The 72,089-nt window shown below is 39.8% G+C and overlaps 2 pseudogenes; one reads left to right on the forward strand and one right to left on the reverse strand.

The window, feature by feature from the left end:
* Positions 1-10,343: 10,343 nt before the first annotated feature.
* Positions 10,344-17,892, forward strand: LOC122668564 (annotated as a pseudogene).
* A 1,052-nt stretch (positions 17,893-18,944) lies between these two features.
* LOC122668565 lies at positions 18,945-26,883 on the reverse strand (annotated as a pseudogene).
* Positions 26,884-72,089: the final 45,206 nt, after the last annotated feature.

The following is a 72,089-nucleotide window of genomic DNA, read 5'->3' on the forward strand; positions in this document are numbered from 1 at the left end:
AGATCTAACTTAGGTATCGGAGTGTATTAACAGGTTCAGGCTGGCACTCTTTTCTCTTGTGTTGTTTGCTTGTGCAGGACAACTCAACCAAGTAGAAATCAACTCAGATTTCATCGCAACAGATTCCAAGAACGCATACCAAACACAACCTTGGTATTTCATAAATTTTCATTGATCAAAATAACAATTATACAAATGCTACAACAAACATATCCTTGATCCTCATATATCCCTTTTTCTACAATTTTTTGTTATAAGGAATACCATAACAAATCAAATAGATGAAAAAGATGACATGGAGCTCCCCTAAGGAAGACTTATTCGCCATGGATCCCTCACCAACTAAGAGGCTACTCTCTTGAGCACTTCATTCCAAGAGAGTGGGGGCATGTGATAAATCATAAATATATGGGCCAATCCTAATCTGCCATGTGGCACGACAGGAAGAAGAGTATGACCCAAGCCAAGCTACATTGAGACTCATCCTTGGCCCAAGAGGAAGAGACCCAGTAGGTCACTCAAGGACCAAGATCACTACACAGGTCAGCATGACGTCACCACAATGATCTACATCATCCTATCGGCAAAGGGATCTTATCCTAAAGAAGATGTATCTTATCTGTACTCAACCCTCAAGTATCCTATCCAACATGGAGGGAAGCGCACATGTCCATCTGCTAGGGAACACCTTCCCTACCCGGACTCTACCTCCCAAGAGGAGGTGATCTACTACGTGATGGACTCTACTACCAAGGAGACTATCACCAACCACCTAGACTCTCCACCACCATACACAGTTATAAATAACCAGATATTCTACCGTATTAACCCATATTGAATTCCAACAATTCATCTGTTGCTCAGAGAGATCTAACTTAGGCATCAGAGAGTCCTAGGCCGGAGCCACACCGGTTCTCCCTTGTCCCTGACGTCCTTTTACAGGTTGCAGCACTAGGAGGACCCACCGGTGATTTCTTGACACAACAATTGCCTTGCCCATGGTTTGATGTATTGGTATCGTATCACCTGATACATAACAGTTTTGCTAGTCTCCAATCTTGATACGATGTCCATATCATATTGGTGACATAGTACGAACAAGGAGTAAAACAGTCAAAATCTTTTTTTTTTTTAATAGAAATCATGAGCAAATTTGTCTGATACGACCAATCCATGCCCCCTATTTTTAATTATAAACTATAAGTAACTTTCTTTTTTTTTTGTAAAATAAAGTATAAGAGCCCGTTTGGTAACACTTCTGTTTCTTGTTTTTGGTGTTTTTTTATGCTATTGGCACAAAAAAACAGAATCTACCGTTTGGATTTCGGTTTGTTTTTCTGTGCTACTAAAACGAACCGGCCAAGAAAAACACAAAAAACAAGAAATGTCGAAACAAGGAAAACCTTGTTTTTTCACTTTTGAAACACTTCAAATGAAACAAAATAGGGAAAGGGGGAGACTAGCTGGTGCCCGATATTTTTTAAGACAAGCTCCAACCTCTTCTCCAATGAGCCGCCCTTGTGAGGGTCTTCTCCAACGAAACCCTGATCTGCTGGTTCCTTGCGACATCGTCTTCTCCAACAGGTAAAAATTGCTCATTCTTCTTCTTCCTCTGGTCATTTTCTTCTTCTTCCTTTGCTCATCATCTTCTTCTTCTTCCTCTGCTCATCTTCTTCTTTTTTAAATCCTATTTTTTCTTGCGATTTAGGTCTAACTAATGCAAATCCAAATCCAAGATCACATCTCAGATCGAACCTCCACAGGTAACTAGCGCTTCTGATTTTGCTATCTCATCTTCGTCTACTTCTTTTTTGTTTCCCCTGATTTCTGTATGTGCTTATTTTTGTTTGATCTGTGCGACCCATTTCTGTATAAGGGATTTTTTTCTACCGATTTGTGTCTCTGAGAGTATAGATCTGTGCGACCCATTTCCAATTTTTTTTTTATGTAAAATGTATGTGCTATTGGAAATGGGTTTGATTTTATTATGATTTGAGTTTCATATATATACATGAATAGGTGGACCCATCTTGATTCTCGTCCCTTTCCTTCTCTTCCCTTACCTTCCATCACTGATCATCACCCATACCTTATTTTTGTTTTGTTGCTTGCATTGAATGGACGTTTTGATTTAATTAGACTTTAAATTTAGCAGACAAGTTATTTGTTGTTACCATGTACATTATTGGTGGGTCTCAAATTACTCTCATGGAATAGGAATGTCTGCCTCACGCTACCCTTCAGTAGTTATTTCATATTTGCTAGGTTACATCAAGAATATTGTATATCTAGTTTCACGTACTTGAATTTGAATACAAATTATTGTTTCTTCAATGGCTTTGTGTTGGGCAACCCCTAAATCTCTTCTATTGCAATATGTGTATGTGTGTGTGTGTGTGGGGGGGGGGATTGATAGGAAACCTGCTACAAAATTGAAGCAAGCCTATGAAACTGTACCTGTTAATATATACGAGAAGCCCTCTCCATTAAATTACTTATCAAGCCATCCCTAGGTTTTGATGAATGAGAAGGGGAATAGAGTATTCCATTGCACTTGCTACTATCTTTTGATGAAGTGATTATTTGAATGTCACTTCTATAGGTGTATTTAGGATATCAAACTTCTTTTATGGGTTGGCATGCTCTGTCGCCCACACCCTTGTTGATGAAGGTGGACACCTCCATATTAATCTCGTGTGTATGATTTTATTTTCGAAGGACCCATCTCAACTTGTATTCCCCCTCTCTCACTGAGTTACTGCACCTTGCCCTCTTAAATTTTCAAAGAAGAAAACAAAGGCCCACATAACTTGCAGCAATGTTTGAACAGTCATCACAAAGGCTATAGTTATTTTTGTACCAATTTCATACTATAGCTTTCACAAGAGGACACAAGTCACACAACCAATGCATTTACTGAACCCGTGATAGTGAAAACTCTTTCAAAGGGACCAATGAAGTTAGAGAGAGAGATAGAAGCCTGAGTTCCTGACGTAACCTTTAATAAGCCTGCTTTGGCACCAGAAAGAGTTAAGGATAGTAAATGAGGTAAGGTATAGACTAGAAGAGAATATTAAATTCGTCTGGCCAGGGTATGCTGTCGGCCAAACAACGGTCCAGGGATCAAACCATGGTTCCCTAGGGAGACCAAGATATTTATCTTTAGGGTTTTGCACGCCCTGGGTTAGCCCATGGTATCCCATGGGTGCCCCATTTTAATTTTAGGGTTTCCCATGGTCGCCCATGGGAACCCTGGTGCATCCCTATTAGGGTTTCTCCTTCCCTATTGCATTCCATAAAATTAATTATCACAATAGGGACGGAGAAATTCGTCTCTAGTCCATCACATGGCAAGAGGGATCCATCCCATACTCGAATGCGGAGCGGAAATTGATCGATTCGAGTTTCTTTCGCATCCTATAAATATTAATAATCAATGAACAAAAGGAATTAATAAAGAACTGCTAACCTGGTGAGCCTCAAGTGTTGCTCCTCCAATAGACAGTGGTTTTTCCTCCAATGAGAGCTCCAAGCAAACAGATCTGAACCTCCAATGGTGCTACTAAGGTTCTACACGCCAATCCCAGATGCCCTCAAACTCTTTAGCACAGATCTAAGGTTTCACAAACCCTAACTCTCAAACACAGGTGAGAGAAGCAAGAAGAAGAAGAGAGATCACAAGAGGGAGAGAGAGAAACCAAAAATGTAGGAGAGAGAGTGTCTGCTCCGAAAACATGGAGAGCTTCTCTCTTCTGCGTTTTATGGTCCCCTATTTATAATAATAGGGTTTAATTAAATCCTAGATAGATTTAATAGAGCCCTAGTGAGAGTCTGACTCTCTCTCTCTCAGTCTGGCAGTTCTGTTTAAACTCAAAGTGCTACACAAGTGAAGAAGCAGAATCTAATAGGGAAAGCATTAATTAGATTCTTTATTTAATTATTAATGGATAGTTATAATTAGCACCAAATCCATTAATTAAATAAAGAGCCAATTAAATTAGCAAATTCCAAATAACTCCCTATATGATAACAATTTATCATATACAACCCCCCCACTAATCAACACCATCATTATGGAATCTAGGACATGTACACATGTACTGCCAAACCCCAATCCATAGTACATGTCTATATAAGAGCGTCTGTGCATCTGATCGGGTCCCGTAAAACTCGATAAAACATTTTATTTGAAATAACTATAAATAATGTATCATTATATGTAAAATAAATTTTGCAAAACCATTTCCAAAACGCGATGGATCCGCAGTTCGATCCGACCATGCACAGACAGTCTCTATCTTGGTGTTCCCCAATCGGGCGTGGTGGCCGTGTTGGATAACTCCTTCACTCACAAAGTGTTCACGCATTCCCGAACACTGCTTTGACTCGCTGAGTCTCGGTCATTGATGAACCAAAGAATGCGATCACACTTGCGTGACGAGTGGTTCCCTCAGTGCGGTGTCGCGCGACACATGTCTATCCCTTCCTACATCTAGCAATAATACATGAGGGAATCGACAAAGTAGATTCTTCGCCAATGCACACATCAAACATGTGAGCACTCACATTCGTACCCTGACATCACATGTCTAGGCATACCCAATGCGACGACCATATGATAAGGGTGCCCAGCCCAAACCCTAGTCGTGACTACCATTTTAAGTATAACTTACGGACACATAATGCTCAAAAAGTTTATATCGCATGTGATAATATTAAACTAAAATGTATAAATGTTCAATACAAAGGTGAACCGGGTTGAACCGGACCGAACCGGGTTTGATGGACACACACTTGTCCAACATACGCAGCATTCAACCCTTGCACTTGTCCCATTATTTTAATTAACTCTTCTGCGCTTTCTCCTTCTTCTACAGCAATACTCAGCATGAAAGTCAAAAGTAGGTGAAATTTTCAAGACCTTGAACACCAATATATGGTTGACAAGTTTGTGCCCTTTTCCTTGACAATGATCTACTTTATAAGGACTCCTAAAGAGTCATAACAATTCTCCAAAACATTTACATGTGACAAAAGACAACCTTTAAGGGAAAGGAATTTTCTGCAATTGGGACCTCAAACATAGAAATCGATTGGGGGCTTTTAGAGTCAGTTTTTTTAACCTATTCTGTTTTTGATTGGATTACCCTTTCCTGAATCAATAATGATTGGGTTTGAGCACAGTTTGTAGTCTAAAGCTAATTGTACCATTCATTCCAAAGAATAGGGGTATAGTTACCTATCTAAGCCCTTCTGGGCCTCTATTGGGTTGTATGAATGCCTTGTCATACAGGCAAATAAATGGATTTCATTTGAATCTGTTTCATTAGATTCTTCCTCTCACCCCTTTACTTATATAAGCATATTAGCATTCCATTAATCACAAAGGTTTAGGGATTACCTGAACCGAATGGAATCGCAGCGGAAGGGATGATCGAATGCAGCTTGTAGTTACGAGCAGATCATGATCACGAACAATCTCGAAAGGTTTCTCCATGAAGAAGAACTCCACACCACAAAACCCTAGGCAACGATGGAAACCCTAGGAAAAGCAAAACTTGAAAGAGAGGGAGAGATCTAATTATGTTCTTCACATAGGGTTTGAGCCAAATAACATATTTATAGGCTAAGCCCCTAGGGCTCCCCCACTAATCCAATTCCCTTTGGGAATCTAATCCAAGGGATAAGAAGGGGAGGGGAAGGAATCGATCACTTAAGTGATCGTTCCTCTCTCTCTAGCCTTGGGCCTGCGATCAGCCCCCACATGTGGGCGATCAAGTTGGGCCCAAAGCCCATTAACGTTTTACATCTCCCACTTGCCCACATAGGGCGCATAAATTTAATTATGCATTCAAGTTTCTCTCATTCCGCGTTATCCTCCATACAGGTAATGGGGCGTGCGACTTATCGAGATGATACAAGGTAGGAGTACTATATCAAACTTCCATCTAGCCAACATAGTACATCACTCTCAAAAGTCTCGAAATACCCCAAACGATCCACTTACACCCGATCTAACACTCTCGACCCCTCATGATGAGCAGTGTTAATCCTTGGTATGTAATGTACTCATGACTGCGTCGATCACAAATACGACGTGTTGCTTGGGCAATGAGTCACATAATAAAGGTGTAACGTCCAATGGTTTTCCCTGAGCCCCTCATATCAATCCAAATATCTCCAACAGCTTTCCCAATCGCTTCCCGCTGGACCGCATCATCCATGGTCCTTAGGAGAACTTCAAAGTAGCGTCATTGGGTGTCTTTTTCCTAACATCATCTCAGGTAATAAGGGTATTGTGGGATTAATATAATCCACGTGGCTCACACAGTGACGAAGTAGGGATCCATTCGGTTACTCTCACAATTGATCGTCATGAGCAGATCCAGTATGATATGCATGCTATGGCGTAACTCCCACTAGGGTGGGCATGTCACTCACAATAAATAAATGCCATACAGATCTTAGTCTAGTCGCTACTCTAAGCACCTAACCTGAGTCTCTAGCGTAGTCATCCTCATGGCTTCTGCCTAGAACCTTACATCTGGCTTCTAACAGGCTACTTGGAAGTGTGGTGTCTTCCAAGTTAGACCAAGTAAGGGTCTCATCTTTGCTCTGACTAAGTCGTCATAGAGCACACATGCTCATGGGCTCATCTCGCTCACTACACCCCAGCATCGAGGCAAATCACCCATGTGAGTGGGTCGATTCTAAGCCTGGTGACATCTTTACAAACAATAAATATATACACATAAGATTACTCAAACAAATATATGCTCATCAATAAATGTAAGAGAAATACAGATAAATGTCCATCACAAACAAAGTGTTCTCAAAGCAAATACATATCAGATCCGCTTGAGTCCCAAGTTCCTAACGTGAACTAGGAAAACATCTCTGACAATGGGCTTAGTCAATGGATCAGCCAACATATTGCCAGTGAAGATATGTTGTAGAACCACTTCACCTCGCACTACCATGTCTTGAATGTAGTGATACCATATGTCAATGTGCTTGGCTCTACAATGGAACTTGGGGTCCTTCGTAAATGCAAGCGCTGCCGTGCTATCACAGTGTATAAGCACAACATCGTCTGAGTGAGCAGAAACGCTAAGTCTCTGCAAGAACCTCCTGAGCCAAATGGTCTCCTGTATTGTTGTCGAACATGCGACATACTCCGACTCCATCGTGGACAGGGCGATGCAGGTCTATTTCTTGCTACTCTAAGTGACAGCCCCGCCTCTCAGGACAAACGCATACCCCAAAGTGGACTTGCACTCGTCTCTATCACTAGCCCAATTAGCAACACTGTAGCCTCTCAGTCTCAAGTCTGAACCACTGAAGGTGAGCGAGAGGTCTGCAGTGCCACATAGGTATCGAAGTATCCTCTTTATTGCCTGCCAATGAGCTGGCCCTGGGTTACTCTGGTAATGGCTCACCATGCCAGCGGCAAAGCAAATATCTAGATGCGTGCACATCATCGCATACATCAGACTGCCTACTGCTACTGCATAGGGTATTTTGGACATTTGGTTTCTCTCTTCATCACTCTTAGGGCATTGGTCTAGGCTCAAAGTGCATGCCTTATCCATTGGAGTGTTAATGGGTTTCGAGTTGCTCATATAAAACTGCTCCAGGACTTTCTTTATGTAAGTCTCTTGAGATAAACTAAGAAGTCTCCTAGTGTGATCCCTCACAATCTTCACGCCCAACACAAAGTTGGCCTCACCCATGTCCCTTCATCTTAAAAGTGGAGGACAACCACTCTTTAGTGGCGACAATCATTTCAATGTCATTCCCAGCCAACAAGATGTCATCAACATAAAATGATAGGATGAGAAACTCCGCCTTGGACCGTTTAACATACACACAGTGGTCCTCTTCAATCATGTCAAAACCCACAGTGGTAATGGCATGATGAAATCTAATGTACCACTGCTTGGACGATTGCTTAAGGCCATAGATGGAACGTTTGAGACGGCATACTTTACTCTCATGTCCCTTCTTCTCAAAGCCCACAAGCTAAGCCAGAAAGATCTCCTCGTCCAGTTCTCCATTGAGAAAAGCAGTTTTAACGTCCATTTGGTAGAGCTCTAAATCCAACTTTGCGACAATGGCTAGAATGAGGCATATTGAGGCCATTCTCACCACAGGGGAGAACGTCTCATCATAGTCTATACCCTCCTTTTGGGTATATCCCTTTGCCACAAGGCGTGTCTTATACTTGTCAATTGATCCATCTGCCTTTCGCTTGACCTTCAGGACCCACTTGTTCCCGATGGCCTTGCGCCCAAGTGGAAGATCAACTAACTCCCAGATTTGGTTCTTGCTCATAGAACTCAACTCATCTTCTATAGCAGCTTGCCACATTTTCTTAGCTGGAGAAGAGAATGCCTCACTCACCGAGGTTGGCTCATCCTCATCCCTCGGGACACAGACGAGGGCAGCATCCCCTTCAATCTCAAAACGACGTCGGGGAACGTATCCACGTGCGCTCTTACGCGTAGAGGGTTTTTGCCCCGCGGGTTGTGCGCTTTCATTAGGTAGCACACTCCCATTGGGCTGATGATCACTCTCACCCTCTCTGGCGATCTCATGATGACTGTTTAATTCCTCACCCTCGCCAAGAGTAGGTGAGATGCTTTCATCAGTCTCTATCTCAAAGAGATCAAGGTCTTTGCTAGCATCACTAATGCTGGGGAAATCGATCTCTAAAAAATCCACATCGTAAGACTTACTCTCTGTCATTCCTCCATCTTGATGTTCATCGTACATTACATAGCCTTTTGAGGTATCGAAATATCTTATAAAGATACTCTTTTTAGCTCTAGGGCTAAGTTTCTCAAACTTGTGGGAGGTACTATGAACATATCCTGCACATCCCTATGGTTGCATATGCTCCAAAGTGGGCTTTGCGCCTTTCCACAATTCATAGGGAGTGGAGGGAACTAACTGTGATGGCGCGCGGTTAAGAACGTAGGCAGCGGTCAACATAGCATCCCCCCAGAAGGATATTGGGAGGTTGGCCTGCGCCATCATCGATCTAATCATATCTAAAAGCATCCTATTCCTTCGCTCTGCTACATCATTTTGTTGTGGAGTGGGGGGAATAGTCAGCTGCCTAGTGATTCCTTTTTCCTCACACATCTCTTTAAATTGATCGAACAAATGCTCGCATCCTCGGTCAGTGCGCAGAAATTTTAACCTCTTGCCTTGCTGATTCTCAACCTCTGCTACAAAGCGTCTGAAGCAATCTAGTGCTTCATAGTGATGAGCGATCAGATACACATAACTATATCGCGAATAATCATCGATAAAGGTGAGAAAATAGGAAGCACCATGACGTGCCTTCAAGTTCATTGGTCCGCAGATGTCCGAATGGACAAGCTCTAGGGTCTGGGTTGCCCATTTAGCCTTTCCAAAAGTCAACCGATGGGCCCATCCTGCTAAATAGGCCTCACATATTGGTAGGTTGACTTTAGCGAGTGAGCCAAGAAGGCCTTCTCGAGCTAGCCGTCCCATCCTATCTCGACCTATGTGTCCTAGTCTAGCATGCCAAGTAATTGAATCAGGACTAGTATTAGAATCAGCTACAAAAGATGAAGAGGAAACAATAGGAATTATCAAATCTAATTTAATAAAACCATTCTCAAGCCTACAATGTCCAAAACTACTACCATCCAATCATATCTCAAAAGTGTCACTATAAAAAATAAATGAATATCCTAAGTCAATAATGCAGTAACTGAAAATAGATTATGTTGGATTTCTGGTGTTTATAGCACATCATGAAGTAGCAAGATGCGCCCAGTGCACAAGATGAGCTGGTAGGTACCAACTCCTCGAACTGCTTCACTAGTGTCATTCCCCATGTATATACTTTGGGCGCCATCCGGAATCTTTCTATAATTTACGAACCCTCCTCGATCTCACGCTATGTGTCTTGTTGCACATGTATCCACAATCCAATCAGATTGGGTTTGGGCAACCAAAACATGTGTACATACAAAAGTACAAGGAGAGAGAGGCAGAAATGGTACCGGCTTTGCTTCAGTGCAGTCACGAGCGAAGTGCCCCATCTTTTGGCAGTTATAGCACTTGACCTTGGTGATATCTTTCTTTCCACCTCGCTTGCCACATCGGCGCTTGGTGGTCTTACGTCCAGTTGGCGCAGCTTTCTGAGCTTGATCCTGATTCCCAGTGGTCCTTTGTCTCTTGCACTTAGACCCATTCTTGTGCTGCCCCACTTGGGCAATAAGGGCATGTGATTGGGTCACCTCTAGGCGCTCCGCCTCTAGTTCCACATGAGCGGCAATATCATTAAATGTCTTGACAGTGTCGTTATGTGTCAGAACTATCTTCATCTGCCCCCAGGAATCAGGCAACGTCCTGATGACGGCCTGTACTTACTGCTCATCGGTAAGGTGTACCCCAGCATCATCCAATTTTCAGATCATGTCTTTCATGACCCTGAGGTGTTCAACCATAGTGTGCTTGGGGTCCTTACGGTACATCTCAAACTTCAAGGTCATGGACTTAAGTCTGGTCATGGATCTACCGCCACAGTCGAGCCTTACCTGGTCCCACATGGACTTGGCAGTCTCGCACTTCTCATACTAGCCGATAAGATCATTGTGCATCATGCTTAATATAAGAAAGCGCGCACTATGATCTCTCTTAAACCAATTATCGTAAGCCTCTTTTTCTTGACGGTGATGGGCGGTAGTACCCACTTCGGGTGGGGCCATCTCAGTGGTCAGGTGTTCTAGGTAATATTGCTTATTAAGCAAGAACTTGGCTTTCGGTGCCACATGTCATAGTTGGTGCCATCCAACTTATTGCCTTGGTTAAGGTCGGCAACAACACTCTCAGAGGCCATCACTACAATATGCAAGGGAGGACATTTAGTATACATCCATAAACTCAAAAATGCTCAAGAAACCCTAATTAAAATTAATGGTACCCTTCCCCACACGGTGAGACCAAAAACTTTGCTAAGCTGGTAATCAAATCTCACAATGTGTGGGTCTGGGGACGTATAACTTTAATTGATTTCAAACAAATGTAGGAGAAAAACAAGAATCTCCTAACCATAGTGTAAGTATCATGGTCCTCGGGACGAGGGTTCCTCAGCCTCTTGGCAACAAGGATTGGCTTCGATGAATAACGGTGTATCATTCCGATATATCATCATGGGGATTGGGATCATACTTTATAAAGGAATGGAGTCGCCACCTAGGATTAGGGCCTAGGACCCAATGGATGTAGCCCCATCCGGGGTTAGCGGAAAGGGCTACGTGATTCCATATGGTCTGGTCAGAGATTCAGGATAAGCAGTCAGGTTACGAGGGTGGAAAGATGTTAGGCACCCACCTCGCCCGGATAAATTGGTCTTTCTACTAGATGCTGGTTTTCGAATATTCTCCTTTGATAATATATCCTATACTAACATGTAAGGCTAAGTTATGATGCACTAATCATGACAAAGAAGGAAAAATCATTTACTATGCACACTAAAATGAGTTACTTTAATTATCTACATTATGCCAAAAAAATAATAAGAAGGAAAGAGATAGATACCTGTCAAGAAATACACAAAATAAATGAAAGCGCACCGAGTGCAAAACATGTGATGTCCCACGGCTCAGGTGGAGATGGACGATCGACTTGTCTCCCTCTTGTCTGACAGAGTAAGGACTATATGAGATGGGTTTCGCTACTCAAACTTCGGGCAGAGTAACAGCTATATAAGAGATTCTCATTATCTGTATACAGACAGAATAACCGCTGTGAAGGGGGTTTTTTGTTATCCGTACACTGACGGGATAACCATACCTAGGAGCAAAATCGCCCTATGCTTAGATGGGTAACCAAAGGATCTACCCACATCGAAGAACTCCACTCACTCACATACTCATGAGGGAAAGACGGGGGAAAAGAGGGTGAAAAGGTGGCAAAACAAGCCCTGGAGGGTCTCCCTACCCGAGAAAAGCTTGTTTATTGGGGTAGGGGGACCCTCCTATTTATAGGGAGGGGTCCCCTCTCTCTCCTGGCCAGATAAGTCCTCCACGACGCCGTGGAGATGTCCGCGGTGCCGTGGGGGACTTTTTCATGGTGCCGTGGGTGATGTCAATAAGCTGATGTCACACCCCCTCGTGGAGCCGTGGAAATCCGGTACACATCCCCACGGTGCCGTGGGAAAGAGCCTACGGCACCGTGGAAGGAGCCCACGGCTCCGTGGGAAAGAGTCCACGGCGTCGTGGGGGCGCAGTGCCATTTTTCCTTATTTTTGGGCTTTTTGGCTCCCTTCTAACTCTTCAGAAAATTTTTTGTCGGGGGGCTCCGGCCCCCTACACTCCCCGCAGTGGGACCGCCGTGGTGGGGGAGGGTGAGCAGTACCTCCTTCAGCATTTGGTAAAAGGGTCTTATAAGTCATTTTAGGGATGTTACGGTGATTTGGTTTAGATGTAGGGACAAGAATCCTTCTTGAGAGAGATACCGATGTTTGTCCGTGTCCTGTTGTCATCATCGCCGGGGGGTGACAAAATTCAGTGTCTACACAGTTTAATGCGCCATACACACTGGTGCGCAAGGGACTCACACAAGAGACCTAAATTTGGTACTTGAAGTGATATGCCGAGTCGGTACGGGGTTGTGATGCGCAGTGCAGTAGCTCCCATTACATGGCTTCTCAAAAAAAAATATTAAAATTACAACCGGCTCTTTACATTCAAGATCCTACTACAAACTACCGACGAGCACTACACTTTGTATCACTTCCAGGCACTAATTCTAACGCATATCTATCCAAATAAACACATCACTTGACAAGTACTAAATCCATCCCATGAGAAATAAATAATAAAACACATGGTTGCATGGGATGGGGTGTTTGATAGCGATACCCTAACGACAGTGTCAAACAGGGTTGTACCGCAATGGGGGGAATCACATGTTTCTTTATTAACAAAGTGGCCTTAGGCGATCTCCAATACACATGGAAAAAATATGGGACGATTTGAGGCAACACCCTATCTCCCATTTTTCTCCCATGGATCTCACAAAATGATTTCTCACTAATGGGGGGTGCACATGATATAAATAAAATACCTTCAAAAACGAGAAACCCTACAGGGGAGATCCCCAAAATTTGTTAGGGGCTACAAGAACAAATCACAAATACAAAAAATGCTTCAATAAAGAAACCACATGAATAACATATCATGGATAAATCCCAATGCATGCATAATAAAAATAAAACATATGCATATAATTGTAACTAGCCAAAAACATATCACATGCATTTTGTTATAACCAAAAACCCCAAAATCATGCATATATTTCCATTAGGGAAAAAAGGTAAGGAGGTGGGTGAAGGGATTCCCACTTCATCCATCTCCTTCTCCCAAAAAACCCTAAAAAAATTTTTTTGCCTGCCCTCCTTTTTTTTTTTTTTTCAACAGTTATAGCCGCTGCCACAAAACGCACAAGGGGCTTGGCCCAAAATACGACACAGCTGTAATTCATTCAAATAAACATTGGGTCTAAAAAAAACTTTTTTTTTTTTAAACCACAGAAACAAAACAACAGTGTCTTCTTATATCACAAATAAAACAAAACTGCTTATATCATCAAGTATAATGATGATAGAGAGTCATTATGACATTCAATTATTAAAAACTATCATGATTTCATCATGATTTCAATAAAACAAAATCCTCTTTCTATGTTTCTTCCTCTTCCGTTTTCCACTGTAAGCATATTAGTATTCCATTAATCACAGAGGTTTAGGGATTACCTGAACCGAATGGAATCACAGTGGAAGGGATGATCGAATGCGGCTTACAGTTACGAGCAGATCACAATCACGAACAATCTCGAATGGTTTCTCCACGAAGAAGAACTCCACACCACAAAATCCTAGGCAACAATGGAAACCCTAGGAAACGCAGAACTTGAAAGAGAGGGAGAGATCCAATTGTGTTCTTCACCTAGGGCTCCCCCACTAATCCGATTCCCTCTGGGAATCTAATCCAAGGGATAAGAAGGGGGGGAAGGAATCGATCACTTAAGTGATCGTTCCTCCCTCTCTAGTCTTGGGCCTACGATCAGCCCCCACATGTGGGCAATCAAGTTAGGCCCAAAGCCCATTAACATTTTACAACTTATCTCAGTAATTTGCACCCCCAATTTCATACCTGTACTCTCCTACAAATTGACTACATCTTGTCCTTATTTTTCAATGCTTCCTAGTATATTTTTAACCCTGATTCATAGGGCTTTCTTATGTTGCTTAATGAAAGAATTGGGGGAAAAATGGAAGAACAGGGGACTATGTGGGGGCAGCAAGGGGTGGGTGAGTGTGATTGTGTGTAGGGGCAGCAAGGGGTGGGGGTGAGTGTGTGAGTGTTTGTAGGGGCAGCAAGGGGTGGGTGAGTGTGTGTAGGGGCAGCAAGGGATGGGTGAGTGTGTGAGTGTGTGTAGGGGCAGCAAGGGGGGTTGAGTGTGTGAGTGTTTGTAGGGGCAGCAAGGGGTGGGTGAGTGTGTGAGTGTGTGTAGGGGCAGCAAGGGGTGGGGATGAGTGTGTTCTCCACCACACTCACTCCCACCCCTTGCTGCCTATACACACACTCACACACTCGAGCACAACATGTAGAGATGTTCATTTGTGATCGTAAAGAAAACCATGGTCCCCTTAAGATGTAGTTGTAGAAGTAAATTGAATGCAATGAATAACAAGAATTGGGTTACTTGTAAACTTCAAACTCTACTTGTTGGGTCTTTAGCCCAAATTGGTAGAGCACTTGGAACATGAGCATGTCTCAAGCATGTTCTAAGGGGATGGTGGTTCGAATCCACCAAAATCCTTTTTTGATAGTCATACATGATCATGGTGGATGTTTTCATCTTAATTTTAAGTAAGTTTAGTCAAGTAATGGCATTTCTGTAATAATTCATTAACTTGGTAAAAATGTGTTTTAGAACAAATTTTACCAAATGAATTTGTGTTGTTTTTCTGTTCTAAAAATGTTTCTGGAACAAGTTTACCAAACACCATTTTAGAGCTCAGAAACAGAAAAAAAATGATAAAGGTAAAAAACACCTGTTCTGGAATAGAAGCGTTACCAAACGGGCGCAAGTAACTCATTACAAAATGTTTTAGTGTTTTACGTCAATTAGGAATTCAACTTAGAAACACAGGTTATTATAAAAATAAAACAAACACTTAGAAACATAGGTCAAAAAAGGGAATGCCCACCACACCGACATTTGGATGACAAAATCAACAAACATTTGCGTAAAACATTTTTAAGTAACAATGGGACAAAACAAGGTGATGTTTTGATAGGCATAAGAATATAAGATAAATAAGAGTTATTTATTTTATATTTTTTCAAGTTGTGTTTGGTATGCATTTTCATTCTGAAAATGCAAAACACGTTCTTAGATAAGAATAATAACATTGTTTGGTTACACATTTTGACTTTAGTGCATTCCTAATACATAATGCTTACACTTGTTTAGACATTTCAACAAACAACTCATAGGCAAAATCTCCAATACAGTTGAGATCGAAAAAACGTTGCACAGCACCAACGAGATAAAAAACAAAGCACTGTTGGTGCCGTCATGGGATCATCTCCATGGTTGCGCATGGGAAATCAAAATGAAACATTATCATAGTTATGAGAAACCAATCAAAAAGAATTTAGGGTTTAGTATAAAAATTTTCACCATACATTCTCTTTTTATGTCTCATAAATTATAGGAAAGCAAAAAGAAAAGAAAGAATCATCTCTTTCCATCCCATGAAGAGAGGATACCATCCCATACCCGAACGCGCAGCGGAAAGAGATCGATTCAGGTTTTTTTTTTTTTTCAAATCCCATGGTTATCAAATAATTAAAACTTTAATGCATGAAAATAAACATCAAGATCTGTTAACCTGCAGAGCCTCAAATGTTGCTCCTCCAGATAATAGTTCTTCCCCTAACGAGCACTTCAAGAAAATCCTAACTTGAATCTCTTTGATGCAGTAGAAGATCCATAAGCCAAATCAGAACTTTTTCTCCAAGAACATGATCCAATCTAGTCAAAACTAGAGTTTTCAAAATCCTAACCAGCTTCACCACTCAAGAGAGCAAGAGAGCAAGAGAGAAGAGAGAGGAGAGAGAGAAGGAGAGAGACGATTTCCAAGGGGGGGAGGGAATTTTCGGCCAAGCTGTGTTGGCCGTCCCTACCTTGTGTGTTTAAACAGATGGAGCTCTAAAGAGCCCCCTCCTGTATTCCCAATGAGAGTCTAATACTCTCTCTCTCTTGTTTGACTTAAACCCTATTGGGCTTCCTTGATGGGCTTCTAACTAGTGAAGAAATAGAATCTAAAAAGGAAATAAAATAATTAAAATTTTAATCTTTAATGGGTCTTTAATTATTTGTATCAAGTCCATTTAAGATTAAATAAATTAATTTTTAATTAACAAATCCAAAAATACCCTTGCATAATTATAAACCATTCTATACTAACCCTCTACTAATCAACATCATTATTATGGAATCTAGAACATGTACACAAGTACTACTAAGCCCCATTCCATAGTACATGTCCATATCAAGGCGTCTATGTACGTGATCGGAATCCACAAAACACTATTAGAATCTTTAGGGAAAATGTCATCCCCCCCTCTAAGTTTCCTTAATATCAATCTAGTATCCCACTTTTGAAAAATGATAATTCCCTCCCCTACTTAATAAAGATTCTCTCAACTGTACCTTAACCGTTAAAAAATACTATTAATTGATGACGTGGACATGTTCAAATTTTCTAAAACCCCAGATTACCCTTAATCTATTTTAATTCCATTTTTACCCTCTCAATCCCAAAATCCCCTTTTGCTTCGTTTGTCTCCCAAAAGCAAAACCCTTTTTTAAGGGTAATATCGGTTTTTTTTTTAAAACCATTATCCATTCATATCTTTTTAATTTGATCTTGTGATTTGTTCATGCCTCCTTGAACTATAGATGGAGGAAAGATAAACATGAGACCAGAATCAGTGTCTGTGCTCAATCTTCTCGCCGGAAACCATAGCGACTCTGCAACAATCTGCAATCGCGTTTCAAACCAAATCCCTACCTGCAACCCGAGTCTCCGGTAAGGTTCTAGTTCCTAAGACTGTTCGATTATCGTTTCGGCAGCATCTCATCCCTCAGAATCCCAAAACTCGCTTTGAAACTGACCGACAAAATCAGAACTCGGGGAGGAGGTGGCGGCGCTACCAGCACAAAGATGGCGGACTCCGTGTCTGCATGCTACGCCACTGCCCTTGCGGATGTCGCGAAATCAAACCAAACCTTAGAGGCAACCAACGCAGACTTCGATAAGATCGAGAAGATCTTCAACGAACCTCTGGTGTACAACTACTTCGTTAACCCGATGATCGACGAGGAAAAGAAATGGGAGATTGTCGACGATATTGTGAAGACGTCGAGTCTGCAACCACAAGTGGAAATTTCTTGAACATTCTAGTGGACATGAAGCGGATTGAGCTGATCAAGGAAATAATGAAGGAATTTGAGATACTATATAACAAGATTACTGATACGGAGCTGGCGGTGGTGACTTTAGTGGTGAAGTTGGAGTCGCAGCACTTGGCGCAGATTACAAAGGGGGTGCAGCGACTAACGGGAGAGAAGAATGTAAGGATCAAGACCGAGCTCGATCCCTTGCTCATTGCAGGGTTCACTATCAGATATGAAAGTTCAGGATCTAAGCTCATTGACATGAGTACGAAGAAACAGCTCGCAGATATCACTACTCAGCTTGATTTCAGCGACATCACCATCCCTGTTTAGAAATCTGTGTAGATAAGGTTTAGGATTCGAAATTTGGACTAACAAGAAGTGCATTCTGCCATGATCGTAGCTTATGGAGATTCACAAACTCCATAGATTTGAGTTTTACCTTAATGTTTTGGTGCCATGTATGAAATTCCCAATTATCAAAAGCCTTATTTGGCTGCAGCTTTTATCCTGCTACTGACGCCCAAATGAATTGTTCTTTTAATAGAATCAACAAATCATTTTACCCCTATTTCTTATAAATTTCTCCTGTTGTTCCTCCTTTTTTTTGTTGGAATTCTGCTTTCTGGACTACTAAACATGTTTTCATGGTCCAGAAACTAAAGTTTGGCACCCACCTCGATCGTTATTTGGTGATTGCAACCAGTGGAGGCATAAATCAACAAAGGATTGGAGTAAGATTCCTGAGTTTTCAGGAAGGTTGCAGATCGTCAATGGCGGAGGAGCTTGCAGGTCTTCTTTCTCCCCCTTCTTCTATCTCTCGATTTCGCTGTTGCAAGGGAGAAGAAAGGCTTCTGCCTTTTAACTCTAATTAAAAAGGGTAATATTGTCTTTTCATAAGCAAGGGAGAAAGACTTCCACTTTCACTGTAATTAAATAATTTTGTCTTTTCATATGCTTTTTAGAAAAACGTTAGTCACTTAGGGCACGGTTGCTAGAATCTTTATAAAGTAGGGGAGAGAATTATCATTTTTCAAAACTTGGGTACTGGGTTGATATTAAGGAAACTTAGAGGAGAGGGGGATGATATTTTCCCAAATTTTTAACAAAAAACATAAATATAAGAGTAAATTACTCCCCCCTCTCTTCGATTATGCTCGAATGACAAACCCCTCCCCTGGGTATTGAGTAATAACTGTCCCCTCCCCTGTATTAACAAGATTCTATCAACCGTTCCATTCCGTTAAAAATGGTTGTTAAGTGATGGGTAAAGACTATATTACCCTTTCACAGTTTGTCTTAAAACATTGTGACTTCTCTTTCCCTTGCTCTATCATCTCCAACCTTTGGAAAAGAGAAAGTGAAGATGAGGAGCTGAAACAATCCCTGTTCCTTCTTGAATATCCCATGCCCTTCCTCCTTCCTCCAAATCCTAAATATCATAAGCCCACCAACCCCACAACCAAGATCACAACCGAAGCAACCAACAGAGCTATCCCAGCTGCTAAACCCACTCCTTCACCTCTCTTCCTTACTTTGATTCCTCTCACCTTGAAATACCCAATCTTGCTTTCATCTCCGACACTCACCAATGTGTTCTTTGGATAATCAACCCCATAGCAAAACCCAGATGCTTTATTAAGAATAGTTCCCCAACAGATGCAATTACTCTTGCAGGAACTCTCACATTCCTCTAAAGATCCCATCTTTTCAAACCCCATTAACTCTTAAGGCAACTCAACACCAGTTCTTGTCAATACCCAATTCAAATCCGCTTTCTCTTCGTCAATCGCACCGCAGAAATTGTCGGATTCTGGTGGAAGTCATCCACCGAAGGAATACTCTATTCGGTTATCTAGACACGAACAATCTCCCCATGGAATACAGAGACCATAAGATCCACACGCATTTGGAAGCTCGCACTCGTCTTTGATCGCTTGGAAATTAGAAACCCAATTCGAACCGTTCCAGAAATAATCCCTAAGGTTCCCATCCGATTCCAGCTTTAGTCGTCAGATTCCTGAAATTGGGTTTTGAAAGGTGTCGAAAGCTTGCACATCGACTGGTGTTGCTTCTGTCTGATACATATCCAGAAATCCATCTAGGCTGATTCGAGCGTAAATTGGTCCATTGTCGATGATATGAACAATTTCTCATTATTCAATCCTGTGAGGACACGTGGAAAGAAGGAATTAAGAAAGGAATGATAAACAGAAGTAAGGGGTTAAAGATCTACTACAATGAAGGTTAGGTAAGCCCAAGAGTAGGGAATCAAGATTTTGGAAGGGGCATTCTTGGATATGCACTATGAAAACTGGAATAAGGGAGAAGGCTATAAATTGGAGGAAAGGGGAAAGTGAAAAAGGACTAGAATGAAAAATTCTCCCGCTCCTCCAAAGGATTCAGATCTATTTTCTCTCTCCTACTCACTCTCACACCTCCATGAATGTCTAGATCTTGTTTCCATTCATTCACCTTTGTATATTCCAATTCGGATTCAAACGAATTAATTTGATTGAGAACTTTGGATCCTCGATCCTTGAATTGAAGTGTTGTCAAAGGATTCCTGCAATTTACTTTATACAACATTTTTGGCATCGTCTGTGGGAACGAAGTTCGATCTATGAAGATCCACAATGACAAATACTCGAAATCAATCGAAGGCTGCAAAGGTGACCAACGCAGCTATCACAACGGCAATCACACAAGATCCGCCAATCGAGAGAGTTCGTGAGGAATGAGAGGATGATATAATCTCAGAGGAGAACAATTCAGAGAAAGGAAACTCACAGAGAAGGATCACCGAAGATCCACCATGTTATGTTACGATGGAACAGTTCGAGGCGATGCAAGTAAGATGGAAAGATCAGATGGAAGAAATGATGAAATTGCCACGCACAATCTTACAAGGTATCCCTCAAAAGATGCCTCAACCGGAGTAGGAACGAGAACGGATTGCGTCTCCGGAATACAGCGAGAATCACAGTAATGCTAACTGTGTACGCGAAAGAGCAAAAGGCATATGTAAGTACCGTGGTCCTCGTGTGACGAGGTTTTCGCAGCCTCGTTGGCGACAAGGATTATTAATTTCTATATACAGGAGTGTCATCAGGGGATTGGGGTCATACATTAAAATACATTAAAAAAAAGGAAGTCGCCACCTAGGGTTAGGGCCTAGGACCCGATAAGTATAGCCCTGTCCGTTACGAACGGAGTCGGGCTACGAGGCTCCATGTGATCTAGTCAAAGATTCGGGTAAGGGGTCAGGTTACAAGCATGGGAAGGTATTAGGCACCCATCTTGCCCGACGGAAGCCGGTCTCTCTGTTATAGATGCGACTAATGACGAATATCCTCTGTCATTCTATCATGATAGGGACCATATTATGTATGCTACATTAACATCTACAATATATACATTTAGACAGCAAAACACTAATGACTACATTGGACCAATGAAAGTGTAGAAATTATACCTGTGTGAGGGTATTCCCTTGGCTCAGGGGAGACGGACAAATAGATTGATACCGGCTTTTCGGACAGAATGACAGCTCCTTTTGGTAGCTTTTGCTATCGACAAGCAGACAGAATAACAGCTGTATGGGGGTGTTTTACTCGCTACCCATGCACAGATGAGATAACGAACTCGAGTGAAAGGAGTTGTGGGTATCGAAGGATCTACCCACAATCGGAAGCCTCACTTTAACGGTTGCTCACAAAGGGAAAATTGGGGCAAGAGGAGGTAAATCTCTCATCTGGAGGGTCTCCCTACCCAAAGACTCCATGAATGAAGGGAGGGGGACCCTCCTCTTTATAGGGGAGGGTACCCCACAGCCTGGGCCAGAGAAGTCCTCCACGGCGTCGTGGGTGACGTCAGTAGGCTGACGTTGAAAACCTCAATGGTGGCGAGGCTCTGTACACCCTTGCCGTGGGGGACCTCCACAGGGCCGTGGGACACTGTCCACGGTGCCATGGACAGTATGGTCCCCCTCATTTCACTTGTTGGGCCTAAATGGGCCATTTTTGGGTTCTAGAAGGTATTTGGGCTCATGGGCCAGGTATTTTGGGGATCCAAAAAGGGGGAGAATATATCGCCCATCGTCCGTGTCCCGTTGCCATCCTTACCAAGGGGGGTGACAAAAATCAATGTCTACAACATACAAGATGGTAACAAGAAACTTGGATCACAGATGACGAAGGGAGAGCAGGCTCTAAATGAGAGGGTAATAGAGCTGTAGGAACAAAATGCAAGAAGTTTTGAAGAAAGGTTGTAGATCGAGTCAGGAAAAGCAGTTCGCGACAGATCTGGCCTTTGTAGATGAGATAAGATCGGAGCGATTACCGAAAGGTTTCAAAATGCCTCCAATAGAGCAGTATGATGGGACGACAGATCCAGAAGATCACCTGGAGACTTTCAAATCTCTGATGTATCTACAAGGAGCCTCTGACACGATCATGTGCAGAGCATTTCCATCAACGTTGTAAGGATCAGCGAGGCAATGGTTCTTGCACCTTAAGCCACAATCCCTTTCTAGTTTTGTAGATATGGGAAGAGCTTTCTTGACCAACTTTATGAGCAAGAGGATCCATAAAAAGACTACGGCGAACCTGTTGGCCATTAGACAACAAACTGGAGAGTCAATCAGGGACTTCCTCACCAGATTCAACAAGGAGGCTTTGGAAGTGCGAGATCTGGATCCAATGGTGAAGTTCCAAGCTCTCAGCAGTGGAATCAGAGATAGAAAGCTGAAAGAGTCTTTGATCATGGAAGAACCGACAAACATGTATGATCTCTATTCACGCTGTGAGAAACACATTAACTTGGCGGAGGTTCTTGCTGTAGAGCAAGAAAAAGAGTTAAGAGACGAGAGGAAAGGTCAAGAAAAAAAGGAGCAGCCAGTTAGCGGGAACAAATCAATGGAGAACAGAGAGCAGAGATAGGGGAAGAGGAAAAGCGATAATCAAGCATGGGTTCCAATGAGCGATGTGAAGCTAGAACCAGCATACACACCGCTCACGCACAGGCAAGCATACATTTTAAATGAAATCAAAGATCGGTTGAACCTGCGTTGGCCGACTAAGATGGTGAAGCCTGCCAGCGAAAGCAATAAAAACAAGTATTGTAGGTTTCATCAAGATCATGGCCACGACACTGAAGAGTGTAGACAGTTGATAGATGAGATAGAAGCTTTGATCTAAAGAGGTCGATTGAACAAATTTGTAAAGAGAGAGGGAGGAAGCAGCAAGCAGGAGAGCTGAGAGTAAAAGGTGAAAGGCAAAGGAAAATTATCTATCCGGGGAGAAGAGAGTCCAGGCATCTGAACATGACATTTAGAGAATCAACCACTTAGGGAGATTGTGACAATCTTTGGAGGCCCCAGGTTAGGAGGAGAATCCTTAAACTCAAGAAAAAATCATGCATGGACTGTATGTTTGACAGAAGCAACGAGAAAGAAAAGAAAGGTCGAGCATCAGATAAATTTTTTAGATGACGATCTGGCAGACATCTAGTCGCAGCATGATGATGCACTGGTGGTAAAGATGATCGTCGCTAATTGCTCGGTGGCTCGCATCTTGGTAGACAACGGGAGCTCAGTAAACGTCCTGTATTTTGATGCATTCCTGAAGATGCAATTAACTCCAGAGATGCTGAAAAGGATAGATGCATCCTTATATGGATTCAATGGAGCTCCTGTGCAGGTAGAAGGGTCCATTGAACTTCTGGTCACAGTGGGAACGGAGCCCCAACTATCCACAGTTATGATGAATTTTCTGGTGGTAAAGGTTAACTCTACTTACAACGGAATCCTTGGCAGACCAGGTTTGAATGCCTTGCAGGCCATAGTCTCCACCCCACATCTCATGATGAAATTTCCAACGGAGAATGGTGTAGGAGAATGTAGGGGAAGCCAGAAAGTGTCACGTAAATGCTACGAAACATACCTGAGAGTTAAGGGGAAAGAGCCACAAAAGTTCAATGTTACATTGGACGATGCTCGGGAGAGTATCGATCAAGAAAGGTCGGAGCCTGCGGAAGAACTGGTTTTGATCGAGATTCATGAAGGCGATCCGAGCAAGACCATGCAGATAGGAGCGGGATTATCTAGCAAGCCAAAGGAGAGAATGATGAGTTTCTTAAGGGCGAATGCAGATGTGTTCGTGTGGTCGGCCACGGATATGCCTGGGATAGACAGGGGCATGGCAGAACATAAGCTAAACGTCTACCCCAATGCTAAGCCTGTATTTCAGAAGAGGAGGACTTTTGCTCCGGAGTGACAAACGAAGATGGTAGAAGAAGCAGACAAATTATTAGAGGCAGGATTCATTGAGGAAGCAATATACCCAAAATGGCTTTCCAACATTGTAATGGTGCCCAAACCTAATGGTAAGTGGCACATGTGTATCGATTTTACGGATCTGAATAAAACATGCCCCAATGACTATTATCCTTTGCCTCGCATTGATTTGTTGATAGACGCCACAGTAGGCCATGAACTGCTAAGTTTCATGGATGCTTATTCAGGATATAATTAGATTAAAACGCATAAGTCAGATATCTTGAAAACATCCTTTATGGTTAGAAGAGATAACTACTGTTATAAGAGAATACCATTTGGATTGAAAAATGTTGAAGCCACGTATCAGCGTCTCATGAACCATATCTTTCGAGAACAAATTGGCCGTTACATAGAAGTTTATGTGGATGATATGCTGGTAAAGAGCATCAAGGCATTCAATCAAGTTTCTGATCTCCAAGAAGCCTTTCACGTTTTGAGAAAAACTAAAATGATGCTCAATCCTACGAAATGTGCTTTTGGTCTCAATGAGGGGCATAGAGGCAAATCCAGCCAAGATAAAAGCCATACTGGGGATGCCACCACCAGGGAGAGTAAAAGAGGTACAAGAGTTAATAGGAAGAGTGGTAGCCTTGGGAAGGTTCATTTCAACATCTGGTGATCGATGCTTGCCATTTTTCAAAGCCCTCAAAAACCAATCAAAGGAGAGGCAGACCAAAGGGGCCAAGTTGTCTTTTGAGTGGATAGAAGAGTGCCCAAAGGCATTTACCGATCTCAAAAGGTATCTGACCAACCCAACCTTGCTAGCAAAGCCAAAACGGGGGAACTTACTTCAACTTTATTTGGCAATTACCACGATGGCGGTAAACGCAGTCCTGGTAAAAGGCAATGGTCGGATTCAAAGGCCGGTATACTATGTGGGCAAAGTACTGGTGGATGCGGAGACAAGGTATAGTAACATTGAGAAATATGCCTTTGCATTGATAATGGCGGTAAGGAAGCTGAGACCATATTTCCAGGCTTACACGATTGAGGTATTAACAAACCAGCCTTTGAAGAAGATTTTGGCGAAACCCGACCATTCGGGTTGGATGGTAGCGTGGTTGGTTGAACTTGGCAAATTCGATTTGCATTATAAGCCGTGTATAGCGATAAAAGCTTAGGCTTTGGCAGATTTTGTAGTGGAGTGTATGCTGCCAGGAAAGGCCATTCCCACCAAAAATGAAGAAAACCTAGCATCCGAGGAGTCGTGGATGTTATTTATTGATGGATCTTCAAATAAAGCTGGGTGTGGAGCTGGGTTGATATTGTTCAGTCCAGGAGGTTTCATGATACAAAGTGCTCTAAGGTTTGAATTTCAAACAACCAACAATGGAGTTGAATATGAGGCGTTGATAGCAGGGTTAAATTTGGCGAAGAGTCTCATGGTAAAGAACCTTGTTATACATAGTGACTCACAACTGATCGTCAATCAGGTAAACGGGGAATATGAAGCCAAAGAAGAGCGCATGGCTAAATATTTAGAAAGGGTACGTCGGTTGATCACAGGGGTCACCTCTTTCCAGATACATCAAATTCCCTGAGAACAAAACACCACAGCAGACCAGCTGTCACGTTTAGCTACATCAGATTTTCAAGACTTAAACCTGGCGGTCTATATAGACATTCTCCGAGCACCGAGCATAGAGGAAAATGAAGATGTGAAGCCCATTGATCACGAGCCTTGCTGGATGGACCCCATTATGTCATATTTGCTCCAAGACTGCCAGAAGATAAGGAGGATGCTAGGAAGATCAGAATGAGAGCAGCGCGATATACCATGATTGAAGGGGTGCTATATAAGAAGGCATTCTCTATGCCCTATCCGAAATGTCTCCGACCATCAGAAGCTGACTATGTCCTCAGATAGGTTCATACTGGAATGAAAATTCTCTCGCTCCTCCAAAGGATTCAGATTTGTTTTCTCTCTCCCACTCACTCTCACACCTCCATGAATGTTTGGATTTTGTTTCTCTTCATTCACCTTTGTATATTCCAATTCTGATTCGAAAGAATTAATTTGATTGAGATCTCTGGATCCTCGATCCTTGAATTGAAGTATTGTCAAAGGATTCCTGTAATTTACTTTGTACAACATTTTTGGCACAATCCTTTGACAACAGTCGACAATGATGCTAGCTTTTGCTTCCATGGCCCTGTGCTTCCAGTAAATCCGTTCTAATCCTGCTTTGAAATTGGAATACAAACCCATAAAATTGTCTCCCATTCTCATAGAATAGAGGCTATTTGATGAAACCAGAGACATATGATTGTGAAATTTTGATTATCGAGAAGGGTATCAGAAGGAAAATTGAAACTCTGTCAGAGAAGTAAGGGTACACCATCGAACCTCTATAGTTGAAGATTTCCATTACCTAGGAGAATAATAAAATCACCTATGGTTTCAGTTGACCAGACTATGATGATGTTCTTTGCTTCCGCCGGAGGAAGAAGATAACAGATAGGTACCGAGGGTTTGAACGATAGGAAGAAGAAGAGAGAAGTTTTCTTATTCATTTTCTCTTGTTATTAGGGGGTATTATTGGAATATCACAAATACAAGGGCATTTTAGGGTTTAAATGAATATATTTAGGGTGATTTCATCACTTAACTGCCATTTTTAACGGAATGGGTACAATTGATAGAATCTTGTTAATGCAGGGAAGGGGAGAGTTATTATTCAATACCCAGGGGAGGGGTTTGTCATTCGAGCATAATCGAGGGGAGAGGGAATAATTTACTCTAAATATAATCCCTATATCATTTTATGTGAAAATAAGTTTTGTAAAATCATTTACAAAATGGTACAGGATCCTGATGCTGATCTGACCATCCATGGATTAACTCCCCTTGATGTTCCTCAATCGAGTAGAGGAAACCATGTTGAGTGACTCTTTCACTCACATAACATTTGTGCATTCTCAAAATACCGGCTTTAGTTCTTTTGTACCATAATCATTGGTGAACCAAAGAATACGTTCACATTATGCAATGACAAGGCCCTCTCAGGTACTGGGTCTTGGTGACGCATGTCTATCCCAAACCTACATCTGGCTGATCCCTTTATGATAGCCTACATCACATCAATGCATTATTCTATTTTGACCAATGGGGCTGTGAAGTGCTTGGTCAAGCCTTTAAAGGGTATTAGGAAGGGAGATCCCCAATCTCTAGCTCTCTTTGTCATCTCCTCCCAAGCCCTTACTAGTGGTTTGTGTCAGGCTTAATCCATGGCATAAAAGTTCATAACCATTTTTAGCCCATTACGCACATTGTTTTCGCAGATGGACTGCCTTTCTTTTCCCTAAAGTTAGGCTCCAAGAGATGCACAATCTAAAGGACTATCTCAATAGGTATTAACGAGCTAGTGGACAAAATACAAAAGTCCAAAAATTGAGTCTCTGTTTTAATCCAAGCACAACCTTTCAGTTTGAAAAGGTGCTTCTCTAGGATCCTAAAAATTCCTTATGGTGACGGTCCTATAATCCTCGGCCTCTCATTGGATATGGGCGTTAGCAAGATGAAACTCTTTCATGAGATCAATGGCAAGACTAGTAAAAAAAATTTCGTGGCTGGACACAAAAACTTCTTACTCATGCAAGAAGAAAAGTTCTATTAAAGTTAGTGATCCTTCCCATCTCAACTTTCATTGCCTGCCATTTTAAGTTGCCAAGGTCTCACCGTGATCGCACTCGTAGTACGACAGCTCGCTTCTTTTGGAGGTGGAAAAGAAGGCACTCCAAAAATTCATTGGCTATCTTGGAATAAATTGTGCCATTCAAAAGACCATGGAGGTCTTGGCTTGAGGAATCCGGCTATACATAATAAAGCCTTACTATCTAAAGTGGCATAGAGACTTTTTCATGAACCGCACTCCTTATGGGCCCAATATATGAAATCCCTCTACCATCCAAGGTGTGATTTTATGGTGGCGACATTGGACACAATCCTTCATGTTCGTAGAGGAGCATTATGGAGGGGTAAGGAAAGTGTTGGAAGCCGGTCCCTATTGGAAGATTGGATTTGGCAACTAGGTTCACATTTTGAGGGATAAGTGGGTTCCATCTTTACTAGATTTCAAGATTCATCATCATGGCATTGTTGATGGCAATTGTCAAAGGGTGTCGGATCTTATAAGCCAAGATAGACACCAATGGAATATGGAACTCTTGGATTCTTTATTCAGTCCATCTGTTAAGGAAGCTGTAATTCAGATTATCTCTCTTTCCCTCGGAGGACCGTCTGATTTGTTTGGGGGGGGGGCAATTTTTTAGTTAAATCAGCTTATCACTTTCTTTGTAATGCTGAAAATCTGAAGTCTAATGACCTCCCCTCATCTTCCTTCCTTAGTAGATGGGCTTCTACTCCTACCGCAACGTGGAAGGAAATATGGAGATGCCACTCTCCTCAAGATTTGGTCATTTATTTGGAAGGCTTGTGCAGATGGGCTTGCTATTGGAAAAGGGTTTTCTAAACCTCATTTCCCAGTTGATCCCCAATGCGTGCGGTGTGGTGAAGCAATGGAATCAGTTGATCATTTTTCACTTCAATGCCCATTTGCGCAGGCTGTTTGGTTTGATTGCTCCCTCTCCTTTAAGATTTCTCAAGATATCAATTTCAATATCTCTAGTTGGATTGGGGAATAGCAAAACTGCACAAACTCGGAAAGAAAAATCGTAGAGTGGTTGTGGGTCTGTTGAAATTCATTGTTTGGTTTGTTTGGAGAGCTCGTAAGGACCTTGTGTTTGGTAAGTGAGATTGGACTCCTATGGAGCTTATTCAAATTTGCGTCGTTGAACTCTGATAATCAAAGATTTGGGATTGGTGTGATTATTCAAGACCATGAGGGAAGGAGCAATCCTTGTCAAACCTGAGGTTACCACATTAGGAGACATTTTTGAGAGTGAAGTGTTGGTCATCCATAGAGGTATCTTGGAAGGTATCTCCCTCAGGGCCAAATACATCAATGTGGAATCAGATATATAGAGATCATCTCATACCTTCAGTATCCAGCAAAGGTTGTTCCTCTTTCTCTCCAACCGGTTGTTTCGAATATTCGACATCTAGTACCGTATTTGCTCATGTACTTATACCTTTTTATTCCTAGGGACTCCAATGTTTTAGTTAACTCATTCACTTGAAGGCCCTGTCTATGCAGCGTTTGACAATTTGGTCAAATTCCACTCCATGGTTGATAGAGACTTGTATTTCACTATCTACGTGCCTTACACATGCTTCTTAATAGATTGTTATTCACCAAAAAATAAGTTTAAGTGAACAAAATATAGGCTCAACAATAATCGTTAAAAAAATCAATGGTAAAAATCAGAACATGATGGTCATATTGTAGAGATAGGTTTTACTAAACTTTGTAACATTTTGTATTATCAAAAAGAGAGAGAGGTATAGGCACACAGCCTGCAAGCTAGTGGACAGGCACAAAAAGGGGGAAGAGAGACAGAGAGAGAGAGAGAGACACTAGCTTGCAGTATACGAACGGTGTGACTAGCATTTTCCTTTCAACAAATCCTAAACTTATCCAATGATCAGCCTCCCAAATCATGTATATGTAATGTAATTCTGGATGGTTGAATTACCAACTAGCTAGAACCGATAACCAGGATCTGCTAAGGACAGGAGGAATCGACTAGGTCAAACAAGTGGGATTTTGAAAATTAGGATTAGGGTTAAGTGGAATCTAGGGTTTGCTGTAGGGTTAGGTTCAGTTAGTGAGGGGAAGCCTTCCAGTGAAGGTCCTGAGATGTTTTATGGAAGTTGAGTATGTAAACAAAGATGGTTATTGAATTAGGGTTTGGGTTTCTAGGTTGAGTTTAAATTTAGGGTTAAGGGAAGGGTTCTGAGTTCTTTTAGGGGTGTGAGGGCTGCTCAATCCATGTTTGGTTGGATTTTTATGGCTGGATTGACCTAGGCAAAATTTAGGGTATGGGGAACGAAGATCGAGTATGAGGAATGGTTAGAGTTGGGCTTAGAGGATTAGGAGAAGAAGGGTTTGGGGAAGGAAATATGAACTTACTTGTTAGCTTAGGGTTCCTTGAACTTTGATGCAGAAAACCAACAATTGAATTGAATCTCAAGTTGTTAGTTGTAGCAAAACTGAATAACTTGAAACTTGAATGCAGAACAATGGAGAGAGAGGCAGTGAAGGCTATCTCAGCTTGGGTATCGCACCCTCACAGCCTAACTCAGAACAGTGGCAATTGCAAAGCAAATTTCTTTTCACTAAATCGTGGGAGGCTCTCAAAAGCTCTTACATATATATAGCCTTATGGTTTGACATAATTCAAACTCTAACTATGACTCAAAACTTAAGTAGGACTCATAACTGAACTAAGATTACTAATTAAGACTTCTAACTAGGATTCAAACTTGCACTAGGAATCCCAATTAGAATTACAATTCAAAAAAAGACTGACTAAAAAAAATTAAAATCCTAACTCAGCCCTTGATTTTAACTACTAGTGTAGGGATTCCCCTACACCTACCTGAAGAAGACAGTGATTTCTAGACTTCGAAGAAGATGAAGCAAGCAGCCATCTTGAACCTACTGCCAACCATTAAAAAACTTGAAACCCCCAACCCTTCCTACAAATCCTCGCTGAAACCCCTCTCTTATCTGAAACCCTAACCTGGACACTAAAGAAACATAAATTCAGATGAGTAGCTTATTCTAGCAAGCCGTGCCAGGAAAAACCCATGGTACAAAAGGGAATCTGTGAAAGGGGCAATCAAACTAAAAGACACTTTTCTTTTCATTTCAGGGGTGATCAAAGGAGGTCCTTCATTTTTTTTATCAATTAAGTCATCATAGCTGGCATGATTTTCAATTCAATCTACAACAGTTAAATGTATTCAAGTGCTATCTCTTATTCTGGTGACCAAGGCTTTGATGTTCCCTGCAAGAGTTCTCGTGACTCTTCCATGTTTTTAAAATCTCTTTTGGGAGCTTTTTTACTAGCAACAATGGTTGCCATTTGGATCGTCGACATTAAATTGTCGTTCGTCGGTATTCTGGTGACCAATGGCTTCCTGATTTGGCTATGGGCAGCAGCGATTTGAGCAGACGAAACCCTCGTAGGTTTTCTGTTCATCCATGGCTTAAGGAAGAAGATGGGGATATCCTTGTCTTTTCCTATTTTATTTTAAGGCTCTTTTTAGTCCTTAAGTGTTGGATAACTCATAAGGGTAAAATGGACTTTTCCATTCAACCACTACCAATAGACTTACACCGTTAGGTTTCATGGGGCTTAAAGTAATAGTTTCAAAAGTTCGGGGTGACAAGCAATGAGGCCATAGTACATGGGGTGTACAAGTAATTTTCCCAAAAAAAAGTAGGACAAATGATATGTCAATTCCAATAGTTAGATAATGGGAATATGATCTAAATTAATCGCAAATAAAATTTTGAAATCTAATTCAATTAAATACTCTCTTTTGTATTCTCACAAGCCTCGTGTATACTCTAGACATTACTATGCATTTTCTGAATGAGAATAAACAGTTTAGATTAAAAATAAAATAAATAACTTTGATTTATCTTATGCTTATAGAAATATCACTTTCTATTAAGGGTATCAAAACCTAGCCCGAACCGATAGATCGAAATTGACCAAAAAACCCCGGACCAAACGGTACCGATCCTTTCCTTATTGGATTGGTTTTGAGATGGGGTATGACGGGACCAATTAAAAACCGGACCATACTGAATCGACCAGAATCGAAAACTGAAACCCGAACCGAATGAAACCGATAAAAAAAATTTGAGTATAAGGTTATTAATAGGTGAATTGGTTATTGAGAAATTTCTAATTGTAAGGGGAATTGATACAAATCAATGAGTATGAGGTTATGGATAGGGAAATTAAGGTTATGAATAGGGAAATTCATTTGTAACAATGCTTCCATTGATCTCCTTATTCACTATATTAGTTGGACAGTAAACGATGATTTGATAGTAGGAATCATTTTGTGATTCCAATATTAGTTTTCTTAGTGACTAGTTATTCATCAATTCAATACTAGTTATCTTCCTTTTACAATTAACGAAAAATAAAGATATGATATGTAAAAATGATTTCACTACAAACTTCTTTTAATAAGCAATAACTTACCACACCACCACCCCCAAAAAAAAAAAAAAAAAAGTGCTATAGACAAGCCTGCCATTATAACTATTATTATACTAATGTTCTTTCTTATACACTAATGGTTTGTGAGAGAGTTATAAGGACAAAGACAAAGACAAGAAAGAATGGAGGTAGGCAGAAGAGGGTTAGAAATATTACAAAATTAGTGAGAAGATTGATCAGCTCCAGCCAAATGGTTGATAATGGCCAAAGCATTACTACATAGGTTGGTGAATTTGGTATTACTGTCTCTCAGCAGGACCGAGACATGATGAACTCCTGGCTTTGACTTGAATCCTTCATCGCAATGCTCAACGGCCTCCATGGCAGCGGAGAGCGCTATGTTGGCATCATCGTAGCTTCTGGTACCCAAAGCAGCGAGGCTGTGCTTGAGTTGATGAATGGCGTTGACGTAGCTGTGTCTACAATCAGAGAGACATCGGTGAGTGAAGGGGTCAATGGTTTTTTTGATGAATAACAACTTGGTTATCTTGTTAGATGTTTTGGTTGCGGTGACCACTGTGTTCTGGATTCCGATGGCCGTCAAGCCCTTGAGGTCTGTGTTACTGTTTTTTTTGGTGTTGGAGTTGGAGCGGAGGGTATGTACACACAAGTCCTTGAACACTGAGCGTTTGCAAGTTCTGGCAATTAGGTCAACAGACCTTGCTTCTCATGGGTTCATCATCAGGAGGAGTGTCATGGACAAGGCCAGAGGTAGGAGAAACCACAAACGTGTCGGCACTGTTTCCATTTTTTTTTTTTCTTTCACTCTTGTTCTTTTCCTCTAAAAGTCCTTCTTTCGATCGATCCTTCTTCTTGTGTTAATAAAATGAAAAAACAGAAAAGATTTGTGCTCATCCACTGTATGAGGAAGGTTCTCTGAGATGTTATAAACTTACAGTTGGGAGTGGAGAGAGAGAGAGAGAGAGAGAGAGAGAGAGAGAGTAATTAACCGTCGTGGTTGCAAATAACATAGATGCGCTTTGCCATCCATTAATGCCTGACACGGTCTGTATTTCTTTGTGCTTCTCTTCGACCTTCTCCCCCTTCCTTCTGTAAGACCTAACCGTTAAACGGGTCTTCACTCTTTACCAAACTCTACTACAATTAGAGCGGTTAACAGAACTAACGCGGACAGAGAAAATCTTGGACCGAGTTTGTCATTCACCAAAGGTGAGGTGGGTAGGTGAAGAGATAATCTCTTTAACCATGAGATTTGACTTTGTTCAAACAGAATGGCATTGGGATCTTCCTCGATAAGGGGTTAAAGTTAATGAAGGGATGCTCTATGAAAACGGTGTCAATTTGGGTCAGGAGTTGATGACTGTTGCAGAATTGACCCGCTAAAACATGAAGCTGATCCATCTCATTCCTAAATAGGACGGTTGAAAAGATAATTTTGTGACCAATTTAATTATTAAATGAGATGGTATAGTTCTGGGACGGAAATGATCGTCTAATCCCATGAAAGACAGAAATTTCACCCTTATTGATGTTTTCATGTGCACTTCCCAATTGACCCCGTGCTAGGGCAGGGGTCACGCTATCAGACAAAAAAAAAAAAACTCCATATTAGATAGTACATATGTTTGGGTTACGCTTCCGGACAAAAAATCCTTCCCCATATTAGATAGTATAGATGATTGTGCTGGACCAGATCGACTTTCATTTAAAATGATAGGCCTAGATGCAGGCCCGCCCAAGCATGAGACCAGTGGAGCTCTGTTCTTATATCTTTATCTCGTAGATCATCCAATCTCGTTGGTTTCTCTAGGTAGAGTCTATCTTGACATTTTCAATGAATAAAGTATGAACATTCATATTTTATAAGTCTAATATATATCATTAGGGTAGATGGTAGTAGTGCGTACGTTCTGCGACCTTATTCTTATGTTTCTTGTATTGTGTCCGTAGATTTGAGATGAGGATAATCATAACCGTCCAATGAATTTTCACTCAATGACTGGTTCCTTAATGTTCTGGTGAGAACCCCCCCTATCTTCATCATCCCAATCACTTGATGCCGAGTCCTGTCTTTGTGCGTCCTGCAAAGACCTATCGAAGCCACCGTTGCATCTCCCCCCCTGTCTCTAGAAGTCGGGAGTAACATTATTTACCGCCATCATTGTTTAGAACTGATTACAAAATTGGGAACCTCAAATCTGCAACAAATTGTGATTATGTGAAGAATTACAAGTTCGTTGCAATGTTTGATGCAAATTTTCAACCAAACCCAGATTACCTTAAAAAGAATGGTTGGATTTATTGAATAAAAGACACAAGGTTTAGAGTAGCACAAGTGCAGATACCTTCCTCCACTATGGTGTTTTCCTCTGCTTGAGTGCTTGTAGAATCTTAACCCAAAGAAAAAAAGAAAAGCTTTGAACTCCTCTTCGTGCTTTCCTTGCTGCATTGGATTTGGAATGAAAAAGGAGTTTAATAGGGTTTTTGAGATTGCTCATATGGAGATCTGGTTTTTGGTATGTTGGAAATATGTCCATAAAATCTATAAATAAATTGTTTATTTGTGATTATGATTGCATGACATTAACAGGCTGTGGTTATCCATAGGTTTTCACCTTAAATATTTTCATGACTAGGGACAGAACTGGGCAGTCTGTTCATATGGTCATCATATTGTGTGTGCTCATGAATGTTGATTCAGAGACACAAATGTGAGTGTACATATTATGTGTACATTGATTTTGATCACATGAAAATCTTGAATGGAATATTGTCAGTTGTTTGAGGACAAGATTCTCATTGGTAGTTTTTTGATTGGTCTCCAGACTTGAGATGCCCTTATCGTTGCTGCCAGACATTATGGGTTTTGGTGTACCAACGGTTGATGTCCCTTGGACTATACATTGGTGCACTGGATTCATGGTGTTTATCTGTGGACGAAAGAGATGCTCAACAAGGAATCCACTCCCATTTTGGGTGAATATCAAGAGAGAGTATCTGGACATGATTAGATGAAAATCCGGATCCGGTGTTACATTTTGTAAAATATTTATAAAGGTTTTCTAAAATATTAATATTTATTTTCAAAAATGTTTTGGAACATTTTGAGATACCCAATCGGAAGTTCAGATTCTCTGCATGATGTTTCGAGAAACCTGGGTTGTGACAGTTATTATTTCCATGCCTAGAGGTTTGTCATGTGATATTGTTAAGTGGAGAGACCAAGTCGATACTTGACTACTACAACTTTGGGAGGAACAAGAGTTATATCTACATCTGATGTAGTAATTGGTAAATGCCTTTAATTTAGAATTATTGGCATTAGCCGATCGGCATCTATAGTAGATTTTCCATTGGGATCATACCTTTTCCCAATGCTAGCTGATGAGCACATTTATGTGTGAAATCTTAGGACATAAAGCATACATTTTACCACATTGGATAGAGTTACTTCGTTGCTTTCTTGTGCTTTTTAGGTTTTAGGTGACTTCTTGTGTAAATGGAGCAAAAGATGCTAAGAATAGCCGAAAGCGCCCAGGAGTCGAGAAAATCAAATTTGGATTGAGCACTAAAAGAATCAAGCCAATTCATCAAATTTGAATGTGATTATAGTGGGCTTTTTAGCATAATTTTGAGGTGTTAATAGTATGGATGCGTAACCCATCAAGTCAGTTTCGTAACGGTTCAAACGGCACTTGATTCCGAGTTGAAACGAAGAAGTTACAGCTGTTTCCGTAATGACGCGCGAAAAATGGTCTGTAGGGGTTTATTTATAATTATTGACAGTCGGCCGGGGACAAAGTGAAGCGGAAGTTCGGATTTTAGGGGCCTTAATGCAATTATCAAAAATTACTTTCCAAAAGATTCTATTTGGAGGGCTCTGGACAGTCCAACTTCAACTTGACATATCTTGGGCTCCCCAACTCTAAATTGGACGAAATTTGGGTCTATTTTGGATGATCTTTCGCAAGGAACACAATGGTGTGGCCTATATAAGCACCTCTTACTCCACGTTTTCTGAAGAACAGAATGGATATTTTATTTATTCTTGAAGGAATTCTAGTCATCACTCTCTCTCTCCTCCAACTTTTTAAGGGTACTTCTGAAATTCTACTTGGGATAGATATATATTTTCTCATCTATGGAAGGTTGAAAAATCAAAGATGCTTTGATTTTATTGCTTGGAGAAGATATCTACAAAGAAAAGGAAGCACTTGTTAGAATTGGAAGTTTACTTTTCTAGAAATAGAAGGTTTATGTAAACAATCTTCTCTTCTTCTTCTTTCTATTTTTTTCTTTTTTCTTAGGATTCAAGGCATTGTAAAAGAGGAAGGAGAAGAGAATATTCTCTTTTCTTAGGGAATATTTCTCCTACACTTCCCTCTTCTCTCTTCTCCTCTCTTCCTCCTATAAATACCCCTTGCCCTTTGGGTTGTAAGAAGTTAGTTCTAGTTTAGTTTTTTTTAGTTAGTTTTAGTTTAGTTTTAATTCAGTTTTTAATTCATTCACTTAGTGAAATTTTCTCTTCTTTTCCTATTTTTGGTTTTAGTTCTTAGTTTGATTTCATAAGATTAGTTCTTTCAAGTTCTTAATTTTGCTTTCATAAGATTAGTTAATGGTTGTAATAGGATTAGTTTATGTTTTAATGTCTTCAATATGGTTATAATAGTTTCAGTTTTAAGCTTCCTAGTCTAAGCTCCTATGTTGATGATAAGACTTGGAGATTTAGAAGAAGAGGCCATGGTAAGTTCATGCAAGTATTCATTCAAGCTTCTTCAATTAATCCGGTTCAAGCACATCTAGGTTTGCATTCTTTAAACTCTCAATTTCATTCTCCCTCTCCTCTATCTCATTCTTCTCCCTCTATTTCTTTTATTTTTCTTACGTGGTTATTTTGTTTATGTGGATGTGGACGTGTGGCTGCATTTTTATTACTTCCAACTTGCGTTAGTATAGGATTTTATTTTTAATTACTCCCAATTTACGTTAGTTTGATAGGTTAGATGTTCATGTGTTAAGACGTCAACTTAATCCCTTAAATTTCGTTAGAAGCTTGTGAGTTAGGATTCGTTAGTTTAATTGGCATTAATTTAGTACTTTAAATTAACTTGGTTCACTTTGTATTACCTTTAAATTAGTTAAATAGAGTGGCATATATCTCCTCGTGTTCGACCCGTAGCTACGATTGACCCGTACGCTTGCGGTTTTATTTTAACTCAAACAAGTTTTTGGCGCCGTTGCTGGGGAGATTATAATCCATTTTATTTTTCTGATTTTTAAGTAGTTCGAAGTGTTTTAGTTTATTATTCTCTTCCTTTTCTAAAAAAAAAAAAAAAAACCAGTTTTTGAAAACCTCTTCTTGTTTCTCTTCTGTTTCAAATAGTGTGCGCCCAATCTAAAGTCCTTCATATGCTCAAACCCAGCCAATCTTGGTGCCTCTTGATTCGTTGGGTGGTTTGGATTGGCATGTGACTTATCTTTGAAGGTGACCACTCTTGATAACAAGAAAGCGACATAGTGAAAGAGTTTGAAAACAGAAACGTATAGTAGTCCTCCACTCTATATCAGAATCCACTAGGAGTTGCCCGTAGGTAGCTCATGAAGACTATATGGGCTCCCTTGCTGTCAACCTATATGGCAACCTTACAGCTTTGGAACCACTGTTTCGATTTTTTAGGGATAGATGCACTATCTACCTTGGGCTCCCTCATGTTATTTTTTTTTTTTAGTGAATTTTTTCTAGTCTTGTATTTATTTATTTATTTATTTTTCTAAGGGAGACCTCAATTTGGGATAGGTGGTTAATTTAGAATTATGGGAGATACACTTCCAAATAAGACTTTGGGGGAAAGATGGACCTATGCTAAGGCAACCATGATTTTGGTGGAAATGTTTAAACAAGTTAGAGAAGCCAAAAGTAGTGAGATAGAGAACAATTTTGCACCACCCCAGTACAATTTTGCTCCCCAACCCAACTATGGGCTTTCGAGAAATTTTGATTGGTCACATCCCTAGACAATCCATGTTATGGAAGGATGCCCTAATCTTTATGGGAGCAGTTATGGTGATGAGAATGTGAGTCCTCAATTTCAATACAATTCTTTTGGCACTTACAATCAGGGGTGGAGTGATCATCCCGATTTCTTGTGGGATCAATGGAATAACCAAGCTGGACCACCCAATTTCCAATATCATGGTCAGTTTGGTCCTCCAATGCCCAACCCTCCATTATATCTCAATGGGCCACCTCTCCTTGAACCATATCACCAACCCCTTGAGTTTCAAAACATGGGTGAGGAGGCCAGACTGAATGAACTTGAGAAATACATAGACCTTCTCACAATAAGCCAAAATACCATGGAGAAGCAGCTCTCTCAACTGATCACCATGGTACAGGAGGAGGAAATGGGTACATTACCTAGTCATCCTGAACCTAGTCTATGTTACCAAATTCCTGTTCAGAATGAACCACCCCATCCCCGGTTTAATGATATTGAAAGTCCACCACCCCAGTTTGAGGTTAATGAGAGTCATTCCCAACAACCTGCTTTTCATGATGATTTATTTGTTGAGATTGAGTCTCCTTAGGATATTAGTGAAGCGAGATTTGATGAGCTACTTGGGGAAGTCCACCTTTTGCCTGAAATTTTTGATTTTAGTGAGCCTAGTGAATTTATTGATTTAGAATTAGATTTTCATGATAACATAGAAACCTAGGAAATTCGATCTCCCCCTCTCTCTTTGGAAAACTTAGATAATTGTCATTTTGATGATTCCATTGTCTCACATGTTGATTTGTCCAAACCTCCTAGGTTTGATGATTTTATTGAGGAGGACAATGTTAGTCATAATGCCTTTCAAGCATATTTCCATGATCCTTATTTAGCAAACCAAGTTCTGCAAAGAACGGATAGTTTTATTGCTAGGATTGATTTAAGTAAACCTCCCATTTTTTATGATTATTTTGATGAGGTTATTCATAATCCTTTTTATACTTATTGTGATCCATTCTTGGTTGGTTTTTGCGATAATGACATGTGTTCTACATTGCAAACGGGAGAGAAGGGACTGATTTATGGCCTGAGTTTTAATGCCTTCATTTTCCACTGTCCCATGAGGATAGATTTTTCTATTGGATATTTCTCAGTTGTGCTTAACTTCTATATTATTTTTCGCTTTACTAAAATTCATGGTCGAGTGTTTTCTGGGTCTGAAGCTATTTCTCCATTTACTGGCCATGGATTGAGATTTATGTTGCTGCTCCTAGCACTTTTTATAAAGCTCATGACTCTTCATGATCTTCTTTGTTGATTATATCTGGTAAGCCCCCTCATCTCCTCCCTTGTCCTTATTCTTTCTTTTATGCATGCATTGAGGACACTGCATGAATTAAGTGTGGGGGGAATGTTGGGCATAATTGGTGAATTTTGATTGTGGCAGTAGTTTCGTTATGTGCATACGTTTCTTTGATTGTGAAGCGAGAGAAAGAGGGAATTAGGTGCCCTAGCATGCGAAATAATAAAGAAATCCATTTTCAAGGACTGTAATTAGTTTGTATCCGGTGATGGGGATTGAATTGAAAAATATGAGTGCTATTTCATTTAATGGCTAGCTTACTCTATGTGTTTTATGGACCCTTTGATCTTTTGGCTAGTAGTTGAGACCAATTTGTTTGTGGCAAGGCAATGCATGAAAGTGAAAAAAAAAAAAAACAAGGAATAGAAAAGAAAGTGGAATTCCTTGGGACTAGACAGAGCATTGTGCCTCATGAAGCAGGGTGACTTGATCGAAATTCCTTGGAAGAAAATTAAAAAAAAAAACTCTTGCATCAATGTCTCAATGTCTTATGGATATATGCAAAAAGCGAAGCTACCAAGTATTTGGGTGTCTGGTGTATGCTCCACCATGTCATTCAGGGAACAGTAGTGGAGTAGAAAAAGAGTTTGTTGTTGAGAAAGAAAAAAAAAGTTTTTGCCTTAATGCCTGAAAAAGAAAGTAGGATAAAAAATACTCAAAGCCTAAGTCTTTGGTTCCATCGATGCTATGAGTGGTTTACTTGAAGGTGAGTGTGTTCAGAAAATATGAGGAGATCCCTTGACCTTGATGCATGTTTGTTACTTGAATTGATGTGGGCTGATAAAATTCAAGTGTGGGGGAACATTTGGCTCCTTAATCTTTAGTTGAGCACTTTTTGGGATTATGTGCACTGTCCTATTTATGCCATGATTAAAATTTACATCATTCATTTACAATGGAATTTTGGGTGTATATTTACTGCAAACACCCACGAGACAAAACTCGTCTACTAGGGGTAACCTAGGGGTTTAAAGGCTTGTTGCACATGCTAAGTGCAACTGTGATTCCTATGAAAGTGAGTTAGGATTTTTGTATTCTAGGTTAGTTTTTCTTTTGTTTACTTAAGGACAAGTAACGTTCAAATGTGGGGGAATCTGATGAGCACATTTATGTGTGAAATCTTGGGGCATAAAACATACATTTTACCACATTGGATAGAGTTACTTCGGTGATTTCTTGTGCTTTTCAGGTTTTAGGTGAATTCTTGTGTAAATGAAGCAAAAGATGCTAAGAATAGCCGGAAGCACCCAAGAGTCGAGAAAATCAAGTTTGGATTGAGCACTAAAAGAATCAAGCCAATTCGTCAAATTTGAATGTGATTACAGTGGGCCCCTTAGCCTAATTTTGAGGTGTTAATAGTATGGATGCGTAGCCCATCAAGTCAGTTTCGCAACGGTTCAAACGGCACTTGATTCCGAGTTGCAACGAAGAAGTTACAGCCGTTTCCGTAACGACGCACGAAAAATGGTTTGTAGGGGTTTGTTTATAATTATTGACAGTCGTCCGGGGACAAAGTGAAGCGGAAGTTCGGATTTCAGGGGCTTTAACGCAATTATCTGAACCCGAAAGATTCTATTTGGAGGGCTCTGGACAGTCCAACTTCAACTTGAGATATCTTGGGCTCCCCAACTCCAAATTGGATGAAATTTGGGTCTATTTTAGGTGATTTTTTGCAAGGAACACAATGATGTGGTCTATATAAGCACCCCCTGCTCCACGTTTTCTGAAGGACAGAATGGATATTTTATTTATTCTTAAAGGAATCCTAGTCATCATTCTCTCTCTCCTCCAACTTTCTAAGGGCACTTCTAGAATTCTACTTGGGATAGATTTATATTTTCTCATCTATGGAAGGTTGAAAAATCAAAGATGCTTTGATTTTATTGCTTGGAGAAGATATTTACAAAGAAAATGAAGCACTTGTTAGAATTGGAAGTTTACTTTTCTAGAAATATAAGGTCTATGTAAACAATCTTCTCTTTTTCTTCTTTCTATTTTTTTTTTTTTTCTTTTTTCTTAGGATTCAAGGCATTGTAAAAGAAGAAAGAGAAGAGAATATTCTCTTTTCTTAGGGAATATTTCTCCTACACTTCCCTCTTCTCTTTTCTCCTCTCTTCCTCCTATAAATACCCCTTGCCCTTTGGGTTGTAAGAAGTTAGTTCTAGTCCAGTTTTTTTTAGTTAGTTGTAGTTCAGTTTTTAATTCATTCACTTAGTGAAATTTTCTCTTATTTTCCTATTTTTGGCTTTAATTCTTAGTTTGATTTCATAAGATTAGTTCTTTCAAGTTCTTAATTTTGCTTTCATAAGATTAGTTAATGGTTGTAATAGGATTAGTTTATGTTTTAATGTCTTCAATATGGTTGTAATAGTTTCAGTTTTAAGCTTCTTAGTCTAAACTCCAATGTTGATGACAAGACTTGGAGATTTAGAAGAGGAAGCCATGGTAAGTTCATGCAAGTATTCATTCAAGTTTCTTCAATTAATCCGGTTCAAGCACATCTAGGTTTGCATTCTCTAAACTCTCAATTTCATTCTCCCTCTCCTCTATCTCATTCTTCTCCCTCTATTTCTTTTATTTTTCTTATGTGGTTATTTTGTTTATGTGGATGTGGATGTGTGGCTGCATTTTTTATTACTTCCAACTTGCGTTAGTATAGGATTTTATTTTTAATTACTCCCAATTTGCGTTAGTTTGATAGGTTAGATGTTCATGTGTTAGGACGTCAACTTAATCCCTTAAATTTCGTTAGATGCTTGTGAGTTAGGATTCATTAGTTTAATTGACATTAATTTAGTACTTTAAATTAACTTGGTTCACTTTGCATTACTTTTAAATTAGTTAAATAGAGTGGCATATATCTCCTCGTATTAGACCTGTAGCTACGATTGACCCGTATACTTGTGGTTTTATTTTAAATCAAACACCAGCAGCGAAGGATTGTACATGCAACTAACGGATTCATTATAAAGTGAGATTTAATAGTTAATTAATATTAAATCTCAATTTGATTGGTTAATGGGATTAATTAATGATTGTTTATTTATATATATCATTCTATATATTATGGAAAAGGAGATGAAGACGAAAGGTTTGAGAAACTTTTGTTTTATCTATATCTTTTTCTATATTATATATTATAATATATATATGTGTAAAAGGATAATGAAGAGAAGAGATTAGAAACCGACTTAAGAAGTCGTATAAGAGCTAAAGCCGAATTCATTAGAGAGGGTGGTGACACCTCATGCCACATGTCGTTTTAATAGTTTTATTAAAAAAAAAAATAATAAGTGCTTGATGTGGAAGAATTAGGAATTGATTAATTCATGAGACTCTCTGTAAACAGAAGGGACAAGCGCTTGGCTTCGGCTTTAGCTTTGGAAAACAGAAAACGTATTCTCTTTTGAGTTCAAGTGTTAAACTTTAAATCTTTGGCAAGTGTTGTCAGAGAGTGTGTGCGTACCTTTGCCATGGTGTTGGAGAAAAGCTACAATCCCTAAGAAGTGTTACATTTGTGACACTCAAGGTAACCATTTCTCCCCTTCCATGTGATGGTAATTTGTAATGGAAATCCCTATTCCTACAAATGGATTGATCCTGATTTCTAATATGATTAGAAAATTAAGTTTTATTTCCGCTGCGTATTGATATTCCATTAGATCTGGCGTCAAAGCAACCCATTTGCAGGACTGGGTTTCTATATCAAATGGGATTTCTTAATTGAAATTGCTATTTGATTGGTTTAAATTTAATTTTGAACTTTCATGTATGTTTTGATTGATATGTGTTACTGATGGATTAAAATTGTGTATCTCTTGGGACTACCAGTTTCAAGAATTAAGATTCATAATTGTAAGTGGGTCAAATTGTTTGATCCAAATCGCTAATTAGATTTCTAAAAGTTAGAAAATCGAATTAGATTGAGGGTGGTTAAGAGTTAACACCCAAATAATTATATTGTCTGTGAGATAATACATGTTAATTGCTACATACATGTATGTGTCAGTGATTATGGGAATTATTTTATTCAATGAATGCTTCATTTGAATGGACTGGCATGGTTGGTATGTAATTTGTTTGTAATTGTATAATTCTCCTCTCTCTATCTCTTTCTCTCTATCCCCTTGTAAAATTATGTACTCCACTTGGGCAACTCATATGATGAGTTGGTTTCTCCAAGGTTTCTTTAACTCAAATGTATTTAAGATTTAGGAATTTATTTATTTTATTCGAGTGACGGAGATAGTAGGTGAGATGGAGGCTACAATCATATCAGAGATGCCAGTAGGAGCAGCTTCGTTGGAGATGATGTGTCGTTGGATGTGATTCTTTGACATGTATGTGGGAAATCTTAATAAAATTGTTTATCTCCCACATTATGTGAAATCAAAATGAAGTCTGTATGACAATACATCAATTTGATTTGAGTTATCTTCCCATAATCACTGACACTAAAATTTAATTATGATGGTTATCTAATTATCGTGTTTACATGAGATGTTGCATTATAAGTTTTATTATTTGTTACATGTGATGTTAAATTTCGTGAGATGAATGCAATCATGAGATGATGCATATACTTATACATGTGATGTACATTCAATTTGAGCATATGATGTTCAGTCCCTCACTTACAAAAGCAAGTGTGAAATGGGAATTCTTAAGTTGTAGAGTTTCCATGGCCTCCTATTGTTGGTGGGCGTAGAGATTTCAAAGGCTGGTTCTTGCTGATGCCGATAGGATAATGCATGGGTTAGTTTATGAAATGGTCTGCATTCATTTCTTATGTGATAGGTAGTGGACACAGCCAGTGGGAGTGCACTGCGATAGTGGGCATCATCCCACGGTACCTGTGATTCACTCCGAGACGATAGGTATACACTTGACTTGAGTGTGTGTCAGCCGATAGGAATGGACATGACACTCAGGTGGCCAAAATATATTGAAAATCTAATTTCATATAATGAGGTATGACGGACAGAATTAGTCCACCCAATCAACATGTTCCAATGACTCCCGATAGGGTAAATTGAGAATGTAAGGATTGGGACGTTCCGATTTATTTTTATATGCTATGAGGGTGGCATATATTGTGAGAAACCATTGATTTAGACTCGCCCACTTGTGTTCAATGGTTATGTCATGCAATCTAATTTCCACTTGTTTATTCATTTGTAGATTGTCTACGATGACAAGTCCTATGGGTATTTCTACCCTGTTGAATGAAAACTGCCTAACATGTCCAAATTATTTGGACTGGAAAAGAAATATAATGCTAGTACTTAATGCAGAGGAACTGTCCAATATCCTAGATCAAGAATCGCCCTCTTTACCTGACTTTAATGATCCTGAGGAGGTTCAGGCCTATAGTAAATTCCAGAAAATGGATTCTCAGGCTAAAATCTATATCCTCAGTTCTTTGGATAAGACCATTGCCAAGTCATGTGATGAGCTGCCATATGCAAGGGACATAATGAGAGAGTTGCATGAGACATTTGGTAAGTAGAATCGTTCTGCTCGCCATGCTCTCACTGCTACAATCCATACTACTAAGATGCCTGAAGGGGCTACATTTCAAAATCATGTGATGAAGATGTATAGTCTATTTCAGGAACCGGAATCTCTTGGGACGTTCTTTGATGCTCAATATAAGATTGACGTCATCCTTGCTTCTCTGCCTACAGCATATAGTTCTTTCATAATGAATTTTAATATGAACAAAGTGGTTGTAAGCATTTCTAAGCTCAATAATATGTTGCAAGAGGCAGAGACCACTCTTAAGAAGCAAAAGGCAGTTGTGATGGCAACAGAGGTTGGAACTTCTGCTTCTAAGCCTAAGGGCAAGAAGAAGAAGAAGTCTGAAAAGAAAAAGTTAACTAAAGTCAAAAAGGAAGGAGATGATAAAAAGACTGAAAAAGGAAAGTGTTTCTACTGTAAGACACTAGGGCATTGGAAGAGAAATTGTCGTGCTTACCTGACCAGTCTTAAGAAGAAGCCAAAAGAAGGTAATAATGAATCCCTTGTTTTATTTGAATCCAATTTGTTGGAATGTCCAACTAATGCTTGGTTGGTGGACTCTGGGTCTACTATCCATGTTGCAGGGGTTCAATCAGACAAGAAGACTTCATAGAGATGAAGTTCGACTCAGGATGGGATCTGGAGCAGAGGTTTCTACAGTGGCAGTTGGAACTTTTGTTTTGAGTTTGGAAAAGTCTGTTTTGGTTTTGACTGACTATTTTTATGTTCCAGACTTTAGAAGAAATGTAATTTCTATTTCAAAGTTAATCTCAGTTGGTTATGTTTTTCAATTCAGTTCAAAACTGGTTATCCGAAATAATGCAAATTTGTTGCTTCTGGTTTTCTAGAAAATGGACTATATTTTCTAAATTCTATTCAAAACACAAATGAAATTTCAATGGTTGATTTGAAAAGGAAATATGCTCCAGTTAGCTCTACTTCCTTATGGCACTTAAGATTGGGTCATATTGGAGTAGATAGGATAAATAGGTTAGTAAAAGATGGACCTTTGGATAGTCTTAGTAAAAGATGGACCTTTGGATAGTCTGAAGGTGGAGTCTTTTCCAACCTGTGAATCCTGTTTACAAGGAAAAATGACCAGGAAACCCTTTTCCAGTAAGGGTATGAGGCCCAATAGTTTGTTGGAGTTAACCCATACTAATGTGTGTGGTCCTTTGAATGTTCAGGCTCGATATGGGTATGAATATTTTGTGACTTTTACTGATTATTCTTGATATGGATATACTTATCTAATGCATCGGAAGTCGGAAACTTTTGAAAAGTTCAAAGAATTCCGTGCCGAGGTTGAGAACCAATTAGGTAAACGTATTAAATTCCTTAGATCTGATCGTGGAGGAGAATATTTGTCAGATGAGTTTATGGATCATCTTAAACTTGCTAGAATTGTCTCTCAGTTAACAAACCCAGGGGCACCACAACAAAATGGTGTCTCAGAGAGACGAAACAGAACCTTATTAGATATGGTTCGGTCCATGTTAAGTTATTGTGAATTACCTTTAAGTTTCTAGGGTTTTTCCTTAGAGACAGCCATGTATATTCTAAACAGGGTTCCAACTAAAGCTGTGTCAAAAACACCTTATGAGTTGTGGTTTGGGTGAAAGCCTAGTCTACAACATGTAAGGGTCTGGGGCTGCATTGCACATGTACGAAAGCAACAAGCAGATAAGTTAGAATCTCGTACAGACAGGTACTATTTCTTGGGATACCCTAAAGGTACTATAGGGTATTATTTTTATAACCTTGTAGAACAAAAGGTTATTGTAAGTAAGCATGCCACTTTTCTTGAGGAGGATTTTATCGTTAGACGATCTGATCTTGTGGTCATAGAAGAGTTGTTTAATGACCAAGTTAATGACCAAGTTCCATCTGTATCATTTGTACCTGTAGACCCTGTGACTACAACTCACAGTATTGTACCACAACTCCAAGAGCCTAGACATAGTGGGAGGATTAAAAAACCCCCTGCTAGATATACCCTTCTTACTGAGGAGGAAGGTAAAGTAGAAGAATTCTACATGGTGTCTGATTCTTTTGAATTGGATCTAGTTACATACACTGAAGCTCTTAGGGATGTGGACGTAGTTAAATGGTTAGAGGCTATGTGCTCTAAAATGGACTCTATGTATTCCAACCATGTCTGGACTCTTATTGATCCATCACAAGGCATAAAGCCCATTAGATGTAAGTGGATTTTTAAGAGAAAGAGAGGTGTGGATGGGAAAGTAGAACATTTCAAAGCAAGACTGGTAGCAAAAGGTTATGCCCAACAAGAGGGTATTGATTATGATGAAACCTTTTCTCCAGTAGCGATGATTAAATCCATTCGGATTTTATTGTCAATAGCTGCATACTATGATTATGAAATCTGGTAGATGGATGTACAGACTGCATTTTTAAATGGATATCTTGATGAAGATATCTATATGGTTCAACCAGAGGGGTTTGTCTCTCAGGGAGAGGAAACTTGAGTATGTAAGCTGATGAGATCTATTTATGGTCTAAAACAAGCCTCTAGGAGTTGGAACATCCGTTTTGATCAGACTATCAAATTGTTTGGGTTTAAACTAAACATGGATGAGATGTGTTTATATAAAGGTGAGTGGGAGTGCAGTTTGTTTTCTAGTCCTATATGTGGATGATATATTACTCGTTGAGAATGATGTAGGTATGCTGACATCTGTAAAGATGTGGTTGTCTACTAATTTCTCGATGAAAGATCTTGGTGAAGCCAATTACATCTTTGGGATAAGACTTGTGAGAGATCGTAAGAATAGGATGTTAGGTTTGTCATAGTCCAACTACATTGATAAGGTTCTGGCAAGGTTTAACATGCAAGATTCCAAGAGAGGAAATGTTCCTTTCGGACATGGAGTTACATTATCTAAGTCTCAATGTCCTCAAACTACTGAAGATATTGAGGCTACGAGGAGAATTCCTTATGCATCTGTTGTAGGGGGTCTCATGTACGCAATGTTGTGTACTAGGCCAGATATTTGTTATGTTGTAGGGATTGTGAGCCGATATCAGTCCAATCCTTGACAAGAACATTGGATAGCTGTCAAGAATATCCTCAAATATTTGCGAAGAACCAAGGACTATTTTTTAGTCTACGATTGTGACCAGTTGTCAATTCTGGGTTATACAGACTTAGATTTTCAAACTGATAAAGATGACAAAAAATCCACATCTGGGATAGTTTTTATTTTGGATGGTGGGGTGGTTACCTGGAAAAGTACTAAACGGAAGTCAACAGCTGATTCCACAACAGAAGCTGAGTACCTGATAGCTTGTGAAGCAGCAAAAGAGGGAGTTTGGTTGAGAAAATTCTTGACTGAACTGCGAGTGGTCCCTGAGCTGGTGAAGCACCCCATATAGTTATATTGTGATAATAAGGGAGCTATTGCACAGGCAAAGGAACCTAGAGCTCATCAACACAACAAACATGTGGAACATAAGTATCATCTCATCAAAGAGATCATACAACTTGGTGATGTAGCCATAGCTAAGGTTGACACTGTAAACAATTTATCAGATCCTATGACAAAGAGTTTGTCACAGAATGTATTTGGAAGGCATGTTGAAAACATGGGACTTAAATACATAGGTAGTTGGATTTGATGTCCAAGTGGGAGATTGTTGGAAATATGTCCATAAAATCTATAAATAAATTGTTTATTTGTGATTATGATTGCATGACATTAACGGGCTGTGGTTGTCCATAGGTTTTCACCTTAAATATTTTCACGATTAGGGACAGAATTGGGCATTCTGTTCATATGGTCATCATATTGTGTGTGCTCATGAATGTTGATTCAGAGACACAAATGTGAGTGTACATATTGTGTGTACATTGATTTTGATCACATGAGAATCTTGAATGGAATATTGTCAGTTGTTTGAGGGCAAGATTCTCATTGGTAGTTTTTCAATTAGTCTCCAGAGCTGAGATTTTCTTATTGTTGCAGCTAGACATTATGGGTTTTGGTGTACCAACGGTTGATGTCCCTCGGACTATATATCGGTGTACTGGATTCATGGTGTTTATCTATGGACGAAAGAGATACTCAACAAGGACTCCACTCCCATTTTGGGTGAATATCAAGAGAGAGTATCTGGACATGATTTGATGAAAATCCGGATTCGGTGTTACATTTTGTAAAATGTTCATAAAGATTTTCTAAAATATTAATATTTATTTTCCAAAATATTTTGGAACATTTTGAGATACCCAATCGGAAGTTCAGATTCTCTGCATGATGTTTCGACAAACCTGGTTTGTGACAGTTATTATTTCCATGCCTAGAGGGTTGTCATGTGATATTGTTAAGTGGAGAGACCAAGTCGATACTTGACTACTACAACTTTGGGACGAATAAGAGTTATATCTACATCTGATGTAGTAATTGGTAAATGCTTTTAATGTAGAATTATTGGTATTAGCCGATCGGCATCTATAGTAGATTTTCCATTGGGATCATACCTTTTTCCCAATGCCAGCTAATGAGCACATTTATGTGTGAAATCTTAGGGCATAAAGCATATATTTTACCACATTGGACAGAGTTACTCGGTGCTTTCTTGTGCTTTTCAGGTTTTAGGTGAATTCTTATGAAAATGGAGGAGATGATACTAAGAAAATGTTTTTAAGAAATTTAGAGGTGTTAATGGCTCGGATGCGTAGCCCATCAAGTCAGCTTCACAACGGTTCAAGCGGCACTTGATTCCGAGTTGAAATGAAGAAGTTACGGCCGTTTTCGTAATGAAGCGCAAAAATGGTCTACAGGGGTTCATTTATAATTATTGACAGTCGGCCGGGGACAAAGTAAAGCAGAAGTTCGGAATCCAGGGGCCTTAACGTAATAACTAGAAATTATATTTTCTGTACCCGAAAGATTCCTTTTGGAGGGCTCTGGACAATCCAACTTCAACTTGAGATATCTTGGGCTCCCAAACTCCAAATTGGCCGAAATTTGGGTCAATTTTGGGTGATTTTTTGCAAGAAACACAATGGTGAGGCCTATATAAGCACCCCATGCTCCACGTTTTCTGAAGGACAGAATAGATATTTTATTTATTCTTGAAGGAATCCTAGTCATCACCCTTTCTCTCTCCTCCAACTTCTCAAAGGCACTTCTGAAATTCTACTTAGGATAGATTTATATTTTCTCATCTATGGAAGGTTGAAAAATCAAAGCATCTTTGATTTTATTGCTTGGAGAAGATATCTACAAAGAAAATGAAGCACTTGTTTGAAGTGGAAGTTTACTTTTCTAGAAATAGAAGGTCTATGTAAACAATCTTCTCTTCTTCTTCTTTCTATTTTTTTTTCTTTTTTCTTAAGATTCAAGGCATTGTAAAGAGGAAGGAGAAGAGAATATTCTCTTTTCTTCGGGAATATTTTTCCCACACTTCCCTCTTCTCTCTTCTCCTCTCTTCCCCCTATAAATACCCCTTACCCTTTAGGTTGTAAGAAGTAAGTTTTTTAGTTCAATTTTTAGTTAGTTTCTAGTTCAATTTTAATTCAGTTTTTAGTGTAATTTTTAGTTCATTCATTTAATAAAATTTCTTTTCTTTTTCTCCTTCTAAGTTGTGATTTTTGGTTTTTCTAAGTTCTAGTTTGCTTTTTGATTTTCATTTAATGGTTGTAATAGGTTTAGTTTATACTTTAATTTGAATTTAAGTCTTCAATTGGGTTGTAATTTCTTAATTCTAGTTTAGGTTTTAAGCCTTCTAGTCTAAGTTCTTAAGTGGATGACAAGACTTGAAGATTTAGAAGAAGAGGTCAAGGTAAGTTTATGAAGTATTCAAGTTTTTCAGTTACATTCATGCAAGCACATCCAGGTTTTACTATCTAAACTCTCAATCTCATTCTCCCTCTCCTCTATCTCTCTCTATCTTCTTCTTCTTCTCCCTCTATTTCTTTTATTTTTTTTTATATAGTTGTGGTATGTGGATGCACTTTTATTCCCTTATTTCTTTTTATGTGATTATGAAGTGTGGCTGCGTTTTTGTTATTCCTTCCAATTTACGTTAGTTTGATAGGTTAGATGCTCATATGTTAGGACGCCAACTTTATTCCTTAATTTCGTTAGATGCTTATGAGTTAGGATGGATTAATTTTCATTAGTTTCATTAGTTTAATTTAATAGTTTAATTTGATTCACTATGCATTACTTTTAAGTTAGTTAAATAGAGTGGCGTATATCTCCTCGTGTTCGACCCGTAGCTACGATTGACCCGTACGCTTGCGGTATAATTTTTAAACTCAAACAAGTTTTTGGCGCCATTGCCGGGGAGATTATTGACCACTTTATTTTTTTGATTTTTAAGTAATTCGAAGTGCTTTAGTTTCTTCTCTTTCTCCTCTTTCTTTTTAAAAAAAAAAAAAATTTGAAAACCTCCTCTTGTTTCTTTTCTGTTTCAATAGTGTGTGCCCAATCTAAAGTCCTTCATATGCCCAGACCCAGCCAATCTTGGTGCCCCTTGATTCGTTGGGTGGTTTGGATTGGCATGTGACTTATCTTTGGAGGTGACCACTCTTGATAACAGGAAAGCGACATAGTGAGAGCGTTGGAAACATAAACGTATATTAGTCCTCTACCCTACATCAGAATCCATTTGGAGTCGCCCGTAGGTGGCTCATGAAGACTATACGGGTTCCCTTGCTGTCAACCTATATGGCAACCTTACAGCTTTGGAACCATTTTTTCGATTTCTTAGGGATAGATGCACTATCTACCTTGGGCTCTCTCTTGTTTTTAGTTTTTTTTTTCTAGTATTTTATTTTTCTTTAAACTTTTTTTTAATGGGAGACCTCAATTTGGGATAGGTGGTTAATTTAGAATAATAAGAGATACACTTCCTTATAAGACTTTGGGGGAAAGATGGACCTATGCTAAGGCAACCATGATTTTGAAGGAAATGTTTAAACAGGTTAAGGAAGCCAAAAGTAGTGAGATAAAAAACAATTTTGCACCACCCCAGTACAATTTTTCTCCCCATTCCAACTATGGGCTTTCGGGAAATTTTGATTGGTCACATCCCCAGACTATCCATGTTATGGAAGCATGCCCTAATCTTTATGGCAGTAGCAATGGTGATGAGAATGTGAGTCCTCAATTTCAATACAATTCTTTTGGCACTTACAATCACGGGTGGAGTGATCATCCCTATTTCTCGTGGGATCAATGGAATAACCAAGATGGACCACCCAATTTCCAATATCATGGTCAGTATGGTCCTCCAATGCCCAACCCTCCATTGAATATCAATGAGCCACCTCTCCTTGAACCATACCACCAACCCCCTGAATTTCAAAACATGGGTGAGGAGGCCAGACTGAATGAGCTTGAGAAATACATAGACCTTCTCACAACAAGCCAAAATACCATGGAGAATCAACTCTCTCAACTGATAACCATGGTGCAAGAGGAGGAAACGGGTACATTACCTAGTCAGCCTGAACTGGCCCATCCCCAGTTTAATGATATTGAAAGTCCACCACCCCAGTTTGATGTTAATGAGAGTCATTCCCAACAAGCTGCTTTTCATGATGATTTATTTGTTGAGATTGAGTCTCCTCAGGATATTAGTGAAGCGAGATTTGATGAGCTACTTGGGGAAGTCCAACTTTTTCCTAAAATTTCTTATTTTAGTGAGCCTAGTGTTTTTATTGATTTAGAATCAGATTTTCATGATAACATAGAAATCTAGGAAATTCGATCTCCCCCTCTCTCTTTGGAAAACTTAGATAATTGTCATTTTGAGGATTCCATTGTCTCACATGTTGATTTGTCCAAACCTCCTAGGTTTGATGATTTTATTGAGGAGGACAATGTTAGTCATAATGCCTTTCAAGCATATTTCCATGATCCTTATTTGACAAACCAAGTTATGTAAAGAACGGATAGTTGTATTGCTAGGATTGATTTGAGTAAACCTCCAATTTTTTATGATTATTTAAATGAGGTTATTCATAATCCTTTTTATGCTTATTGTGATCTATTTTTTGTTGGTTTTTTAAAGAATGATAGGTGTTCTACATTACAAATGGGAGAGAAGGGAAGGATTTCTGGCCTGAGTTTTATTACCTTCATTTTTCACTATCCCATGAGGACAGATTTTTCTATTGGATATTTCTCAGTTGTGCTTAACTTCTGTATTATTTCTCGCTTTACTAAAATTCATAGTCGAGTGTTTTCTGGTTCTGAAGCTATTTCTCCATTTACAGGCCATGGATTGAGATTTCTGTTGCTGCCCCTAGTACTTTTTGTAGAGCTCATGACTCTTCATGACCCTCTTTTTTTATTATATCTGGTAAGCCCCTGCATCTCGTCCCTTGTCCTTATTATTTCTTTTATGCATGCATTGAGGACACTGCATGAATTAAGTGTGGGGGAGAAATTGGGCTTAATTGGTGAATTTTGATTGTGGCAATAGTTTGGTTTTGTGCATATGTCTCTTTGATTGCAAAACGAGAGAGAGAGGAAATTAGGTGTCCTAGCATGCGAAATAATAAAAAATCCCTTTTTAAGGACGGTAGTTGATTTGTATCCGGTGATGAGGATTGAGTTTGAAAATATGAGCGTTATTTCATTTGATGGCTAGATTCCTCTATGTGTTTTATGGACCCTTTGATCTTTTGGCTAGTAGTTTAGACCAATTTGTTTGTGGCAAGGCAAGGCATGAAAGTGTGAGTGAATGAAAAAAAAAAAAGAAAAGTGGAATTCCTTGGGACTAGACAGGGCACTGTGCCTCATGAAGCAAGGTGACTTGATTGAAATTCCTTGGAAGGAAACTCAAAAAAAACTCTTGCATCAATGTCTCAATGTCTTTATGGATATATGCAAAAAGTGAAGCTACCAAGTATTTGGGTGTTTGGTGGATGCTCCACCATGTCATTCAGAGAACAGTAGTGGAGTAGAAATAGAGTTTGTGGAAAAAGAAAGAAAAAAAAAAAAAGACAAGCTTTTGTCTGAATGCCTGAAAAGAAAGTATGGTCAACAATAATCAATGCCTAAGTCTTTGGTTCCATCGATGCTATCAGTGATTTACTTGAAGATGAGTAGTGTTCAAAAAATATGAGGAGATCTCTTGACCTTGATGCATGCTTGTTACTTGAATTGATGTGAGGTGATAAAATTCAAGTGTGGGGGAACCTTTGGCCCCTTGATCTTTAGTTGAGCACTTTTTGGGATTATGTGTACTGTCTTACTTATGCTATGATTAAAATTTGTAGTATTTATTTACAATTGAATTTTGGGTGTATATTCACTGCAAACACTCACGAGACACAACTCGTCCACTGGGGGTAACCCAGGGGTTTAAAGGCTTGTTGCACATGCTAAGTGTAACCGTGATTCCTATGAAAGTGAGTTAGGATTTTCTGCATTCTAGGTTAGTTTTTGTTTTTGCTTTACTTGAGGACAAGTAACGTTCAAGTGTAGGAGAATCTGATGAGCACATTTATGTGTGAAATCGTAGGGCATAAAGCATACATTTTACCACATTGGACAGAGTTACTCGGTGCTTTCTTGTGCTTTTCAGGTTTTAGGTGAATTCTTGTGAAAATGGAGGAGATGATGTTAAGGAAATGTTTTTAAGCTGTTTAAAGGTGTTAATGGCTCGGATGCGTAGCCCATCAAGTCAGCTTCGCAACGGTTCAAGCGGCACTTGATTCCGAGTTGAAATGAAGAAGTTACGGCCGTTTTCGTAATGAAGCGCAAAAATGGTCTACAGGAGTTCATTTATAATTATTGACAGTCGGCCGGGGACAAAGTAAAGCAGAAGTTCAGATTTCAGGGGCCTTAACGCAATAACTAGAAGTTATATTTTCTGTACCCGAAAGATTCCTTTTGGAGGGCTCTGGACAGTCCAACTTCAACTTGAGATATCTTGGGCTCCCGAACTCCAAATTGGCCGAAATTTGGGTCTATTTTGGGTGATTTTTCGCAAGGAACACAATGGTGCAACCTATATAAGCACTCCATGCTCCACGTTTTCTAAAAGATAGAATGGATATTTTATTTATTCTTGAAGGAATCCTAGTCATCACCTTTTCTCTCTCCTCCAACTTCTCAAGGGCACTTATGAAATTCTACTTGGGATAGATTTATATTTTCTCATCTATGGAAGATTGAAAAATCAAAGCATCTTTGATTTTATTTCTTGGAGAAGATATCTACAAAGAAAAGGAAGCACTTGTTAGAATTGGAAGTTTACTTTTCTAGAAATAGAAGGTCTATGTAAACAATCTTCTCTTCTTCTTCTTTCTATTTTTTTTCTTTTTTCTTAAGATTCAAGGCATTGTAAAGAGGAAGGAGAAGAGAATATTCTCTTTTCTTAGAAAATATTTTTCCCACATTTCCCTCTTCTCTCTTCTCCTCTCTTCCCCCTATAAATACCCCTTGCCCTTTGGGTTGTAAGAAGTTAGTTTTTTAGTTTAATTTTTAGTTAGTTTCTAGTTCAATTTTAATTCAGTTTTTAGTGTAATTTTTAGTTCATTCATTTAGTAAAATTTCTTTTCTTCTTCTCCTTCTAAGTTGTGATTTTTGGTTTTTCTAAGTTCTAGTTTGCTTTTTGATTTTCATTTAATGGTTGTAATAGGTTTAGTTTATACTTTAATTTGAATTTAAGTCTTCAATTGGGTTGTAATTTCTTAATTCTAGTTTAGGTTTTAAGCCTTCTAGTCTAAGTTCTTAAGTGGATGACAAGACTTGAAGATTTAGAAGAGGAGGTCAAGGTAAGTTTATGAAGTATTCAAGTTTTTCAGTTACATTCATGCAAGCACATCCAGGTTTTACTATCTAAACTCTCAATCTCATTCTCCCTCTCCTCTATCTCTCTCTATCTTCTTCTTCTTCTCCCTCTATTTCTTTTATTTTTTTTATATGGTTGTGGTATGTGGATGCACTTTTATTCCCTTATTTCTTTTTATGTGATTATGAAGTGTGGCTGCGTTTTTGTTATTCCTTCCAATTTACGTTAGTTTGATAGGTTAGATGCTCATATATTAGGACGCCAACTTTATCCCTTAATTTCGTTAGATGCTTATGAGTTAGGATGCATTAATTTTCATTAGTTTCATTAGTTTAATTTAATAGTTTAATTTGGTTCACTTTGCATTACTTTTAAGTTAGTTAAATAGAGTGGCGTATATCTCCTCGTGTTCGACCCGTAGCTACGATTGATCCGTACGCTTGCGGTATAATTTTTAAACTCAAACACCAGCGGCGAAGGATTGTACGTGCAACTAACGAATTAATTATAAAGTGAGATTTAATAGTTAATTAATATTAAATCTCAATTTGATTGGTTAATGGGATTAACTAATGATTGTTTATTTATATATATTATTCTATATATTATGGAAAAGGAGATGAGGACGAAAGGTTTGAGAAACTTTTGTTTATCTATATCTTTTTCTACATTATATATTATATATATATATATATATATATATATATATATATATATATATATATATATATATATATATGTAAAATCCGTGCCCAAAAATACTGGCTAATTTGAAATTTTGTTGAAGGTCCAAAACCCGAGGTCAATGCCACCAGTACCTTGTGGAACATTGAATGAATGGTCGAGAAAAATAACATAATGTAATGCCAGTATCTTTGTTTTAAAATTTTCCCCATTAACTTTGGTTGCCAACTAGTGCATCACCGGTCTAACCTGGTGATCGATAAACAATAAAACAACATATATTTGTAATATAGGGACATTAGGGTAATTATACCAACTCATGAAAAATTATGTTTTGACAACGTGAAATAATTCTTAGGATCAATAAATTATTGAGAAGAACCTTAAAACGAAACCTATACAACTAACGAAAGTCAATTCCGGGTTTCCTAGACAATTTTGAACAAAACAATAGGAACAAAAGGATAAATTAATTTATTCTTCAAAAGACAACAAATTAAGGTCTTAGCCCAACTGGTTGTTACTTTGGCCATTTAAGAGGGAGGTTGTAGGTTCAAATCCCCACCCATGTATACTTTTACATATATACATAACAGTTTAAATAAGTTTAATAAAAGACATGTGGTGAGGTGGAAAGTCAATTTTTAAAACAAATATTTATGTGGGGCCCATCTAAAGTGGTAGCCATGTGGCACACTCAAGCAGTGACATATGTTGCATGTTGAACATACACACAATAGTTGGAGGACACATGGTATTCCATGTGGAAGGATCCTATTGGTGAGAATTAAGAAATCAAATTAATAGATAGGTGGCAAGTTGGGATAGGCTAGATATAATTGAAATAAAATATAAGACTAATGGGTAATCAAGTCTTTTCACTTTATAAGGTACCTTAATCAAAGAAGAAGACTAATCACTATTGGTGGAAAATAGAGGCAAGGAAGGGTAGGACTGAAATTTCATAGGTTTAGGACTTAGAGACTTTTCATTTAAAGTATGGGGACATTCATGTCCTTACACATTTAGATGGGTACCCAAGATACTAACTAAAGAAGATAATATATTGGTTATACAAGGATAAAGAAGGGGTAAAATTGTATTCTCATAAATAAAAAATAAAATAAAATAAAATCAAGTATAAAAGGGAACCCATATTCGTTGGTTTTAGTTTAGCAAAACTGAAAAGAAGAGAAGAAGAAGAGAAAGAGAAGAAGAAGAAAAAGAGGAAGAAGAGAAAGAGAAAGAGAAAGAGAAGAAGAAGAAGAAGGAGCCTTGCTCACCTCTTGCTCTCAAGACCCAAGGTAAGTACCACTAGAATCCAACCTTCTCATCTCATAAATCTTCCTTATAAAATTCTGTTTTGGGGAAAACAGTTACAGAATTTAACCCAAACTCCTACCTTGCATGCTACCATGTATGAAATGCTTAGCTTGGTACCTAGGATGCATGATCCTCTTGCATAACCTCTCCTTCCTACCTCCTGCCTTCTTCTCAAACTTGGAAAGTACCTTAACTTAAGTTTCAGCCATGATTTGGCTAACCATCATGCTAAACTATGAATGTAAGCCATGATTTGCAGGATAGAACCATGGATCCTTTCATGCATGCCATGGATTCTATGCTATTGCTCTTCATCCACAATCTTACAAACCCAGAATTGTTTAGACCTCAGTTCCAGCCATGAATATAGCTTAGTTTATACCAAAACATATGCATAAAACATGAATAGTAGGATAGAGCCATAGATCCATATATGCATGTTAAATTCCAACATAAATATCAAATTCTGCAACTCTATATATTGACCTTCTCTTAATTAAAATGATGTAACTCCACCATCTGAACTCCATTTATCTTTATTCCAATTTTGTTAGAAACTAGACTCATAGGGCTGAATTTTTTTAGAAGACACCATTACCTAGTTATGTCTCTAAATTAGTTAAAACTTCGTTACAAGCTGCTGTCAAAATCGGATCCTGCTGTCTTGACAGAGTGACCTTTGTATAATAAAAATAACCTATCTTCATAATCCAATCTTCATTTTCTTTGATTCTAGTTTTACTAGAAACTAGATTCATAGAGCTTAATTTTTTTAGAAGGAAACATGAGCCAATTATGTCTCTAAATAGACTGAATTCCCATTTCAATCGAAACAAATTCTACATATGAATTCTCTGGGCGATAGCACTGGGCGATGCACACATCACCCAGAGAATTAAAGTTGACTGTTTTGCAAATCTGAGTTTGGGGACCTCCACATATGGACTATAAACAATGTAAGGAGGTGACAATGACCAAAATACCCCTCCTCACATCTATCCATAATTATGAACACCTTGGGTACCCAAGTGGGCCCCGCAGTGCTTGAAAACCCTGTCTGTGTTGGTCCTGTAGCACTGCTGACCCAGGGATTGTGTTGTAAGACTATTGTGACCTAGAACCATGTACTACAGTGGTAAAATACCATATTGACCCTAAGTCACATTCTCCGGATGATACACCAGGACATGGGCCTAAAGCCCAGTGCAAGGCCCAGAGAATTCAAAGTGATCTCGGGCTGAGCACCGAGTTAGACCTAGGAGCCTAGACTAACACTGGGTTATCCAAAACAGTTTTGAATAATTAAAATAACATATTTCTGATTTATTACTTTAGGATTTGTTTTCGTGCTTGAGGTGCACAGCCAGATACCGACCGAAACTGAACAAACATCTGAACCAGTAGGATCAAACCAAGGTGAGTGGAATTACACCATGAGTGTAGGTGTAACATGACTGATGGGTCATGACAACAACAACAATATATACTATCTTTAATTACTTTAAATTGTTTTATATTCTCATTTGAATTCTGAATCTTATCTGATGGACATTGGAAATGGATGATAATGCTTACATGTGGAATTGCTAGATTAGATGCCGTAGCCGGCTTGGAAATGAGGCCTGTGGTAGCCTGTATTATAGGATATGGTTGACATCGCTTGACTCATACGATGCCATATAGACATGGGGATAGAGTTTCATCACTCGTGCTACGCACCATTGCCAACAGGGGTTAAGGTGTTGGATGCCTGTGGGAGCGACCGTACAATCTTTGTGCTATATGCCGGGTTTTAAGCCACAATTCAATTATGAGCTATATGCGGGGCTTAAAACCATAATAAGGAAAAGAAATGTGACCTTGAGCTATATGCCGGACTTTACGCCACAATAAAAATTATGAGCTATATGCCGGGCTTTAAGCCACAATTTAATCATGAGCTATATGCCGGGCTTTATGCCAAAATTAATGTCAGGAGCTATATGCCGGGCTTTATGCCAAAATTAATGTCAGGAGCTATATGCCGGGCTTTATGCCACAATTAAAAAGGGAAAAGAATTGAGCTAAATACCATTGGTTACCCCACAGGTTAATCACAAAGGTCTGGTCGGGCTGACCTAGGAAGGGATGCTGGAGCCGACTGGTTTTCTCGGACAACTCAATGGGTGTATCGCGGGAAGGGGTAACCAAGCCCGCACCAAGGATACATGCATTGGGGATTATAGTAGCACTAACCCGCCTTAATTGTGATGTTAGGTGGCTAATAAATAAAAAAAATTGCACCTCATGTAGGACTCATTTGGTTGTGCTTGCATGTGCATGCATGATTTATATTTCATTCACGGGCTCGGTGGAGCTCACACTCTTGTATATTCTCTTTTAGTTGATTTTGTAGGAACGGATTTACCAATGGGCGAGGAGGCTGTCGATGGAATTGTAGATCTTTCTCATCTCGTTGCTTAGCGACGATTTTGTTATTATTTAAGTGTCTTTCTTTCAAGAAGTGTAATTACCAAGATAATGTACTTATTGAACATAAAAGGATATGTATATGGTATAACATAGGTATTTGGAATTTTATTATTGGTACTATAAATCGTCTGTGGGTAGTACGATCTTTCGTTGCACTCTGATATTCTTTCAATATCTTTTTACCCTCATTGTGTGGTTTGTGACGTGTAAGTACTACTTCTTGATTCTAGGGGATTGGCGGATGTCGTAGGATATCCGGTCACTTGCCTAAATCCTCCTAGGGGGTGGTTTGGGGTGTGACATATATGTGTAAAAGGATAATGAAGAGAAGAGATTAGAAACCGACTTAAGAAGTCGTATAACAGCTAAAGCCGAATTCATTAGAGAGGGTGGTGACACCTCATGCCACATGTCATTTTAATAGTTTTATTAAAAAAAAAAAAAAAACTAAGTGCTTGATGAGGAAGCATTACGGTTTGATTAATTCATGAGACTCTCTGTGTCACACCCCCATCCCGATGTAAGATATTTTGCTTTACATAGGGGTAACTGGGATAATACACATCATCCCAATACCTACCAGGATCACAGATACAGTGTCCCGAGCTACAGTCCACCCTGTCATCACATTATGATAACAGAAAGGAACGTACCAAAATGGAATAAATTGTTCCAATCACAGAGTTAGCGGAAGCGAAATTAAATTAAAATATGTGAAATTATAGAGCATCAGTTCTCTAATGATAACACATAGTACAATATCAATGTTTGTAACCATTTAATCTCTTCTAATAATTAAACATACAGTTTATACATGATTGTGGAATGAATATAAAAATTAAATAATAAGTAATTGCCCCAAGGGCACCATTCTTGGGTGTACATCTACATCCAAGTCACGGTCATCAACTCCACTTGATTCGCATCCAATGGTGCTCGTCAAGATTAGTACCTCCTGTATATCAACTAAAAAGGGATTGTACAACGGGGTTAGTTACACTAGCTAGTGAGGGAGCAAAGGGGAGTGCACATACATCATACAATCAATATCAAGCCGAATGATGCATGCTAATGTTAAATTTATTTTCCACCTTCGATCGGTCAAGTGTATGCTACTGTGATAACTCGGGAGACACTGAGGGTCACTTATCCTATCGCCCCAATGAAACCTCAATTATCACGAGGGGACCTACGCGGGTAGAAGCCATCATGACCACCCAGTGGTAGAGCCCGATAGTCATCATTACCCCTGTCCTGGCCTCTCCCACCTCCACAGACCACAGGTGCTCAAACTATCCAACACATAAACCCTTGTTGGCAAGGGTCATAGTATAAGGGAACAAGCATCCTAGCCACAGATATACTATATGCAGGTCCTATCATCCCGAGAGGTATTCCGGGTGTATCAATGTCCCATTCCATCTAGTACCCGGGTACTAGCATGGCATGGCACATACAGATCAGGATGATATATAACAGTTTTCACAATTAACAAAATTGGGGTTTCGACACCGGTACACCCGACACCTTAGCCCGATACAATGGTGAGAATAATATCACATTCATAACAGTCCACATTTGAATAACAATGCAATGTGCACAATGCTTATAATTATATAATAGCATGCTTAAGATTTATCAAATATATATATATATATCCAAACCCAACGAAATCACCCAGAACCCACTCACCTAACTCGGGTGTCACCTGGCGTGATTGACATGAATCTCCCCGAGCATCGGGTGTCATCCAACGTAGTTTACAAGAATCTCACTGGTGCACCAGCCTAGACATATAAAGAAATCATTAAAGCATGCATAGAAGGGTCCCATGTCAGGCCCCCAAGGTTAAAATCAAGTTTCAACCAAGACAGCACGAGCGGACTCACGGGCGGTTGCAGCAGGTGTGAATCCGCCCCTGTCTCCATTCAGGCCAAAAGGTGTAAACAGAGCGAGCGGACCCACGAGTGAAACATCTTACTTGGATCCGATCGTGCATTCGTTCGACACCTGAGATACAACAAAAAGGGAGAGGATCAATGAGCGGATGTGCTTCCTTAGTCCGCCCTTGCATCCGGTCGATCCCTGAGACATACCAAAAAGCAACTGGCCTTGGGCGGATGCAACAGTCGTGAGTCCGTTCGTTCATCCAGTCAGCTCATTTTATAGGGTTTATACTGGGCAGACTGACGGATGGTACCACGATTGGTGGATCCGATTGTGTGTTCGTTGGCAATCTATTCTAAGCTTTCAAAGGGCCTTTGCTTCAACTTAAAGCTTGGAGTACCTTAGCACCTCAGGGTCATGGAGGGGGTGTCTAAGCCTCCCTAGGGTTACTAGAACCTAGGTTCACCTCATGGATCCAAGATCCTTCAAGGGTTGGGTCTAAATTTGGTCCAAGGGTTAGGTTTCAAGGTTCAAAACCAAAATTTCACTAACCATAGCTGCAATACAGCTCATCAAGGTCCTCAAAGGGGTTTGGTCAGCATCACTGGGGCTCTCAAATTAAACCAAGCATCACCTTGAGTCCAAATGGAACCCTAGGTTAGCTCAAGCTCAAGGAATCTACCAAAAATGTAATGAGAATGGAGAAGAACCAAGTTTGAGGTCTTACCTTGGTGAGATCCTCCTTCCAACCATCCTCTCCATCTCTTCTTCTCCTCTTTCTCTTCTCCCTTGGTCCGGTCAGCTTGGGGGAGGAGATGTGGGGTAACCAGCCATCTTGGCATGGCTTCCATCCTCTTCCCTTCCCCTCTCATTCCTCTCCCACTTCTTCTTCTTCCTTTTCCTTCCTCCTCCTTCTTCTCGTCTTTTCTCCTCCACGGTTTACTTGGGAGGGGAAGAGATAAGTGAATGGGAGGGGATTCCTTATCTTTAAGGGGTAGAAGGGGCCTTAGGCCATGTTTGAATAGGTACACCCAAACACAATTAACCCCTTATGTCTTAAATGGGTTTTAGTTTGGGGCTTAGGGCATGTTTGGTCCAAGTCTTAGACCCTTAGGTCTATCTAGTTAGTTAGGTTTTTTTTAGGTTGCACCCTAAATCCATAGGACTTAATTGTCCACTAAGGCTTGTTTGGTTTAGGTTAGGATATATAAAACCCATTAATTTCTTAAGTTAGGTCTTGTGGGCCCACTTTCATGGTCCATATAACCAACTAATGGTAAGGGTAGGGGTCCACATGGTCCAAAGGTCCAATTAGGATGTCCAGGACACGGGGGTGTGGGTCTCACAGGAAAAATTACTAAAAGGGCAAGTAATAGCCCGGGCGGATCCTCAAGTGGATTCAGTACAAGTGAGTCCGTTCGTGACTCCAATGCTGCTCTAAGGGCCCAAATTTTAAAGAAAGTTACGGGGCTTTGACCCACACTCCCCGAACTCTGAGGGGTCTCTTATAATAATATTTTAAGTTTGAGGTTACAGGTGTTGGCCAGTGCCACCGTGGCATTGCCTTTGATAAAAATCTAAACTGCCCCGGGGTGTAGGGGTATATTTGGGGTGCGGGTGTAACATCCCCCCAACCTTATTAAAAATTTCGTCCTCAAAATTTGAGGTAGCTAAGGTCTCGAGGGATAAGGGTTATTGAATAACAATACCTCAAGTCACCTACATCTTAGACCAAGTCAAGGATCGGGCCAAGATGGGGCAGTGCCTACATGACACAACAAGTTAGATTCTACCATTCCCCTTTTTTTATAGGGTCACATTACCACAAGGGTGTGGTTCACAATAACCCTGGCTTCAATTAATTTTAGAGCCGGTGGTCATAATATACCAGTAGGTCAGAGGGGTATCACTTGATCTGGAAACCTAGGGAACTTTCTGTTCCAGGGCTTAGTTTGTGTGTAAAGCACTACTTTGACCTTCACTATTCTGGTCACTCTTGGCTTATAGGACCTAACCTGTCCAGTCCCCAACATAGGATTCACATTCTGAATGCTTTCACTTCTGGTTATCTCATTACCTTACCCAACTTTAGAATGATTTGAAATATTGATGGAATCTCCTATTGATCACTCCCAGTACGGAGGGAACGCATTTGGTGATCCATTATCCCATTCATATTTGTCATTGTAGAAGGTCTTGTTACATCCTTCAGTTTCAGCTTTCAAAACCTTTAAACCTACCACACAGTTATTCTACAGGGAAAAGTCCATTATGGTTCTCTTTCAAGAGCCAAACAACCTCCAATGGTTTTGACCTAAGTCAATTCATTCTAGTAAGTTTTAATAATTAGCTCACCCAGTCATTGCTAAATTCATTAATTATTAACCCGTGATGTACATGACCAAGGGTCTGGGCTCAACTAAGTGATCATAGTAAGGCCAAGGTAGGATCATACTTGTAATACCAGAGAATCACTCTAGTCAAATTAGTCTAAGGTCCTAAGGGATATATATACGTATATACATATATCACACCAATACATAGGCAAAATTTCAAAAAATTACATTCATATCCCTATGGACATATCTGTCATCTAGGTCAATCCACAAGAACAAAAGCCCTCAGGTACGGTTTGCTAAGTCTTTTTGGAAGATTAAATAATGGTGTAGGACTTCCTTTATGAGTCTAAACAAGGTTTGGATGAACCAAGTAAAGTTCAAATAGAGTCGTCACTAGCTTGAGGTGTTACGAATGACCTCCAACTACACGTGGTCCCGATTGATTACCCAAGCTAAGTTATTCCAACCAGCCTAGTGCTTCCCTTCTTCGGGCTTGGCTAAGAGTGGGATCCTATGTTCCCCTATAAGGGTTTCTATACCACATAGGTTTAGGGTTCCCTATCCATAGGTTTTGGTTCACTCACTAACGGGGTTTAAGGATTTGCATCCTCTAAGGTAACTCTCCCTCTTTCATGTAGGAGGGAAGTCACAGCGTACACTGATGCCTGCCATTTCTTATTGGCTGGCCCGGCTGATATAGGCCCAAGAATGTAGACATCATAGTTCACATTCAAGGCAAGCAATAACTAGGTATGGGCCAAGTAAGATGGGTGTCCAATCTAGAGTATAGGCACAAAATCATCACACATGGGGGTAGCCAAAAGGTCTCCAAAAATCTAGGCTCAAATCCTAAAAGAATTCGGGCGGACTCACGAGCAGCATCAGTACTTTGGTTTCGTTCGTGGCTCCTCCGCAAAATAGGGAGAGCGGACTAACGGGCGGATGCGGAACATGAATCCGTTCGTAGAATTTTAACAAAAACAGAGCCGCGAGTTTTAAACTCACTTTTGGCTCCAAGCGAAAACATAACCGCAGGGGGAAAAAAGGCTCTACAGGGTTTCCTTGGGTGGATATCTTGCAAATCTCAAGCCTCAAAATTCACTCCTCACTTGATCAAGGTAAGATTTCTCTTCTCTTTCTATTTTTCATTCTCTTGTTCTTCCCATTGTAAGATTTTGCTTATGTCTTTTTATCTTCTCTTTCCTTTCTTCTTGGATTTGTGATGAATCATTCCAAGTGTATGATCATGTCTTAATTTTGTTTGCATTTCCATGGCTATGTACACTAAACTTATGCCAAAATTGATTTAGACTAAGGCTTTTGGGTTTGAATCAAGCCCCAATGATCAATAACACTATAGGAGTGGCTCCTTACTTGTTCATTGCATCTTTTATAGGTTTTAGAAGTCTTTGCAAGCATTTCAGATATTGCATACTATGTTTAGTTAATTTACTTGGATTGGTTCTAGGTTTTGATTGGATAATTCTTCAATTCCTTCATGCTTTGAGAAAACCCTTCAAGTTCATGTTTAATTCTTTGCATGCGTTTAAACTTCACAAAACCATTTCCTTGATATATCTTCATGTACATTTTCTTTTCATGTGATTGTTAACAAGTTCTTTGTATTTACTCACCTTTTTCCCAATAAATGGTTCTTGTCTCTTGTTGGGGGTACTTCATTCAATCACTTTCTTGTTTGACGTTGGTTGGGATATAAAATAATTAAAAGCACACATTGATTCATCAACCTCACTTCTTCACATCCACACACTAGGGATTTCATATAAACTTCATGTGTGAATTAATCATGCCTCTTTCCCTTTATTCCTAACACATCTCCAATGGTATCCATATCATACATTATATATATATATATATATATATATATATATATATATATATATATATTATATTTTTTTTGATCTTCATCATCATGTATAGCCTTCTCTTCAACCATTTCCATATCACTTGTGCATTTTACTTCTCTAATTCTATTTGCCAATCATATGCCATTATTCCAATTTGGCTTACCTTTGCTATTTCCTTTGGTGGTGCCTTGTATGTAAGTAACCAGTCATGGCTCCTAAGAGAAAGAGGGACCTTGACATTGTGCCTTCCATCTCCACTACCTACAATGTGCATTGATTCACTTCAGAAAAGACTGAGGGGATTTTTTGAGAGCACCTATTTAACAGAAAGATTCTTGTGGAGAGGGATGTGACAGTAGAGGAACTACTGGCATACAAGGTGGGTGCCAGGTTCAAGAGGTTGGAGTGGAGCAACATGTTGATTTTGCTCGAGCTTTATTACCCCACATTGGTCAAAGAATTTTACTCTAACCTGTTACTGGTTAAGGGGGATGATGATGAGTTCAGGCTGACTTCCCTTGTGAAGGGAGTATTCATTAGCTTTACTATAGTGGAGTCGGGAATAATCCTCGATGTTGCATCAGAGGGAAAAAGGTTCTATTATCCTCCAGGCAGTCACCCAGACAAATGCCTGCATCTAGAGGAGACCAGGAAGTTATTCAAGGTTCTGACGAATAACAAATATGAGGAGAATGAAAACCTCTCCAGATTTCCTCCTTCATAGCGGGTTCTCATCTTTATCGCCAAGAGTAATCTGGCTCCCTCTAAGGCACGCAACACCCATCCTCCTTTAATGTCTGCAGTTCTAGCTCATTTCCTATACACTGGCCAGCATATTTGCTTGCCTCATGTGGTCATGCAACACATGGCTCGTGCAGTACTGAATCCTACCCGCAACCACACTCTGCCTTATGGTTGGCTGCTCACTAGGATTTTCTTATTCTTTGGGGTTGATCTAGACCGTGAACCCAAAGAATCAACCACTGAGGGGCCTATTGGGTTCAATGCATTGGAGAAGATGAACTTGTACTATGATTATGACAGTGCTGGAGAGCAGGTCAAATATGGGGATGACAGAAAGCCCAGAGATGATGATGAGGATAGCGATGATGACCTTGAGTTCATGCATTCTGGACCATCTGTAGCAGGGTCTTTAGGTGCACCAGGGGGAGGAAGTGATATCTTGATGGCTATCAGGCGGCTGAATGTGAGGGTGGCGGATGGCTTTGATGGAGTCAAGAAGCAACTCTCTGCCCAAGCTTGGCGTCTTGAGGCCATAGAGCGAGGAGTAGACGACATCAATGCCTTCCTTGGTCGCGGTGGTGGCGATGGTGCAGATGACTAGCCCAGATCTTTCCTCCAGCAATCTAAAGGGGTGTAAATCAGTTCTTTTGGCTTCTTACATATGATGGACAGTTGTGGAACTATTTCCTTATTTTGCTTTGCCTTTAGTTTTCATGCATTTCTCTTTTCTTTCCTTTGATCAATTGGTTTGGACAATCTGGGAACTTTTGGAGTTAGTGGATGTATATATTGATCTTAGATGGTTAAAATCAGGTGTTTTAAATTGGAACAGGTGAAATCTGATATTTTGTATTGGACAGAATAGAATCACAGATGTCAAATTGTGAAGGACATAGTTGCCTTCAGGAAGGATTCTGAACAATTGAAAGTTGTATTTAGCTTTATATGTATATATAGGTTTTGCTTAATTCCCACTTTTAGATCATTGTTCAAAATTGTGGGTTGGTTATGTTTAATTCATTATAGCTCACTATGGATCATTATACATGATTACCCATCTATTACTTACTTCAACTCAACCAAGCAATTATACAGTTTATAATTTGTTAGCCTATGTTCCAAATCCTAGGTTCCATGTTGCCTATTATCTTCTAGGTTCTTGAGATTTTTAATTTAGAACCTAATTTGTGGAGAGTAAATTAAGAGGTTACATCCAGACTGTGGTCGGTGCAGAGCATCATTGCTCTGATACCACTTTGTCACGCCCCCATCCCAATGTAAGATATTTTGTTGTACATAGGGGTGATTGGGAAAATACACATCATCCCAATACCTACCAGGATCATAGATACAGTGTCCCAAGCCACAATCCACCCTGTCATCACATTATGATAACAGAAAGGAACGTACCAAAATAAAATAAATCGTTCCAATCGCAAAGTTAGCGGAAGCGAAATTAAATTAAAATATGTGAAATTATAGAGCATCGATTTTCTAATGATAACACATAGTACAATATCAATGTTTGGAATTATTCAATCTCTCCTAATAATTAAACATACTGTTTATACATGATTGTGGAATGAATACAGAAATTAAATAATAAGTAATTGCCCCAAGGGCACCATTCTTGAGTGTACAACTACATCCAAGTCACGGTCACCGACACCACTTAATTCGCATCCAATGGTGCTCGTCAAGAGTAGTACCTCCTGCATATCAACTAAAAAGGGGTTGTACAACGGGGTTAGCTACACTAGCTAGTGAGGGAGCAAAGGGGAGTGCACATACATCATACAATCAATATCAAGCAGAATGATGCATGCTATTGTTAGATTCATTTTCCACCTAGCACACAATTCTATCGGTCAAGTGTATGCTACTGTGATAACTCGGGAGACACTGAGGGTCACTTATCCTATCGTCCTAGTGAAACCTCAATTATCACGAGGAGACCTACGCCGGTAGAAGCTATCATGACCACCTAGTGGCAGAACCCGATAATCATCACTACCCCTATCCTGGCCTCTCCCACCTCCACAGACCACAGGTGCTTAGACTATCCAACACATAAACCCCTGTTCACAAGGGTCGTAGCATAAGGGAACAAGCATCCTAGCCACAGATATACTATATGCAGGTCATATCGTCCTGAGAGGTATTTCGGGTGCATCAACGTCCCATTCCATCTAGTACCCGGGTATCAACACGGTACGGCTCATACAGATCAGGATGACATATAATAATTTTCATAATTAACTAAATTGGGGTTCCGACACCGGCACACCCGACATTGTAGCCCGATACAATGGTGAGAATAATATCACATTCATAACAATTCACATTTGAATAACAATGCAATGTGCACAATGCTTATAATTATATAATATCAAGCTTAAGATTTATCAAATATATATATATATCCAAACTCAACGAAATCACCTAGAATCCACTTACTTAACTCGAGTGTCACCTGACATGATTAACATGAATCTCCCCGAGCATCGGGTGTCATCTAGCGTGGTTTACATGAATCTCACTGGTGCACCCGCCTAGACATACAAAGAAATCATTAAAGCATGCATAGAAGGGTCCCATGTCAGACTCCCAAGGTTAAAATCAAGTTTCAATCAAGACAGCACGAGCAGACTCATGGGCGGTTGCAGCAGAGATGAATCCACCCTTGTCTCCGTTCAGGCCAAAAGGTGTAAATAGAGCGAGCGGACCCATGAGCGAAACATCTTACTTGGATCCAATTGTGCATCCGTTTGACACCTGAGACACACCAGAAAGGGAGTGGATCAACGGGCGAATGTGCTTCCTTAGTTCGCCCCTGCATCCGGTTGATCCCTGAGACATCCCCCAGAGCAACTAGCCTCGGACGGATGCAATAGACTTGAGTCCTTTCGTTCATCCGGTTAGGTCATTTCACAGGGTTTATACTGGGCAGACTGATGGACTATACCACGATTGGTGGATCCGATCGTGCATCCGCCGGTAGTCTCTTCTGAGATTTCAGAGGGTTTTTGCTTCAGCTTGAAGCTTGGAGTACCTCAGGGTCATAGAGGGGGTGTCTAAGTCTACCTAGGGTCACTAGAACCTACGTTCAACTCATGGATCCAAGATCCTACAAGGGTTGGGTCTAAATTTGATCCAAGGGTTAGGTTTCAAGGTTCAAAACCAAAACTTCACCAACCATGGCTGCATTGCAGCTCATCAAGGTCCTCAAAGGGGTTTGGTCAGCATCATTAGGGCTCTCAAATTAGGCTAAGCATCACCTTGAGTCCAAATGGAACCGTAGGTTAGCTCAAGCTCAAGGAATCTACCAAAAATATAATGAGAATGGAGAAGAACCAAGTTTGAGGTCTTACCTTGGTGAGATCCTCCTTCCAACCATCCTCTCCATCTCTTCTCCTCCTCTTTCTCTTCTCCCTTGGTCCGGTCAGCTTGGGGGAGGAGATGTGGGGTAGCCAGCCATCTTGGCATGGCTTCCATCCTCTTCCCTTCCCCTCTCATTCCTCTTCCACTTCTACTTCTTCCCTCTTCCACTTCTACTTCTTCCTTTTCCTTCCTCCTCCTCCTTCTTCTCTTGTCTTTTCTCCTCCATGGTTTACTTGGGAGGGGAAGAGATAAGTGAATGGGAGGGGTTTCCTTATCTTTAAGGGGTAGAAGGGGCCTTAAGCCATGTTTGGTTAGGTACCCCCAAACACAATTAACCCCTTATGTCTTAAATGGGTTTTAGTTTGGGGCTTAGGGCATGTTTGGTCCAAGTCTTAGACCCTTAGGTCCATCTAGTTAGTTAGGTTTTGTTTGGGTTGCACCCTAAATCCATAAGACTTAATTGTTCACTAAGGCTTGTTTGGTTTAGGTTAGGGTATATAAAACCCATTAGTTTCTTAAGTTAGGCTTTGTGGGCCCACTTTCATGGTCCATATAACCACCTAATGGTCAGGTCCAATTAGGGTGTCCGGGACACAGGGGTGTGGGTCCCACAGGAAAAATTACCAAAAGGGCAAGTATTAGCACGGGCGGATCGTCGAGCGGATTCAGTACAAGTGAGTCCGTTCGTGACTCTAGTGCTACTGTCAGGGTCTAAACTTCAAAGAAAGTTGCGGGGCTTTGACCCACACTCCCAGAACTCCGAAGGGTCTCTTATAATAATATTTTAAGTCTGAGGTTACAGGTGTTGGCCAGTGCCACCGTGGCATTGCCTTTGATAAAAGTCTAAACTGCCTCGGGGTGTAGGGGTATATTTGGGGTGCGGGTGTAACACTCTGTAAACAGAAGGGACAAGGGCTTGGCTTTGGCTTTAGCTTTCGCTTTAGAAAATGGAAAACGTAAAACGTATTCTGTTTTTCATTTTTCTCTCTTTTGAGTTCAAGTGTTGAACTTTAAGTCTTTGGCAAGTGTTGTCAGAGAGTGTGTGCGTACCTTTGCCGTGGTGTTGGAGAAAAAGCTACAATCCCTAGGAGGTGTTGCATTTGTGACACTCAAGGTAACCATTTCTCCCCTTCCATGTGATGGTCATTTGTAATGGAAATCCCTATTCCTACAAATGGATTGATCCTGATTTCTAATATGATTAGAAAATAAGTTTTATTTCCACTGCATATTGATATTCCAGCATGGTATTGCAACCTTAAATAGATTTTCATATTTTTCATGTTTTCTAGATCTAACCCTTCTGGGTTTTTATATTTGTTGGCCATTTAACATTTTAGGATTTCGTTTCTTGGTATGGGAGAGTATTTCGTAACTTTCGTCCTCTTTCTAATCAATCAGAGGGGGGGTCTTAATGGCTCCAAGGTTGGATTTTTGTGTTGGTGGGCTAAGAAAACAAGGAACGGGACTCCAATGGTTGTGACCATGAGAACCCAAACTACTCTGTTGTGGAGATTGATGGTCCCAACGGATCGGTGAGGCTGAAAACCACTGAAACAACGCAGAGTGCCACACCGCCACCGTGAAAACCAGAAAAACCCAAGGGGGTGGGGGCAAAGGGCAGATGTAGGGGCGGGAAAGAGAATGTATAGTGGTAAAGGAGGGAAGTAATAGGTGGAGCGGGAGTCGCAGTTTGATATGGGAGTTGCAGAGAATAATTAAAGATAAAAACGGTAACTGCCTATCTCGGTTAATTGAGAAAAACATATTCAATGA

This window comes from Telopea speciosissima, chromosome 7, assembly GCF_018873765.1.
Source record: "Telopea speciosissima isolate NSW1024214 ecotype Mountain lineage chromosome 7, Tspe_v1, whole genome shotgun sequence".
Lineage (NCBI taxonomy): Eukaryota > Viridiplantae > Streptophyta > Magnoliopsida > Proteales > Proteaceae > Telopea > Telopea speciosissima.